This window comes from Manis pentadactyla, chromosome 7 (genome assembly GCF_030020395.1).
Source record: "Manis pentadactyla isolate mManPen7 chromosome 7, mManPen7.hap1, whole genome shotgun sequence".
In the NCBI taxonomy this organism is placed as follows: domain Eukaryota; kingdom Metazoa; phylum Chordata; class Mammalia; order Pholidota; family Manidae; genus Manis; species Manis pentadactyla.
The window spans coordinates 10,519,184-10,587,102 of record NC_080025.1 but is presented as its reverse complement, the minus strand read 5'-3'; the positions used below and the strand labels follow the sequence as shown (position 1 = coordinate 10,587,102).

The window sequence follows — 67,919 nt, the reverse complement described above, 5'->3', positions numbered from 1 at the left end:
CTGGTGCCAGAGAGTGTACACAGCTGCTACACTTTGGCTCCAAATCACTGTATTTTTGTTGCCAACGATTCAGTACAAATGCTATTACCCACAAGAGTGAAAGCAGTCCAAATAATGCTTAGAGTACATATTTTCCTCTTCTGTCATGTTCCCAGCGTTAATATACAAATAATGCGCACTGGGAAGATGCCAATATGCTAGATAAATGGTAGTAATCACTCCTGAGACCCATACAACAGCGGATGTATCTTTAATGGTTAAAAAAAAGAAATTCTAAAGGAAATGAAGGAATTCTAAAGAGATTAATGGCGATTTAAAGTGCGGGGCGGGTGATAGAGAGCAAGTAAAGAATAAAAAGGAAGACAGGGAGGAAGACGTAAATAAATAAAGAAGGATATGGGAAACATTTAAAAGAAAAAACCCAGAACTCTCTCCATGCAGCACTCTTGAAGAATTTCAACAGTTTAAAAGCACTATTGTTTTATAATAAATTGGGTTATATCCTGCTTCCCAGGAAGCATATTTAAGAAAAGTGAGTTAAAAAAAGTAAATATATTTTCAAATACTGTCATTGGTATCATTCAACAAAGAAAAAATACACCATTCATATGAAGTAAACTAAATAATTTAGTGGATATTTATTCTTTCAAAATATTTTCCGTTACTATTCAACAGAAGAAATACTGGTATCCATAGACATACATAGCCTACCCATGTATTCATGTCTTCGTAAAAAATTTCCCTAGAATGGTATGGATTTCAAGTGGACAATGGTGAGAGGTCTAAAAAAATTATAGTTCTAACAAAAGAGCATAGAAATGAAATGTTTTATGTATTTATATAAAAACAAATATATTTCCATTTGTCATTTTTTAAAAGCTTTGATTTTAATACTAATCAGTATTCATGGGACACTTTATTCTTTTACTTGCAAGTCAAAAACAAGGATATAATGAGTGCCTTATGCCAGATGTGACTTTGCCATGCCTAGGTGATGACAGGTGATGATCTTCTTGCTCTTTCTACCCTTTAAAAAATAATAAAGCAGTGTGACTAACTTTGAAGGAGCCATATTGCCCTCTAAAATGGCCACTATTCATTTCACTGGGGCTCCTCAAAGTGTACTTTACAAATCCAAATTATTTCAAATAAAGCATGGTATCATGTTATTACCAACAATCATATCTATACTTTTTGATCACTGCCAGAAACAGCGTGTGAGGGATTTATGTATTTTTTCCAATTCAAACCCATAGAGGACAGCAGTAGTAATAAATCGAGCACTTCCTGTGTGCCAGACACTGTTCTAAGCACTAGGCATGCTTCACTGAATCTTCACAACAACCTGACAATGTTACCTCCATCTACACATGAGGGAACTGAGGCACAGAAAGTAAAATAACGTCCTCAACCTCACACAGCTAAGAAAAACCAGAGCTAAGATTTGGTTATATGACACCTGGTCTGGCTTTTGAGCTTGTGCATTTAATCACTATGCCATGGTGCTTCCTAAAAACTCTTGTCATTCAGTCATCCCCATATTAGAGAAAAAACAAGGTTTAAATCCATGAGCTTAATACCTGCATGCCATGCTTAAAACTGTTTATTTTGTTGTTTTCTGAGTATAGCTGTTATCTTAGCCAGCCTGCTGACAAGTGCTATATGACTATAACTTGAATCAATAAAGGGGGAAGTGGTCTCACTGTTATTGGAGAGCCCTAGACTGTAACTCTAAAGAGATGATTTTTCCAACATGCCAGTATACTCTTCCCAATAATACAATCCTGGAAAAATGTACACTTGTGGCCAGAAAACTTCCTTAAGGCATATGCCATATTGCTAAGTCAGCACTGACATTTCAAACATTGTCTTAACAAGTAGCAGTTGGGCCTCTACCCTATACCAGGTTTCAGGGACACTGAGAGAGATGAGGCCCTAAGTCAGGTGTAAAATTAGAATCCAGGTGTTCTTCCCAGTAGTCAGTGTTAAGTCCTACTAGGTCTAAGGATTGAAGAGCAAATTAAATAGGGATGTCTTATTTTCATATTACTTATGGCCAGCACTTTGTGACAGCCTATAATTGTATGTTCTATAAGCTAGCTTCATTATTCTCTCACAGAAGAAGAGAACGACACCTGCCTTGACTCATTGGGGTATTACAAGACAAAGTAAGATAAATGAAAAAATAAACATTTAAAACATTAGATAATGCAGATAGGTAGACCACACCTCTGTCAAAATATGTAATGAATCTTCCCCTTTACTATTTAGCATATTTGTCTTTAATCCTCCTGGCCCACCTTGGAGATAGCTACAGGATTAGAGAGAAAACCAGTATTTGCCCTTGACCACTTAGGGGGAAACTGTGAATAAAGATGTTAAAAAGAGTCAAAAGGTAAATTAGCTGGCATATAGATAAAGAATCAACAAGGATAGATCCCAAATAAAGGGTAAGTTTAATTTATCTAAGTTTTGACCTGAAATTTAGGGAAATGTGATGTGTCAGTTATGTACTGTTGCATAACTACCACCAAATAACAACCATTTTATTTGCTTAAGATTTTGTGGGTCAGCAATTTGGGCTGGGGTCAACTGGGCAGTTCTGCTCTTCTTACTTGGGGTCAGTAATGAAGCTGTGGTCTCCTTATGCTTTGTCTATGGAGCTTCTTTTGAGATGGCTTTGTTGGCTATGCATCCTGTGTTCTTATCCTCCAAGAGGTTAGCTTGGGCTTCCTCACACAACGACCTGAGGGATGCCACATGCAAGTTCTTTTCAAGCTTTTGCTTATGTTACATTTGCTAATGTCCCATTGGCCAAAGAAATCATATGGCCCAACCAGTAGTTAAACAAGGAGAGGCCTACACATGAGCTTAAATATATGGGGGTGTAATTCATTGGTTCCATTACTTTAACAACCTACCACAATTCACTTCCATGGAATACACTGATCAGTTTCTGGTGGGTCATTGGGCTGCCACCAAGATCAGTAGCATCTAATGATTCGTTCACTGCAAATATATTAAAGTTCTATTTCTTATTCCTGGACTTGATAGTTCTTCATCATCTGTTTCCATTCACCTGTGGGATAGAGAAAAAAGCCTGGGTAAGGATAGGGGCAAGGAAGGCAGTGTACAGTTGTTTGCAGTTGTGAGTTTGGTAATATATTATTTAGCTTTATTTTACTCTAGTATTTTGAGGTTATGAATCATAAAGAAAAAAGAAAAAATTCTACACTCAGATTTTGATATCAAGTTTTATTGGGCAGCAGATTATAAGGAAAAGAAAACAAATCGTGTTTACTTATTATCTAATTTCTTCAAAATGATGTGGGCTGAGAAACGTTTTGAACTAATCTGTATGCTGTTTCATGAAATTTGTCATGAGCCGAGTAAAATATTAAGTAGGAAGTGCTTTAATATACCTCCATAAATTAGGAAAGGATTTGGAATATTTAAAGATTAACACTATGTATCTAATATTATATAAAGCTTTTATACACGACCTAAAAGATGTCAATATCTCTGATTTGTCATTTATTTGCTATAGGAAAGGGCACATATTTTCAGAAAGTAAAAATTAGTATTAGAAAATTAATCAGAGTGAAAAATAGGAGTTGCACAGTGTAGGCCCTTGGTATTTTTTAATGAATAAATTTGATATTTATGATAATGTATAATAATTGGGTATACACAAAAAAAAAACTAAAATAAGAGGAACTTTAACTTTTGTAAATCCTTTTTAAAACATAGGTTCCTCACTACAACTCTATAAAGGAGGTAAGTAGTATAATCCCTTTTTGCAGATGATAACATTGAGGTTCATAGAAATTAAATGACCTGCCCAAAATCACATAGCTAGTTGGCAGTAGGACTAAGTTTTAGGATTTTCCTTCATTATACTATCTTTCAAATATAATAATATTTTATAATAATGTAAAAGTAATGTCAAGGGACAAAACAAACTTTTTACATTATACAGATAATAATCCTTACAAAACCAATGTCATAAAAATGGCATTCATCTGGCTTTTAAATAGTGTAAATTTCTGGAAGGTAGTATGTGACTTCTACTCATTCTTTCATTCAGTCCAAAAATATTAAGTAGGTGATTTGTTAGAAAATAGTATAAAATACTGACTCTGCAATTGAGGAACTCACATGTTAATGAGGAGCAGGGAGGAGACAGGAAAGCATGCAGGATTGTGATACTTACAATAAAGGTATTACATTAATTACACAGTTCCATGGCAACAAAAAGAGAGCTACTAATTCTGCTTTGTGGGAATTAGAGAAAATTCAAATGTTACTTCTCTGTGATTCTAAATTATTTTGCTTTTTCAATTTCCTCTACTTATTATTGCATTTAGATGTTTTGAACTACCCCTTTGATTTAAAAAAATGTGAAACCTAACTACCTTTAACTTCAAGTTAGAGTATATACTTTAACCCAGTAAAGATTTCGTCCTTCAAAACTTGATTCCTGAGTTGAAAATAAGTTTGATATTGGGTGTACATTTGCTCATAACAAAGTTTAGCATAGATGAAAAGCCGCCAGACAGTATGGAAAGGTCTTTTAACAGCTTTCTATAGAAACTATCAAGCCTATATTCTGTTTAAATCGGTTTACCAATAAGTGAGAAGCAATTTTTAAGACAGAAATGTTATTTGTATTTTTTCTGATGAGAGGGTCCAAATTCAGTGAGTCTGGGGAAGGGTCTTTTTTCATCTACAAATTGATGAGCTTCTATGACCAGAACTATGAAGAGGCACAAAGCAAATAAAATCTCTATCCCTGAAGGAGCTTATTTACACTCTAGTTCACACATTCATTGGTTCATTCATTCAATATAGACAGCTGAGGAAGTACTCTTTGCAGGAAAACCAGCGACAAGGCACAAGACTTTATTATTCATAATCCAGAAAAAAGCCAAAATTTGAGATGTAATAGTCTTTTGGGGTTTTTTTTACTTATCATGGTAAAATATACATAAAATTTACTATTTTAACCATTTTTAAGCGAACACGAGTGGCAGTAAGTACCTTCACACTCTTGTATAACCATCACCACTATCCATCTCCAGAACTTTTCCATCATCTCACACTGAAAAACTCTGTAGCTATTAAATAATTATCTATTCAGTTCTCTCACCCCACCCCATCCCTTGGTAATTTCTAATTTCTGTTCCTAAGACTTGTTTATTTCAGGTACCTCATCTAAGTGGAATCATATACGTCTTTCCAGGCCTAGCTTTCATTTAGCATAATGTCTTCAAGATTCATTCATGTTGTAGCACATAATTTCATTCCTTTTTATGGCTGAATAGTATTCCACTATTTGTAGGTACCACATTTTGTTTATCCATTCATCTGTTGATAGACATCTGGGTTGTTTCCATCTTTAGGCTACTGTGAATAATGCTACTATGAACATGGGTGTACAAGTGTCTGAGTCCCTGCTTTCAGTTCTTTTGGGTATGTACTCATAAGTGAAAGTGCTGGATAATACAGGAATTCTATGCTCAATTTTTTGAAAAACTGTCATAATTTTCACAGCAGTCATACCACTTTACATTCCCATGAGCAATGCACAAAAATTCCACTCTCCAATCTCTCAACTTTGCCAATCCTTGTAATTTTGTCTTAATCATATTTTTATAATAGCCTAATATATGTGAAGTGGTAGCCAATTGTGTTAATTTGCACCTCCCTAAATGATTAGTGATGCTGAGTATCTTCTGTGTTTACTGGTCATTTGTATTCCTTTTCTGGAGAAATGTCTATTCGACAACTTTGTATAATAAACTTTTGACCACAGAGTAGACAACTACCCTTGGGAAATGGTACAAGCATACTTTCATCAGGCAGAATTAAGAAATACTTCCTTCTAGCCTTCAAAAAGAACAGAGAAGCAATTCTTTTTGGTAGTTACAACCAACAAACACAAAGTGCATTGTGAAGAACGGAAACAGAGCCAATTCCTTAATGAAACTCCCTAGAATATGGCTAACCTGTAGTTTCCAACTTTCTTTGCACTTTCATAAAAAACATTTATAATAAATTCCTAACCGATATAAAAAACTATAAACTTTGTGGTTTAAAACAACACATATTTATTCTCTTACCATTCTGGAGGTCACAAGTCTAAAATCAAAGTATTGGCAGGGTTGTGTTCCTCCTGAAGCCTTCAGGGTAGAATTTTTTTCCTTTGTCAGCTTCCAAGAGGTACCTGCGTTCCTTGGATCACCACTAGTTACATTACTTCGACCTCTTGCTGTTTATTTTTAATTAAACATTAAAATCTTTTTCCAGTTTTATTGATATGACATATAACTGCATAAATTTGAGTGTACATGATGCATATATGATGAAATTATCACAATAAGCCTACTTAACATCCATCACCTCATATAGTTACAATTTTTTCCTTGTGAAGAACTCTTTAAGATCTACTCTTCTAAAAATATACAATACATTATTACTAACTATAGTCACCATGCTGTGCATTACCACTTGCTACTACGGCCACTCTATCACTGACTTTGAACTTCTTGCCTGCCATTGTATAAGGATCCTTGTGATTACATTGAGCCCACAAGGATAATCCAGGTTGATTTTCCCATCCCAAAATTCTTAATCATATAGCAAAATCTTGTAAAGTAGCATATTCACTGGTTGTGGGGCATAGGAAGTGGCTTTGAGGTGCCCCTCATTATTCTACGACACCTACTAGGCATTCAAAATATTCTAGAGATAATTTTCCTCTTCGATTGTTTCAACCACCCACCTGTACTACGGGTAGTCAACAGAGGACTTTCTAATGTTAGCAGCCCCTGGACCATGGAACCAACTAGTTGTCTGAACTGAACTTGCCGATATAAACAATCACAAAGCCCGAAACGCCCTCATTTTTATTGTTGTTGCTCTGATGTTAGTACAAGATAATTACAGCGGCTTTCCGGAACAAAGTAGCCGCCATAACTAGGCCCACCCGCGTTGCCAACAGCGGGGCCACAGCAATAACACTCTGAGGGCGTCCTGGGAAACTGGACTCAGAAGGTCGCTTTCCTCACGTGCCCTTTCCCATTCCCTCCGCGCTCCGTGACGCCCGCGGCGGGGAAGGGCGCAGCGCAGCGCGTTAGGCCACCACCAAGGTCCCGCCGTACTCTCGCTTCTGCTCCTGCGCGCCCCCTTCCCCTTCCGCTCCCTTCGCTTCCGGAAGCCTGCGCGGCGCCTCTGGGAGCCGCCGGGAGGGGCCGCGAGCGCGCGTCTGCGCCTGCGCTCCAGCCGGGAACGCCGCGGGCTGCGCGGGAGGAGGCGGAAGGGGCCCCAGTCCTCAGGTGAGCACCCCGCGGCGGCCCGGGTGTTCTCCGCCACCCTTCTTCCGTTCGGAAGCCGTTTCCCCTCTCCGGAGCGCATGCAGGGGCGAACACTCAGGGTCGGTATAAGGAAGCCTGCGCGGTAGGTTAGGACGGCGGGCCGGCCGCGCGGCCAGCCCCTCAGGCGTGGGTGTAACCATAACAGAGGCGTCGGCGCCGGCCGCAGGTGGTGCCAGTGCCCCGGCCAGTCCCGGAGGGAGCTTGCGGCCTGCCCTCAGGACGCATTCGGAGTGGCTGCGGGGCCCGAGTCGGCCCCGAGCCAAGAAGCGGCCGCGACCGGGCCCCGGGCTCAGGGCGCCGCCACCCACCTCCGCAGACCGGGACCCGAACCGTGAGGCCCGAGGGGCTGTAGGTTATCTTCCGCCCCTTCGGGGGTCCGCAGAGGGTGGTGCACCGAGCCTCGAGTTCCTGGAAACCCCGTGTCAGGCCTAGATTTTCGAATATATACCAAACTACGGAAACGTAAGGTGACACTAAAAATGACAGTTTAAAAAATGCCAGATTGTTACCTGTGTGTTTTCCTGAGATATCGGCAAAGCATTCGTATTTCTGTTGCTGTCTGCAGGAGTTACTCAAGTGGTGAGTGTCCAGGTGACTTCCTGACAGCTGTGACCACTGTCTTTATTGAGCACCTCAGGGTTATATGTTATGACGAACTATCATTAATTTTTACCCCTAACCAATATGTCGTTTAAGAGAATCGTTACGATCTTATGAACCCCATTTTTTAAAATTATCAATTCTCTAGTGTAAATTGAATCTCACTAACTTTGAAGTAGATGTTACCAAAAGAATTGCTTAGTGGATGGGATCGTTGGATAATTTTCCTGTAAATTTAAGTTAAATCACCGGAGTGTTTAAATCTTTATAAAAACCCTGTTGGGTATTATGAACCTAAATTTAAACCTGAAAAGTCTCCCAGGCACCGAGTCTTATGACCTGTGACCACTTAGGGAAGCAGATGCTTCCAGTTATTGGGGATCACATGAACCAGCAAATGCGGATACGGGGATGATTGATTCTGGCGGAGTAGGGGAGACAATTACGGGAAACCGTCAAGGAAACTTGCTCAGAGAAAAGACATGAGTTTTCTGCTTACAGAGCTAGCAAAGAGCAGAACTAGGGCCCAATATTAAGTTTCCAAACATCTTCATAGATTAAATATTCTTTGAATGTCTTAATTTGTCAGGTCCTACTTTAGGCATCGGGGATATAAGGTGAGTGAAGTACCCTGAGTTCCCAGTCTGGTGAAGAGACAAGCAGGGCAGGAAACTGTTAGCTATGAAAAACAAGGATTTCTAAGGATCTGTAGTCACTGAGGTTATGGATAGACTTTGGAATTTAGACCTAGTTCATAAAATGTTATGGTTGGGAACGATCACATCCTCCCCATGCATGAGTTTCCCCTGAAGCATCCCAGCAAGTAGACATTGTCATTCCTTTAACATTATCTAGTAACTTACGGCTCATAATCTTAGAAAGTAGCCCCTTCCATTTTTTAGCGGTTCTTATGTTAATCTCAGAACACCTTTCGTATGCACTCCATCTCCTGATGCTAGTTCTACTTCTGGAACTACAAATTAAAAAATAAGTTTACTAATGTTTTCATATCACAGTCCTTCAATTATCTGAATACATCCTTTCCCTTATTCATTACTTCTACTAGCTTTAAGCCCCTTGTTCTGGAAACGATGTCATGCCTTAGATTCTAGACTCCATTATAGCACCCAGAACTTAATGTTTTATTCAAGAAGTAGTTTGACCAAGCAGAATATAATGCAAGCAGTCGTGGACTGTGTTGCTATTGCGATATGATGTAAGACCATGCTAGTCTTTTGGTTTCCAAGTCATGCTTTTGCCCCTTGGTGAGCTCCGTTTTTTTTTTTTTAATGAATCTTCTTTTAATTTGGGATCTTCATTATGCCTTCCCTCCTCACCCCACCCTGCCTCCTTCTGTATCTGCGCTGTTAGTGTGTTGTTTGGCTGTCTCAGAATATCCCTTCTTACTAAGTCTTCGGCTTATTAATATTCCTCTGCTTTTTTTCAGTAAAGCATAATCATTAAGAGTGGTGACTCTGGCCAGACTCCATGGATTCAGATCCTGACTCTACTGCTTTCTGGCTGTGTGATCTTGAGCATGTCAGTTAACCATTGTGTGCCTCAGTTTTCTCACCTCTAACCTCAAACTCATTTTACCAGGATGAAATGAGTTGATTGATGAAAAAGTGCTTAGAACAGTGCTTGGCACATAATAAAATCTTTATGAATGTTAGCTGCTTTTCCATTTATGCAGAACCTTTTGAAACTTTATTTTTAAACTATCCGTCTCATTTTCTTTTATTTACAAGTTTTATAAAGCTTGAAGCCATTAAGAGGCATACTTGTAAAAACTGATGCTTTAAATTGGTCAAGTCATTAGTATTTGCTAGGCCTTAGTTTCTCATTTCCTAATGTAAGAGGGTAAGATCTTTTCCTTTCAGGGCTGTTGGGAAACCCTGAGGGTAGGGGTAGGGTATTAGCCCTCACATTGATTCTGTGCCATGCCCATCATCAGGAACTCTCCTTGAAGGTCTTCAGGGATCACCAGCAGAGATGCCACATACCAAAAGAGGAGGCATGCTGGAAACTTCAAGTTCAGTGACTTCCAGAATTATTACCCTCCTTAGCAGAAATACCTTTGGAAATAACTACTCCATTTGGAAAGGGGGTGTAAAAGTCACCAGTTCAGAGTGGGATAGAGTCACAGGTTAATTCAGAGTTTTAAATTCTAGTTACCTAGGTTAGCACTTCTTAATTTACCTAAGGCTACTGGTTTAATTTGTGGTACCAGGGAGATCTATTCTGAATTTGTTAGAGGAAAACTGCTATATGGCAAATCCAGCAAAATGTGTGGCAAATACTGGTATGTGTATCCAATTTTACCTGTACAGGTGCTCCTTCCTTTGCAAAAAACTATTCCTTAGCCATATTGCTAAACAGATTCCATTTTCCTGCAAAAATCCCAATAAAATAAAAGGATCTTATTATCTTGCCCATGGTTTACCATCAAATAAATCATAGATGTCACAACAGTGTGTTTAAAAGGTTAAAAAAAAAAAGGTCTCAGTTCCTAGACTTAATGGAAGGACTGTATTTTGAAGCAAAATAGAACAGTGATTAATAATATGGGCATGCCTGCTTTAGAATCCTGACTGTACCATTTAATTAGCTGTGGGACTTTGAGAATTTCTTGCTCTGCTTCATTGTCTTCGTTGTAAAATGGGAATGATAGAACATCTTAAACTTGTAAAGATTACATGAGTTAATACTTATGCACTTAGAACAAGGCTGACACACATGTACATTTTTATGCATACTTTTTAAAACTTTTATCTACTCAGTATATTTTTACATGTTAGTAGAATAGAATAGCAACAACACTAATACAAGTTGAGATTTAGTTATGTTAGTAATTTTATTTCCTTAAAAATGTAAACAGATTTTTCTGAGGGGTGGAACTTGACTGATGGGATCATTATTTTTTAAATATTTGTTTTTTAAACTGGCTGGGATAGTTTTTTCCATGTGTTATGTTATGAAACCATGTGCTTCTAGAATTTGAAGACACTTACTAAAAAAATTTTTTTAACCACTATGGTATTCTTAACCCTAACAAAGTGAGAAAGAGGAAAAATAACCACAACTCTTTTTATTTCAGCCCTTGACATTTTGGATTAAAGGGTATATTACGAAGAGGAGTAACTAAAGGGGAATTTAATGACAGTGTTTATAAGAACTACCTATTATTCACTGGCTGGTTTTGATTTGTTGTCTTTCTTTTTGAACCCAGTTGAGCAGAATTGGGATAATGATCAGTCATACTCTTTAAGTTTGTGATGACTCATCATAGGCTCTGCCAGAGTCTGTATTTTCCCCCTTCATCCACTTACACAGCCTCATTTCCTCCTCCTCCACAGGTTCATACTCTTAGATATTAATGTATTCCTTTCCAGTCCATGCTGTATAACTTTATATGTTTGTGCCCAGGAAGAATTTAGTATTGTGTATGTTTTAAGTTTCATATAATTGTTCATTTATTTCTGCTCTTTTATTAACATTATTTTTGTCAATCTAGTTCATCCTTTTTGACATTTTGCTTACCCAGTTTCTTCTTACTAGAGATTGAGTTTTTTCTAACTCATTGCCATTACAGTGTTATGATGAACATCCCTGTGCATGCTCCCAGGAACACCCAACTGGGAAGTGGCAGAGCCAAGTTTGAGCTGGTGTATGTGACTCAGTTCATTCTTTTTCACTGTGCAGACTCCCAGTCATCAATTACTTCCTTAATTTATTGCAGGACATCATTATGAGAACACTAATACAAAAATGCATAGGATTGTTAGTTTTTCTTCTAACAGGTGAACTCCTAATTTTTGTCTTTTCCCCCTGTTTTTATTTAAATGTGTAGATTGTATTAATCCAGTATGGATAACAATTTTGTGTTCTGCATTTTTCATGCTGATGTAGCACCTAAATAGGGTCCACAAGCTTTTTCAGTAAAGGGTCAGTTGGTAAATATCTTAGGCTTTGTGGGCTATACCATTTCTGTCACAACTACTCAACTCTGCAGTTGTATTGTGACAGCTGTCAGACACCATACCTAACCCTGGGAGCAAGGCTGTGTTCCAATAAAACTATTTACAAAAACAAATGCAGGCCAGACGTGACCTGTACACAGTATTTGCTGACCACTGATTTAAAATATTATTTTAATGGAATAATAATATTCCTCAATTCAGGTTCTTTCAGTATTACAAATAATGCTGTAATGGATACCATTCCATCTTTTTAGTATTACATTATTAGAGCAAGATTCCAGAAATGAACGTACTAATTTAGAAGGTTTGTGGCTTTTTTGTGACTGAAAACAATAGCCAAATGCCTTTAAAAGAGACAAGTTTTAGTTTTTTTTTATAAATAAATTGAGAGAATAGGCTAATTTCAATATGAATAAATATATCTAAAACCTTGTTAGATATCTTTCTTTTGAGGATTTTGGGAAGAGGTTTCCTTCTGTTAATTTTAAAATGTGAAAAGGGCATTAATTTGTGCTGTGGGAAATAAGATGTAGTTAGTATTAGATCTAAGTTTTATAATCTTATTTTTCTTAAACCTTATACATCTTATTTCAGTTTAAATCTAATGTGTTAGAATTTAAAAACTTAATTTACTTTGCTTAAATTTTCACTTAGCTTAAGCCTCCCTGAACATTGGAAGCCATTTGCAAATTCACTTACTTAACAGCACAGTTTCAATTTTAGTATATTTAATTTTCCCAAGTACCTCAAACACCTGACAAGGCACAACCTAGAGAGCTAATAAAGGAAATCTTACTATGCACTTAGACATTTTTTAATAAACCTTTCAGGTCTAAACTTACTGATTTAATTAGATTCCCTGAAGCATTTAAAAGTTGATTACAAAGAGTTAAATTTTTATAAGTTTAGTAGCCAGAATCAAATTCTTCAAAACCTTAAAAGCAGAAAGATAAAATGTATCACACATACCTTAATCTAACATTAACCTATTGTATTAGTATTTACAAGTTTGGCTGATTTTTAAACCTTATCTGTACTTGTCTTTATAGGTTGCAGTCACTTAAATGAAGGCTGCTGAATATCATGGCTGATTCAGAAAGATATTTTATATAATCTTTTATTGTTTGATTTGGTGTAAGGGAATTAATCATAATTTGAATATAGTGAGCCCATAATTAGATTGTTCGCTATACATACATACATACTTTTCTTTAACATGGCTTATATTATTTGTCCTTTTTGAATATCATTTGGACAAACAGCTTTCACAGAATTAGTTTTTCATTTTTAAGTCTATTTTGTGTTTTTTGTTTTTCAGAGCTACATTCTCCAGCTTGAGCAGTTGAGCCCCTTTAAACTGGATCCTTTGTTTTATTACCACTACCCAGGCATATTTGAATATTGTGCTTCTGACAATAGTAAAATACTCTAGGCTTTTGTTTTTCTTTACCCCTAGAAATAGTATCTAGAATCAGCTGCCTTCCAAGGAGTCCTGGGTTTTTGTTTATTTGTTTGTTTAGTAGAGAATAATATTAGAGGTCAAACTCTAAATTCAAACTTGCAATAGACATATTACAATAGTATGACACTGCTGCACGGACTACTGTGATAAAAGTATTTTTTAAAGGGTATTACTACATACCAAGGTTTCTAATTTGATTTCAACTGTGTGAAGTATTAAAATATTTTTAAATCATTTTTAATTTTTATCATAGTTGTACATATATAAATTTACAGGTTAACTTATAATTTAAACTCTATAACCAAAATTAGTCCCTATACCATGCTATAGGCAACTACTTTTAACATTTTTATCCATTTCTTCTAATACTTAACTGCATGTGTCTAAATAATATGTTGTAATTTTTCCATTTTAGACAGCCTGTGAAATAAGACTTTTACCTAGACTTCCTTTTAACACAGACATATATACTTCTCCCCTGTCATTTTCTATATGTGGTTATGTCACAGTATGTGATTAAATATTCAGAAGTTTGACCTCGAGCTTACATACGTGTGTGTGTGTGTGTGTGTGTGTGTGTGTGTGTGTGTGTGTGTATAGAATGAGAGAGAGACTGTAAATGTGCCTTAGAGTTTTTGTTCTTTAAGAATGGATGGGGGAAGTTTACTTTTAATAGGATTCATCTCCTGCTTCTTGCTGAGTAACTATGGTGAAAAAGCAGAGGACAAAGACAAGTACTGAAATAGGGAAGTTTGTCAATCTACACTGAACTACTTGCACTAAAATAATATGTGTTTAGGCTGACTTAGCTGATGATCTGAGATTTTAACACCATCCTTTCTTATTCTGAACTCTACTTAATTTATAGAAGGCAGATTTTCCTTAGGGTTCACCTAGGTATCCATGTTTGAGATATGCCTGCCTTCATCATCTATTACTGTTTTCTTGTGAACTGAAGTGTTAGATTTATTTTTCAAATCACTGGTACAATTTGTTACTATCCCTGTAGCCTCATTATCACTTAAATAAATTTTTGTTTTTGGTGTGTTTTTTTGTCATGCTTCTCTTTATATATTATGCAAACTTCTCAGTTTGAGATGTGCAATTACTATATAAAAATGTATTTGGAAATTACTATTTGTCTGATGGCTGCACTTTCATCTTTTCCAGGTATATTTTTGCCATCATGGATCCGTTCGCAGATATATCAGAAGGTGAAGTGGACCATTCTTTCTTTGATAGTGACTTTGAAGAAGCAAAGAAATGTGAAAGTAACTCCATTTTTGACAAGCAAAATAGTGGCACTGAGGAGAGAATAGATGAAGATATGGAAAATGTAAATTTGAAATTTGGAATGCAAAGAAAGGAAAGTGAACTTACAGAGAAAAGAGATGAAATAAAAGAGAAAACCTCTCCAGAAGAGCATGCTGTAGAAAATCTTAATACACAAACCAGAAATTCTTTATCATCAACCACTTCTTCAAGATCAGAAAAATTATGTGATGTTACAACAGGACATAAAATACACTTGCCCATTCCAAACAGAATTCCCAAAATTATAAAAGAGGGTGAAGATGATTACTATACAGATGGAGAGGAAAGCAGTGATGATGGGAAAAAGCATCATGTTCGGTCCAAGTCAAGTAAACCATCTAATAACTTTAGAAAAAACATAAGTAAAAAGTATTCCAAAAGGAGTTCCTCTTCCACCTCTTTCTCTTTGTCCTCCTCATCTTCAGTTTCAGGTACAGATTGTTCAGATGCTGAGTCTGACAACTGTATATCTGATTCATCTCCATCATTCAAGAAACGCCTCTCTGTTGTAACCCACCTGTCACCAAAACAGAAATATAAACCAGGCATAAAATCAACAGAAACACAGCCTTCAAGTGGTAAACCAATAGTCGGTGACTACACAGAGGAATCTGAAGATACTGTGACAGATGTCACTCCTTTATCGACTCCAGACATCAGCCCTATTCAGTCTTTTGAACTGGGTACCTCAATTAATCAAAAAGTAAAAGTTAAAAGACAAGAAAATGTGAGTCAAGAAGTATATGGAACTGTTGAGGATTTAAAAAATGAGTCAAAATCTTTGAAATCAGCCAAAAAAGGGAAAGAAAAACACATGCCCAATCTCATCTCGAAACCTTCAGTGTTAGATTCCACTTCAGACCACAAGTACAACCAAAAAGTCTTACACGACACAATGGATTTGAATCACCTTTTGAAAGGTAATTTTCTGTTTTAAAATTGTGTGTTAAACTTAATGGTATATTGAGATTAATTACTAAGTACTGTGAATTTGCATTGATTTTTGTAGTACATATGATAACGTTGTTTAGGATAATATAGTAACCTCACAAATTTTCCATTTTACCATAAAATATACCTAGAATATCATTCTATATAATATTGCAAAGCTAATCAACTAGGACTAGAAACTATAGCAGACCTTAAACAGTGAAGGGCTTGGGCTTGACACCTCCCCCAGTGCAGTCAAAAATCCACATTCAACTTTTGATTCCCTCAAATTTAATTAATAGCCTATTATTGACTGGAAGACTTGTCAATAACATAAAACAGTTGATTAACACATTTTGTTTGTCTATTAGGTACTATCTTCTCTCTTCTATAAATAAAGCTAGAGAAAATGTTTTTCAAATTGTCACAGATATCCAAAAAAAAACCCCAATATATTTATTGAAAAAAATTCACATGTAAGTGGACTTGAGCAGTTCAGACCTGTGTGTTCAAGTGTCATCTATACTTCACAATGATAACATTTTAGTACCTTACAAACTCAAAATGCCAGGGGGACCAGAGAGTTACGATAAATGAGAGAAATGGAGCCAGATGTTTCCCACATCGGATAAAGACAGGGGCTTAAGGTATATGTCACTTTCTTCTTTAAGAAAGGCAAGAGTACCAAGGTTAAAGTAATCTGACCTGTTATTTTCATATCAGGAAAAATGGCATGAATGCTGACAAATGAAAAGAACTCACAATAAACTGAAGGGAGCTAATTCAGATTTGAAGTTAAAGGCTAAATAAAGACCATTACTTGAAAATAATCACCAAGCTGATGAAATAGCATAATTGAAGTTTTAGTTGCTATAAGATACAAATATTTTTTAATTAGAATGATTTCTATTGCTGTATTTCTGTATCAGTTTATTATCATCCATTATTTATTTTGAAAGCAACATTATACTCCAGGTGAAATAAAACCACTTCAGACTTTGATCTTTGCACTAACTAATATAATAACTATAAAGATATTAGGCTTGCAGGTTAAGTTTTAGGTCAATTAAAGGTAACATTTTAAAGTTATAAATAAGATTCTCTGTCTTTGAAATGTTAGTTGAAAGATACTTTAGCTGATAATTCACATATGGTGGCAGTGTAAGGGAATAAGTACATCCCTTATTTAATCAAATAATTCTCATTCAGATTGATGAAGTGTATTTTAGAGCATTTTATCCTATGAATGTTCCCTCTTTAGTAGGTTTTCTTTTCCCTTTGCTCTGGTTGTACCTATTGATTGTTCAGTGTTTGAAAAAATCATACTCTTGGCATTAGTTATCACCATCTAGTGGTTAAGCCTCCACTTGTTGTATCTTTCCTGATAAATGCTCATTCAGTCTCTTAAAACTTTCAGGGTTGAGTAGTTTTCTATTCTTGCCTTTCTGCTTCTTCCTCTAACAACCAGATTTTTTTTTTTTTTTTTTAGATAATTATTTTTTATTGAAGGGTAGTTGACACACAGTATTACATTACATTAGTTTCAGGTGTACAACACAGTGATTCAACATTTATATACATGATAATTCTAAGTACCAGCTATCACCATACCAAGTTGTTACAATATTTTGACTATATTCCTTATGCTATACATTACATCCCGGTTGCTTATTTATTTTACAATTGGAAGTGTGTACTTTTTCTTGGTTGTTGTTGTTAGGGCATCTCTCATATTTATTGATCAAATGGTTGTTAACAACAATAAAATTCTGTATAGGGGAGTCAATGCTCAATGCACAATCATTAATCCACCCCAAGCCTAATTCTCAACAGTCTCCAATCTTCTGAAGCATAACGAACAAGTTCTTACATGGAGAACAAATTCTTACATAGTGAATAAGTTACATGGTGAACAGTACAAGGGCAGTCATCACAGAAACTTTTGGTTTTGCTCATGCATTATGAACTATAAACAGTCAGTTCAAATATGAATACACATTTGATTTTTATACTTGATTTATATGTGGATACCACATTTCTCTCTTTATTATTTTTAATAAGATGCTGAAGTGGTAGGTAGATACAACATAAAGGTAGAAAACATAGTTTAGTGTTGTAAGAGAGCAAATGTAGATGATCAGGTGTGTGCCTGTAGACTATGTGTTAATCCAAGCTAGACAAGGGCAATAAAACATCCACATATGCAGAAGATTTCTCTCAGAACAGGGGGGGTGAGGTTCTAAGCCTCACCTCTGTTGATCCCCAATTTCTCACCTGATGACCCCCCTGCGACTGTGCCTGTCTTAGGTAACAACCAGATTTTTTTTACAAGTAAATTAGTCCTACTAGCTTCCTTCTTAACTCTTCAGTGGGCTTACTCATATTAAAAATAAAATCCAAATTCCTTTTCATAACTTAACAAACCAAATAATGGTTCTCATTCTAGGTAGTGCATTAGTGTCACCTGGAAAAAAAAAAACTATTAACTATTGAAACAAATATTCATCCCTAGGCTCTGCCATAGGGATTTTGGTGCACTTGGTCTGTTATGCTGTTAAAGTTAATGAGAATGTCCTTTTTTTAAAAATCTCTTACTACCTTGCTCCAGTAACATTGCTTCCTTACTGTTCTCAGAATATTTTGCATTTATGGGGCTTTTCTACTTGCTATCAACCTTTTTCTTGGCATAGTCTGCTTCTGTTCCTTAGGTTTCAGCTTTTATCTATCACCTCCTCAGAGATACTTTTTATGAACATGCTATTTATACTAGTTTCACATTCCTACCCTTGCTTTTCTGTCACAAAAGCCTATTGCCTTCCATCAGAATACTTACCAGACCTAGTTTGGTCACCTGTCCCTCTGGAGTGTAAGCAATAGAAGGACATGATCTTATTCTGTGCTAGAATCCCCAAATCTTGCAGGTGTTGGCACATAATAGACAGCATTTGTCAACTGAAGGATCTGTGAGGAAGATTCTTGTTTTTTGCATAGCTCTAATGATTAGGTAATATATTTCATATGTTTCACTGAAATTTGATTTTGTAACAGTTACCCATTCTTAGATTTGCCATCTGAAATACATAGAATAAGTCTGTGCCTCCTTCTGCATTATAATCATCAAAATATTTAATGTTTTCTGGGGAAAATTAAAATTCTTTGTCAAGCCATTCACTTTCTCACTCTTTAAAAATTCTTACGGCCAGTTTCCAGTCCATAAGATGGATTGTGTGGTCCATCAGGCTGATGGTTCGTCAGCTGATGGTTCATCAAGTTGAGGACTGCGTCTGTCTTCATCTTTTCCTGATTTCCATCACTACCCCTAGTGCTCTAGCACTACAGTTTGTGAATTTTTTGGCATAGGACCAAAAACATTTACACTGTTTAAGAATTACTGAGAACCCCACAAAGCTTTCATTTTTGTGAGCTATATCTATAAATCTTTACCATATTAGAAATGAAATCAGAAATTTAAAAAATACTTATTGGTACATAAATAATAGTGATAATAAGCCCATTATGTATTAACGTAAGTAACATGTTTTATGAAACATAACTATTTCAAAGAAATTAGTAATTTTGCTAATCTCTTAATACCAGCAATAGAAGGTAGTTAGACTCTCATATCAGCTTCTGCATACAACTATTACGAATAAAAAAAATCAGCAATATGTTGAGAAGGAAGGAGGATAGTAAGAATGCATGCTAATTGTACAACCAACTTTATCCACTAGGTTGGAGCTTCTTAAATTTTAACACACATATTGATCACTTGGGGAGCCTGTTAAAATGCAGATTCTCGTTCTGTAAATCTGGAGGAGAATCCATGGAGCTACATTTTTAGCCAGCCTGGTGGTGATACCAATGCTGCTGATTCAGGAACCATAGTTTGAATATCAAGACACTAAAATTCTATTTGGTTCCACTGCAAATAAGTACAAGTATCCCTTACTATTCTTATCTAATCCAATTCTGGGACTTTGTTGGGTATAAAAAGCCTGTATGTTTTTAAGTTTTAAATGGGGAAAATAATATACCCACCCAAAATCCCTGAACAGTTTTCCCAAATGTAATTGAAGCACTGAAATACTGTTTCAACAAGGAAGCTAAGCTAAAAATGTAGAAGGAAAGCATTGTTCATACTGCTGCATAGTAGGAAGCCCTGATCTCTGTGACCTGCTAGTAAGTGGTGCACAGGTCTTTTTGATGCACAGGAACAAAGGTGGCATTTTTGCCAGTTAGTACATCTGTTACCAGACTCACTAATAAAACACTCCACCAAAGATTATTTATAATAATAAAGTATTTTAAACACTAAGGTATTTCTTTAGCATTTCAAAATTATTATGCATGCTCAGTTTAACCAGTGAAGCTTTTCAGATCCAAGAGTATTTTCAAAAGTTTTCTGTATTTCTCCCAATATAACTAAACCGTGGACATGGTGAGATGGTGATGTGCTTGGCCAGGCTATGACTTTTCAGCACTCATTTCTCAATATGCTTTATCATTTTCAACTTTACTTCTGTTAGATGTACTTTTCTAGGACTTTTTGGGTCATCTAATTTCTTCACAGTCTTTTCTACTTCTCTGGAAGATAACTCACTTATATGAGGAGGACAATAGTGACAGTGCACAACACATCTTAAAAATTACAAGCACAAGATATGATTCTATTAAGATGCTGCCTGTCAAAGAACAGCTGAGGTAGGAACACAGCATATTCTACATCATCTCAGTCTAAACATTTTCACTAACTTAGCTACAAAGATACAACAGTTTACTGATTCAAATAGCGAATTTTGAGTAAAAAAATTTGCATGCTATTACAAACAATATTGGGCAAGAGTTCAGATGGTGAGTAATGCCTGTAGAGCTGACAATGTTAATATGATTTTTTGGTTTAAAATAACTTTTGTTAATAAATTTAATTTTGTAATTGGAACCACAGAATATTAAGCCTATGAAACAGGTTAGTAAAGGAATATAAAATCAAGTGTCAAACTTACAGGCCATGAAATAATGAAACAGTGTTGAACTTGGATACTTACCAAGTAAGGTGAAGATATTCTGAAAGTAGAATCAGAAAATTTTAGGCTTGAGGGTGTTATCCACATAAACATAGACAAGTGGTAACTATTCTGTGCCCCACTTTCTTCATTTGTAGGATGAAGTAATTGACACTGGTTTCTAAGGTACCTTCTAAATTCAGAGTTCTGGGGTTCTGTGAGAAATACTAAAGGGAAGAGCAGTGTAGTCCAGCATTTTCAGACATATGACTTTAAAATAGGCTTTAAAAATTTAGTAGAGTTTCTGAATATTCAGCCTCCTTTAGCTTGGTTAGGTGGATAATGAGGGACTTCCCACTCCCACCCCAAGCCTGCCTTTGCTCTGTAAATGTTGAAAGGGTGTGGTTGGAATTAGTTCTTTGGGCTTGAGTTGTAAATTGGTGAATGGATAGAGAGGGCATTAAAAAATGAAGTAAACAAAAGTTTAGGCATTGGCTATGGCATGACCAGATTTGAAGGTATGTTTCATACTATCTATAGGTAAAAGGTCAGGTTAGGAAGAACCTGGAGGGTAAAATACAAATATTTTAGAAATGTTTCTCTAATTTTACCACCTAGATTCTGTGTGAAATAATTAGATACCACATTACAGGATATATACTGAGAAGAAAAACTAATATAAGAGAAAGAAATGGAATTAAGGAAGCATTGATGAGCAGAGAAGCTGGTTAAACTTAGTACTAAACTGATACCAACATAGGAGCAGTGAAGTGAAGGGCCTTATTCAGGGGAAGATAAAGACCCTGTTGCAGAAGGGATGCCTGTTAGTACTAGCCCATTATCCCTGGAAGCTCGTTTTACCCCTTTACTGGCAGTCTGCAACAAAGAGGATACAGATAGGCAAGCAGGAAATCTCAGATTCCCTCAACATGCTACCAAGTATTACCAAACATTTGAGAAAAGCTAAAATCAACAGAGGCACCAGACTCACAGATGAAGACTGTAATACTTGAAACACTTAAAAGAGCAAGCTCAGTGATTTTAGGTGGGATCTGCAAGGTTAAAACTATTTTCACTGATAAAACTAAGGCATGATTTGCTTTTTATACTCCCCTCTTATGTGTTTATAGTGGAGTTTTCCAGGGGATACATGAGAGTGACAGCATAAGAGAAAGAATGCAGAATCAGATATGAGACTCCCGCTGTCATCTATTAAGGCAGGCATTAAAAGATTTGCACAAATGTTAAACTTTGCCACTCTTGTTATTTTGTTTTTAAAAATGTGATATTAACAAATGATTGGTTTATTGTTATTTTCAGAAAAATTGATATCTTTAATTTTTCACTTTTTAATTTCTAGAATGTAAAATACTGATAGCTGTAACCCACATAAACATTCTTTGGGGTCCTCAATAATCCTCAAGTATTTAAGTATATAAAAAGCATCTTGAGATCAGAAAGTTTAAGAACTTCTATTCTGGAAGAAATAAATTAAAATATATGATTTGTAGTCTATGAGACAGAAAAAAGTATAGCATAATCAATCTCCCAAAAACTAAAAAAATAGGAAAAAGGAAGAAATAATAAAAAAGCAATAGAAAAAAATTATAGGAAAAGAGATCAAATAATGGATGATTTTAATTTAACAGAAGATACTATCAGATGGAATTAAAATTTTTAAACAAAACCTAAAGAGCTATTTAAAATAATATAGGAAGAATGGAGATAAAGGCTTGAAAAAGATAGGCTAGGCAGATATTAGCAAGGAGAAACAGATGTATCTATCCTATCAGTATACAAAATAAAATTCAAGATATGAAAAGTATTAAAAGGGATGAAGAAGAGTGTTTCACATTAATAAACTGACCAAATATACCAAAAATGTAATTGATTTGAAATGTGTGATAAAAGCTAAACAGAACTAGACAATGAAATTGACAAAGCCATAATCACTGTAGAAGATTGATAGATGATTAGACACCCCCCACCCCCACCAAAAAAGCATTAACACTGCCTACTTGTGGGCTGTACTTGGTCCACAGGTATTTTGTCTCTCAAACAGTACCTTTTTTAAAAATCAGATGTACATCACAGACTTTTTTTAAAGTGATAAAAGTATCAAATGACTATTGCTACATAACATTACCCCAACACTTAGGGTATGGAGAGACTCAAAGTCAGGGGTGACCTGCCAGCTGGGTCCTGGTGTCATCTGAGTGCTGGTTTACTTACATGATAGGTGTCTGGGCTTGGGATGACTTGAAGACCAGGACTGCTGAACAGAGGGCCCATATGTGACTTCTCCATGTGTCCTGGCTTCTTCACATGCAGCAGCCTCAGTGTGGTTGGACTTTTTATACCATGGCTCAGGGCTCCGAACACAGTGTTCTAGGAAAGAAGGCAGAAACCTCATTGTCTTATGACTTAGTTCAGAAGTCACATAGCATCATTTCTTCCATATCCTATTGGTTTTAGTGGTTATAAACCTCCCCAGATTTAAGAGGAGAGACATAGACCCTCCCTCTTAATGGGAAGAACATCAGATGACTTACATGTTTTAAAGCCTCTTTGAGTACAGCCTCCTCTGACTGCACATTGATTTGCATTCCCTCTTTCCAAAGACCCTCCCAACCTGTGATCCATGGTCTGAGTCAGGTCTCCATGTAGCAGAGGCCTGTCGGTCATAATTCCTCAGTTATAACTCTTTGAGTGCTTTGAGAATCTTCTGCCAGGAGAGACTAGGAGGGAGAAATAGTTATATTTTTGAACTCTGTGAGTCCTGACACTTTTATATTCTCTCTAAATTTTGCTTGAAAACTGACCAGTTCCTCTTTTAGCTCATTTCTCTCTTCTCATCCTAATTTATTATTGTAGATAAAATAAACCATTGATACTTTGAACATTCTGCGTGGAGCTCTGCTTAGCCAAATCCACCAGTGAGTCAGTATCTTACCATTTTCCTTGTCATCTCAGCCCGCAGTGTTGCTGAAATTCTGCCACTTAATTCCCTTCATCAGCAATCTCCTGGTCTCTTACCACCTGATCTCAAGGCTAATGCCATGTATTTTAGTTTTTTGTTACAAGTGGTACCCTAATACCTGGTATCAATTTTTTTATTACTATTAGCCTGATAAATCACAAAACTTAGTTGTGTAAAGCAGCAAGCTAGGATGACTCAAAGACTAGGATCATAGTGCCTACCCGTGGCCCCTGTTTGTATTTTGATTTTGTCACAGTGGGCAGCCTCAGTGTAGTCAGACACAGTGGGTGGCTCTGGGTAGGTCAAGCACAAGTATTCTGGTGAATGGGGTAGGGGGTTGGGGACCTCAATCTCCTTTTATGCCTCGCCTGGAAAGACACTTGGGCTGTATCATGTATCATAATGGTCCACACAGTCAGAAGCCTCTCCAGTTTCAACGGAAGGAGACAGCAAGAATGTCACAGTATTTCTCTTCTGACAAATTGTTCACAAAGAAGACAAATTTTGTAACTTTAGTTATTTCTTAAATTGTGGTCTCTCAGTTACAAGTGTTGGGGTGTTTTTTTTTTTTAAGTTTAAAAAGCAAATACCATTTTTTTAAATAGAGATCATGAATATGCCTACAGGCTGGATTTTTTTTTAAGAACTAATAAATATGAATAAGGACTTAATGTGGCTTGGTTATCTGCTACTTGACTGTACGAAAGACATTGGGATAAAATTTCCAGTGACAGCATTACACATAAATTTTTTAAATGCTGTCTAAGCTTAGGTGAAACTGATTCAGTAAATGGTGTTAAGATGACTCTAGAAGTAGCTGTAGTAATTGATGATGGATATGATACTGAACAAGGAGTTTGAACAAAATTGTTAAAGAAAATTAAAGAAAAGCATTATTTCATTAATGTGTGAGTTTACATATTTAAATATATTTGTATCCTAGAAAGTTTAGTCAAGTTAAATTTTTTCTTCTATCTTAATTAGAAAAACAATGGCTCATACATTTGAGGTTTCCTAATACTGAAACAGAAAAGGTGGTTTAGAAAAATGTAATAGTGACACAGAGTCTGCATATGAGCTTTCCATGTATATGTTTTCCAGCAGGGATAGTTAAGAATGCTATTTTTAAAAATGAAGTTTGAACTTACTCTATTTTATTATTTTTGCTACTGCCTTATTTTACTAAAAAATTTTTTTTCAGTGTCATTAGGAAAATAGCTCACTTTTTATTCCCTTTGAAATTTACTTTTAAAGCCTTTTGTATATGGCAAAATCAATCTAGAAACCTTATTAAATTCTACTAAATAGGTATTTCTTGAAAGCAAGATAATTGAATTATGTGTAGCACATCTGTATCTTTCTAAATGTGTTCTCATTGAGGTTTTGTCATTAAGTAGGTATGGTTTCCAGCAAATTACCAACCATTAATTTCCTCTTCCCTTTCAGGAAGCCACTGTTAGTCTTTGTTTTTTAAGTTTCTGTCATCTTTCATAGTCTAAGGTTTGAACATAGGGAGGTAGTCTTTTTAACAGTTTTTGTTACATTACTCAAATTATTTAACTTTTTTGCACCAGTCACATTTTTAAATGGGGATTAAAAATGCCTCTTTCCCTTACAGCACTGTTCTTTTAACAGTATAAAATGCTAGGTAAGTAAAAGAACATAAAGTTACTCAATTAAAAACAAAACATGGTTATTTTAAAAATACTGTAAAAAAAACAAATTAAATGTGCCAGTCAGTTGATCTGATATAATCTACTCATATTTAGTATAGACTTAAGCTGAAACAGTGACCAGGCTTAATATTTTTAAGAAGCTCCCGACAAATGTTTAGTAATTACTGTGACTTACTGAAAATTGTTACCATATAGAAATGTAAGAATTAAGAATGTTGACAAAAATTTCATTTGATAATCATAGTATGCAAAATATCTTTATTGGTTAAAAACTTTGTTTTCATTTTTGACTTACGTTTAGGCAAGAATACAGTGTTTGACTTTTATAGTAGAAGTATTTGCTTAAATGCCAATATTAAGACCAAAAATCTTTTGTGTTAAAATATTTGTAGTTTAAGTTGAAGGTCAGAATATTCTGGGTTTGTTTTGCAATTTTTTAGCCATTGTTTCCATCAGTCATTGCTGAGTACATTTTATTTTTTGAAGTATGCCAACTAAAAAAATTGTCTAAATTAAATGTTGTATTGGTACACTCAGTGAGAGGTTTAACATTATTTCATACATACCTTTTCATGAATTGATATAGTGTCTATTTTTAAACGTTAAAGCATCATTATGGACCATCATATTGTGCTACTTTGTTTAGCCATTTTTCCTTTTTTTGTTCATCTCTGTAGCTTTTCTGCAATTAGATAAAAAGGGACCACAAAAACATCACTTTGATCAGCCTTCAGTAGTGCCAAGGAAAAATTACTCTTTTACAAGAGAGGAGGTGAGGCAGATTGATCAGGAAAATCAGAGGCTTTTGAAAGAATTGTCAAAACAGGCTGAAAAATCAGGAAGCAAAAGTTCGGTTCCCAGAAGATCAATGGGTCATCCCCCTAAGTTATATCATACAGCTCTCAACAGACAGAGGGAACAACAAAGGATTGAAAGAGAAAATTTGGTAAGTAACAAGTTTTTTAGTCGTCAAAGAAAATGCATTCATACTGATTTGTAAGTCCAACTTACAGGAAACCCAAATACAGCCAAATTTTCAAACATAATTATATAAAAGTAGATAAAGATATGTGTGGCATGATGAGCTGTGAGCCTGGAAGGTACAATATGTATTTATACATCAAGCTATATATATATATATATTTTTTTTTTTTTCAGAGAAGCAAACTTATTCATCTCTTTTTTTTTTTGAGAGGGCATCTCTCATATTTATTGATCAAATGGTTGTTAACAACAATAAAATTCTGTATAGGGGACTCAGTGCTCAGTGCACAATCATTAATCCACCCCAAGCCTAATTCTCGTCAGTCTCCAATCTTCTGAAGCATAACAAACAAGTTCTTACATGGTGAACAAATTCTTACATAGTGAGTAAGTTCTTACATGGTGAACAGTACAAGGGCAGTCATCACAGAAACTTTCGGTTTTGATCAAGCATTATGATCTATAAACAATCAGGTCAAATATGAATATTCGTTTGATTTTTATACTTGATTTAAATGTGAATCCCACATTTCTCCCTTATTATTATTATTATTATTATTATTTTTAATAAAATGCTGAAGTGGTAGGTAGATGCAAGATAAAGGTAGAAGGCATAATTTAGTGTTGTAAGAGAGCAAATGTAGATGATCAGGTGTGTGCCTGTAGACTAAGTGTTAGTCCAAGCTAGACAAGGGCAATAAAACATCCACAGATGCAGAAGATTTCTCTCAAAACGGGGGGTGAGGTTGGAAGTTCTTCTTCATATCGTATCTTAGTTCATTTTCTGGGTAGCCAAATTAGGCTTTGATCCTCTGTATAAACACAAACAGACCCTTTGCCCACACTTTGATATGCCCTTTATACCATTGTGTAGAACTCATTGGAGGTCACCACACAGGAACTGCTTTTTTTTTTCTTTTTAAAGAGAAAGGAATATTATCAGAAAGATGTACCTCCATAGCTGATCATCTGACACCCTTTAAATGATCAAAATTAAGGATATTTAAAGCATGCATTAATCGTTGATTTACAGTTAGTTTTATCCTATCAGGGAGTAATCCCCCTTTTCTTTCTTTCTTTTTTTTATTTTGTTTTGTTTTTTTTTGTTATCATTAATCTACACTTACCTGAAGAATATTATGTCTACTAGCCTCTCCCCTATACCAGGTCCCTCCTATAAACCCCTTTACAGTCACTGTCCATCATCATAGCAAAATGTTGTAGAATCACTACTTGTCTTCTCTGTGTTGTACAGCCCTCCCCTTTCTCCCACCCCCCCATTATGCATGCTAATCTTAATACCCCCCCTTCTTCTCCCCCCCTTATCCCTCCCTACCCACCCATCCTCCCCAGTCCCTTTCCCTTTGGTAACTGTTAGTCCATTCTTGGGTTCTGTGATTCCGCTGCTGTTTTGTTCCTTCAGTTTTTCCTTTGTTCTTATAGTCCACAGATGAGTGAAATCATTTGGTATTTCTCTTTCTCCTCTTGGCTTATTTCACTGAGCATAATACCCTCCAGCTCCATCCATGTTGCTGCAAATGATTGGATTTGCCCTTTTCTTATGGCTGAGTAGTATTCCATTATGTATATGTACCACATCTTCTTTATCCATTCATCTATCGATGGACATTTAGGTTGCTTCCAATTCTTGGCTATTGTAAATAGTTCTGCGATAAACATAGGGGTGCACTGATCTTTCTCATACTTGATTGCTGCATTCTTAGGGTAAATTCCTAGGAGTGCAATTCCTGGGTCAAATGGTAGGTCTGTTTTGAGCATTTTGATGTACCTCCATACTGCTTTCCACAATGGTTGAACTAACTTACATTCCCACCAGCAGTGTAGGAGGGTTCCCCTTCCTCCACAGCCTCGCCAACATTTGTTGTTGTTTGTCTTTTGGATGGCAGCCATCCTTACTGGTGTGAGGTGATACCTCATTGTAGTTTTAATTTGCATTTCTCTGATAATTAGTGATGTGGAGCATCTTTTCATGTGTCTGTTGGCCATCTGTATTTCTTTTTTGGAGAACTGTTCAGTTCCTCTGCCCATTTTTTACTTGGGTTATTTGTTTTTTGTTTGTTGAGGCGTGTGAGCTCTTTATATATTTTGGACTTCAAGCCTTTATCGGATCTGTCATTTACAAATATATTCTCCCATACTGTAGCGTTCCTTTTTGTTCTATTGATGGTGTCTTTTGCTGTACAGAAGCTTTTCAGCTTAATATAGTCCCACTTGTTCATTTTTGCTGTTGTTTTCCTTGCCCGGGGAGATATGTTCAAGAAGAGGTCACTCATGTTTATGTCTAAGAGGCTTTTGCCTATGTTTTCTTCCAAGAGTTTAATGGTTTCATGACTTACATTCAGGTCTTTGATCCATTTTGAGTTTACTTTTGTATATGGGGTTAGACAATGGTCCAGTTTCATTCTCCTACATGTAGCTGTCCAGTTTTGCCAGCACCATCTGTTGAAGAGACTGTCATTTCGCCATTGTATGTCCATGGCTCCTTTATCAAATATTAATTGACCATATATGTTTGGGTTAATGTCTGGAGTCTCTAGTCTGTTCCATTGGTCTGTGGCTCTGCTCTTGTGCCAGTACCAAATTGTTTTGATTACTATGGCTTTGTAGTAGAGCTTGAAGTTGGGGAGTGAGATCCCCCCTACTTTATTCTTCTTTCTCAGGATTGCTTTGGCTATTTGGGGTCTTTGGTGTTTCCATATGAATTTTTGAATTATTTGTTCCAGTTCTTTGAAGAATGTTGCTGGTAATTTGATAGGGATTGCATCAAATCTGTATATTGCTTTGGGCAGGATGGCCATTTTGACTATATTAATTCTTCCTAGCCACGAGCATGGGATGAGTTTCCATTTGTTAGTGTCCCCTTTAATTTCTCTTAAGAGTGATTTGTAGTTTTCAGAGTATAGGTCTTTCACTTCTTTGGTTAGGTTTATTCCTAGGTATTTTACTCTTTTTGATGCAATTGTGAATGGAATTGTTTTCCTGATTTCTCTTTCTATTGGTTCATTGTTAGTATATAGGAAAGCTACAGATTTCTGTGTGTTAATTTTGTATCCTGCAACTTTGCTGTATTCCGATATCAGTTCTAGTAGTTTTGGGGTGGAGTCTTTAGGGTTTTTTATGTACAGTATCATGTCATCTGCAAATAGTGACAGTTTAACTTCTTTACCAATCTGGATTCCTTGTATTTCTTTGTTTTGTCTGATTGCCGTGGCTAGGACCTCCAGTACTATGTTAAATAACATTGGGAGAATGGGCATCCCTGTCTAGTTCCCGATCTCAGAGGAGAAGCTTTCAGCTTCTCGCTGTTCAATATAATGTTGGCTGTGGGTTTATCATAGATAGCCTTTATTATGTTGAGGTACTTGCCCTCTATTCCCATTTTGCTGAGAGTTTTTATCATGAATGGATGTTGAATTTTGTCAAATGCTTTTTCAGCATGGAGATGATCATGTGGTTTTTGTCTTTCTTTTTGTTGATGTGGTGGGTGATGTTGATGGATTTTCGAATGTTGTACCATCCTTGCATCCCTGGGATGAATCCCACTTGGTCATGGTGTACGATCCTTTTGATGTATTTTTGAATTCGGTTTGCTAATATTTTGTTGAGTATTTTTGCATGTATGTTCATCAAGGATATTGGTCTGTAGTTTTCTTTTTTGGTGGGGTCTTTGCCTGGTTTTGGTATTAGGGTGATGTTAGCTTCATAGTATGAGTTTGAGAGTATTCCCTCCTCTTCTAGTTTTTGGAAAACTTTAAGGAGAATGGGTATTATGTCTTCCCTGTATGTCTGATAAAATTCCGAGGTAAATCCATCTGGCCCGGGGGTTTTGTTCCTTGGTAGTTTTTTGATTACCACTTCAATTTCGTTGCTGGTAATTGGTCTGTTTAGATTTTCTGTTTCTTTCTGGGTCAGTCTTGGAAAGTTGTATTTTTCTAGGAAGTTGTCCATTTCTCCTAGGTTTCCCAGCTAGTTAGCATATAGGTTTTCATAGTACTCTTTAATAATTCTTTGTATTTCTGTGGGGTCCGTCGTGATTTTTCCTTTCTCGTTTCTGATTCTGTTGATTTGTGTTGACTCTCTTTTCCTCTTAGTAAGTCTGGCTAGAGGCTTATCTGTTTTGTTTATTTTCTCGAAGAACCAGCTCTTGGTTTCATTGATTTTTGCTATTGTTTTATTCTTCTCAATTTTATTTATTTCTTCTCTGATCTTTATTATGTTATGTCCCTCCTTCTGCTGACCTTAGGCCTCATTTGTTCTTCTTTTTCCAATTTCGATAATTGTGACATTAGACCATTCATTTGGGATTGTTCTTCCTTCTTTAAATATGCCTGGATTGCTATATACTTTCCTCTTAAGACTGCTTTTGCTGTATCCCACATTAGTTGGGGCTTTGTATTGTTGTTGTCGTTTGTTTCCATATATTGCTGGATCTCCATTTTGATTTGGTCATTGATCCATTGGCTATTTAGGAGCGTGTTGTTAAGCCTCCATGTGTTTGTGAGCCTTTTTGCTTTCTTTGTACAGTTTTATTTCTAGTTTTATGCCTTTGTGGTCTGAAAAGTTGGTTGGTAGGATTTCAATCTTGTGGAATTTACTGAGGCTCTTTTTGTGGCCTGGTATGTGGTCTATTCTGGAGAATATTCCATGTGCACTTGAGAAGAATGTGTATCCTGTTGCTTTGGGATGTAGAGTTCTGTAGATGTCTATTAGGTCCATCTGTTCTAGTGTGTTGTTCAGTGCCTCTGTGTCCTTACTTATTTTCTGTCTGGTGGATCTGTTGTTTGGAGTGAGTGGTGTGTTGAAGTCTCCCAGAATGAATGCATTGCATTCTATTTCCTCCTTTAGTTCTGTTAGTATTTGTTTCAGATATGTTGGTGCTCCTGTATTGTGTGCATATATATTTATAATGGTTATATCCTCTTGTTGGACTGAGCCCTTTATCATTATGTAATGTCCTTCTTTATCTTTTGTTACTTTCTTTATTTTGAAGTCTGTTTTGTCTGATACTAGTATTGCAACACCTGCTTTTTTCTCTCTGTTGTTTGCATGAAATATCTTTTTCCATCCCTTGACTTTAAGTCTGTGAATGTCTTTGGGTTTGAGGTGAGTCTTGTAAGCAGCATATGGATGGATCTTGCTTTTTTATCCATTCTATTACTCTTTGTCTTTTGATTGGTGCATTCAGTCCATTAACATTTAGGGTGACTATTGAAAGATATGTACTTATTGCCATTGCAGGTTTTAAATTTGTGGTTACCAAAGGTTCAAGGTTAGCCTCTTTAGTATCTTACTGCCTAACTTAGCTCACTTATTGAGCTGTTATATACACTGTCTGAAGATTCTTTTATTCTCTCCCTTCTTATTCCTCCTCCTCGATTCTTCATATGTTGGGTGTTTTGTGCTTTGCTCTTTCTAGGAGTGCTCCCATCTAGAGCAGTCCCTGTAAGATGTTCTGTAGAGGTGGTTTGTGGGAGGCAAATTCCCTCAACTTTTGCTTGTCTGGGAATTGTTTAATCCCTCCTTCATATTTAAATGATAATCGTGCTGGATACAGTAGTCTTGGTTCGAGGCCCTTCTGTTTCATTGCATTAAGTATATCATGCCTTTCTCTTCTGGCCTGTAGGGTTTCTGTTGAGAAGTCTGATGATAGCCTGATGGGTTTTCCTTTGTAGGTGACCTTTTTTTTTCTCTCTGGCTGCCTTTAATACTTTGTCCTTGTCTTTGATCTTTGCCATTTTAATTATTATGTGTCTTGGTGTTGCCCTCCTTGGATACCTTGTCATGGGAGTTCTGTGTACCTCTGTGGTCTGAGAGGCCATTTCCTCCCCTAGTTTGGGGAAGTTTTCAGCAATTATTTCTTCAAAGACACTTTCTATCCCTTTTTCTCTCTCTTCTTCTTCTGGTACCCCTATAATGTGGATATTGTTCCGTGTCAATTGGTCACTCAGCTCTCTTAGAATTCTTTCATTCCTGGAGATCCTTTTATCTCTCTCTGCATCAGCCTCTCTGCGTTCCTGTTCTCTGTTTTCTAGTCCATTAATGGTCTCTTGCATCTCATCCATTCTGTTTTGAAGTCCTTCCAGAGCTTGTTTTATTTCTGTATTCTCCATCCTTAGTTCTTGCATATTTCTCTGCAAGTCCATCAGCATGGTTATGACTTTTGTTTTGAATTCTTTTTCAGGAAGACTGGTTAGATCTATCTCCCCAGGTTCCTTCTCAGGGGAAGATGTAGCAGATGCCGAAGCTGTCTGGGTTAGTCTTGTCTGGATCAAATTTTTTTGCCTTTTCATGTTGATAGGTGCGTGTAGACTGGGTCTTTGTGTCTTGCCCGGCCGGTATGGAGGAAGCTCCCTTGCTGAGGGCGTGTCCAGCCTCAGGCTGTTTCTCTGCTATGTCCGTGCCCTGGAGGGGTAATGGATGGGGGGCTGTTTGGCTGTTTGCCTCCGTGAGGGGTCTCAGAGCTGTTGCCCAGAGAGTTAGTGCGCCCGGGTTTCCCTGGAATTTCCATCTGCCGGACTGTGACCTGGGTTGTTTCCGTCCAGCTGTTGTGTCCCTGTCCCTTTAAGACTTTCAAAAAGCACTCGCTTTTCTTTGTCACAGGGGCATCAGCTTCAGGACCTGCTCAGAGGTCTAGCTGCCCTGTTTCCCTAGTTTCCAGCCCTCCACGCATGCACTGTGTCTGCGCTCTGGTGCGGATGGCTATGGCTGGGTGTTTAGCAGTCCTGGGCTCCCTCTCTCTCCCTGCTCCGACTCCTCTCCTCCTGCCGGGAGCTGGGGTGAGGGGCGCTTGGTTCCTGCCGGGCCGGGGCTTGTATCTTACCCCTTTCACCAGGCGCTGGGTTCTTGCAGGTGTGGATGTAGTCTGGCTATTGTCCTGTGTCTTCTGGTCTCTCTTTTAGGATTAGTTGTATTTGTTGTATTTTCAAAAATATTTATGTTTTTGGGAGGAGATTCCCACTGTCCTACTCATGGTGCCATCTTGGCTCCGCCCTCAAGCTATATTTTAAGGGAACATTAAGTGAAAATACTGAAAGCTCCATTATTTATTTAACCTGATATGTTAAATCACTACAGTAGCACAGGAAATGGTGTCCAAGGGGCAGATAATATATATATCTTCTATTAAACATTTAGTCATTAGCTAAATCTGTTTCACTTTATCCTTGTAAGTTAAAATTATGTATATATCATTTATTGTAAAGGCTAAATATTTTCTCAAAGAGATCAGATTTGGTTAACCGCTACTTGACTGTATGAAAAACATTATTAAAAATCATGTAGTTACATTCTGATGTTCTGAGGAATATATATATATATGGGAACTGTTAAAAATCTGCATTATTTTCTTCATAAAATTCAGTTCATATTAACTGGGAGCTGAGGTACTACATTTACAAAAAAACAGTAGTCTTAAACCCTTCAGGAGCGTTACCATGCATGTGGCAAGGAGTAGCTAACAACACACATTGAAATTATGTTGGTTGGTAGTGAGTTACATGATAACTTTCTGCACATCATTATAGCAATTACAGGATTCACTGATGATTTGTGAAAATTTCAAATTACTGTATGTCATAAACATTTGGGCTTACCTTTGTTTTTACTCCCCCACATGGCTCTGGAGCCTGTTTTATTTATTTAACAAGCAATTACATAGTGGATAGTATTTTACAAATTTTAGGTCATTTAATTCTCATAGCAACCTTATGTGACATAGTATTGTCGTATCGTAGAGGACAAAATGAGACTGAAAGGGACACAAAGACTTGTTACTCCTAATGTCCTTCAGAGTTCTTGTTATAAGTCTGCTGTGAGCTATATAAGACCCTGGAAGAAATATAAGAAAAAATACAAAATCCTGTCCTGTCATGTAATATATAACTTAGCTTAAAAAGATAATACCATTGCATGTCAAAACAACTGGAAAATAATGCAAAACAATATTAATGATATCATTAACATTTAATGACTCCTATATTCCAGGCACTGTTCTGAGTGCTTTATATGCAATATTTCACTTAGTACTCAAAGCTAATTCTTTGAGCTTATTTCATTGTTAATACCCCTATCAAGTCATTTGGCCAAGCTCACATAATCAGTGGCAGTCAGGATTTAAAGCCAGGTCTTTCTGACTAGATAGCTTACATTTTTTAATCACTCTATTACATGTGTTAAACTGTTTTGAACTATCATTTTTAAATTTTACCCAGGAGTTCTAAATTAATGACTAGATTTCTAAAAGCAAGAGCTATTTCTATCTGAAATCATTTCTTTAGCTTTTGTTTAGCTTGTTATATTCATGATACACAGACTGATAACTGCTGTTGGTTCCATGTGCTTTGATAACTGAGCCAAATCATTTCCCTCTCATTTTCCCATGTTTCTGCCATGTAAATGTGATAAGTGCATTTCAGGACTACAGAATGGGTTTGTTTTTTGCCTTATTGTCAAATTATTTCAAAATTGATTTTGATGTTACTTTATATGCTTTACATCTGATGAACATTGCAATTTTCTTAAAATTTAAAAAAGAAAAACACACACCCAATCAGATAAATAATTTACGATACTAGAAGTTTATCTAAAAAATAGGGACTTCTACCAGCTAAAAAGTAAAATTAGTAGTTAACTGTTAACACCAAGTTTTCTGTCCTGTCCTTTCTACCATATACAGCTCAGTGAATAGTTAATGGGATAATCAGTTAAAACAGCATAACAGCAAATGTTGCTCTGCCTAGTAAAAATACATTGATGATATGACTCATAGGAAATTTCTTACTCGGTTACAAATATCTTATACATGCAAATAATATTATCTTCCCAGCTAAGTAATAAATTACATGGCAGGGCAGTATTTTACATTTTTTCTTATAGTACTTCTAGTGTCTTACATAGCTCATAGCAGTTATAAACTGTAGGTAAAGAACATAGAATCCTAGGGATTTTGCCACCTAAATGTTACACAGCTTTTACATCTACAGAAAGAATCAGACTGTAGATTGTGATGGAAAGACTATGTTTAAATCATAATTCTCAGCTTAGCAGAGAGAGCTACTCTATTTGGGTAAGGCTTCACTGAAGGAGTTGAGTCTTCTCTGGCCTTTGAAGGCTAAAAACTGAGGAAAGGCATTTCATTGCAAAAAGAATAGCTGGCACGCCATTCTTTTAGTTGGTCTATCTACTTCTTCGTGTGTTCTGCACCTCTGCCATTTATCTCCAACCTCAGTTTATTTTTTGTAATACCTCCCTTCTCTCCCTTTTCTAAATAGCTTCTCCTCTGAATATTGTGACTTGTTTTCCATCATCTATCCTTTTCTGGAATTGCTCAGGAACACTGATAATGGAACCTCAGAAGGGCAGAGGTGAAACTTAAGAGCAAAGCACTAAGTGGAGAAAAGGGTGGAGATGGTTGGTGGCAGTGGTTCAGGCTGTGAATGTCCTAAACACTGACCTGTATGCTTAAAAATAGTTATAATGGTAAATTTTTATTTTACCACAATAAAAAGAAAACTAAGTTGGTGAAGAAGGAAAAAAGATTATACAGAGAAATTTGTCCTTATGGCTGAACTTATGAGGCTTATTTTTTAAAGTAAATCTTAGTGCACAACAACATTTGCTCTTCAAATAAAGATGAGCTTGCTATAGAGGAAGTTTAGATCAATACAGAAAATAATTGAACAACCATGGATCAATCCCCCAATCCATTTGGTCTACTTAAATAGTCCTTTCTCAATGATGCCTGTGAAAATGAAATAAGAAACTTTCACCTGATTTGTGAAGAAAGAAAATAAAATTAGGAACATTATACGTTAGAATCTATTACTGAATCACATTTTTAAAAAATAACATGTTATTGGATACTATGTTCCCTTGGCTAGTTGGTTAATGTATCCTTTTAAAAGCTTTATATTCAGTAATAATTAATTTTTACACTTCTTTACTCCAAAACCTTTTTTTCCCCTGAACTGTATTTTATGCAGAATCTTCTGTATATGAAACAGACAATACAGCAAGCATAGCTGGGTTGGTAGAAATTAGTAACAAAAGACCTGAGAGCCCTGCCCGCTTGACCTTTCCTCAGTGTCCTGGTAGCCCTTAAGGCACTAGTAGAGAGGAAGCAGATTGCAAGCCACTGCTCTATCATATAGAGTTTATAGTAGCTTAGATCTGTTTGTGGTCATTTCTATTATAGGATAAGTGAAAACCCTTTGATTTTCTGAAAGTGTGTTATTTGAAATATATTTTCACATAGCATGTCAAGAGGGATTTTAAATATTTTCTACATGAATTTCAGGTTCTAGAAAGTTTTTGCTTTTTTAAACCTATTGATATTTATCTAACATTAACTTTCAAATTGTTTTTAAATAAAGGCTTTATTGAAAAGGCTTGAAGCTGTGAAACCAACAGTTGGTATGAAGCGCTCTGAACAACTGATGGACTATCATCGCAATATGGGTTATCTCAACTCATCACCATCCTCAAGACGTGTGCGGTCAACTTTTGGCCAGTATAGCCCATTAAGTAAGCATATTAAAAATCATTTTGAACTTGTTTTTACCTTTTATTCTCTTAAAAAAATATAACTTACGACAGTTTAAATGCATTCTGTTACTTTTCACTGGGATGCTTTGTTTTATTTGTGTTAGTTCACTTAACTTCAGGTATTATTTACAGTATGGAATGGCAGCATAGGAAGGCAACCAAGATGAAACAATTGAAAATATCAGTAGTTTCCTAGATAATGGAAGAGGGACTTCAATTTCAATACATTTGTTAATGGAAGAAATGAATAGATAATCGTGTTTAAAAATTGCCAAAACTTTCTCCTTAGCAAGTTAAGAGTTACTGATAATAGCTTCCCACCCTTGTATGTGCTTGGTCTTCCTCAGTGGATACCTAAAAGAGAAATCAGCAGTCTTTACAGTCATCAGATGTAAATCCCTCTTCATGTTTGATATATGATCAGTCATACACCTCGCTGGTGGTATATCCCAGAGCACGTAGGCATGGGTGTCACTTAGTGCTAGGGTAGGCAACACACAGGAAGGCCAGACACTTCACTTTACAGAAGTCTGTGCTGTCACTTCAAGTATGCATTCCAGACTGTAAAAATAGAAGCCAATACTAAAAGTTGGAACCACTTACAATGCCCCAACTTTCCGGTGCTCATGGGAGTCTTAAACACTCAAATGACTAGAAATTCCACTCATTCGTTCTCCAAGCTTCACTTCCTTGATGTAGTTAAAGACTAAGAGCCTTGTTCCGATAATTCATACTTCTTATTATGTGTTCAATGTGGTAGATAATTTGTTGAATAAATGTGCAAATTGTTACACAAAGTTACCACCACCACCACCACCCCTGGAGTCATTTGAGAAGCTTCTTAAAACATTAATTTCACCCCCAAATCTATTGAGTCAAAATCTCCTAATGTAGAGTCTGGCATATTTTATCGTATTCTTAATTTCCACAGGTAATTATGAAGTGCATTCCTGGTTAAGAATCATATTAGACCATTAACACATGAGTTAGGGAAGAAAAATTTATTCTTGAAGTAAAATTAGGAGAGTAAGTTTATCAGATGACAATTTATGTATTTAGTTTAAATAATGCAAATTATTTCTTGTTCTTCATATATTTTTAGGAGGAGTTTCCAGGACATCCAGTGCTACCAGTGGTCTCAGTTTTAAGAGTGAGCGAGCAGTTGACACATCCAGTGGTCTGTTGCTAAGACCTAAGCCCCTTAATGTCCATACGGCTTGGTCATAAAAACTCTTTTTACTTTAAATACTTGTTCATCCAATTCTTAACTGAAGTGCTTTTGTATATTACTCTAATTCTCTGTATGAACATCTATAATACTGTCTTAAACAATTTCAGGTGTATGAGTTTTAACTTACTGTAATTCAGTGCAAATTGTTTTCAAAATGACAATAATGTAAAATCAGTGTTTCTAATGAGGATGTATTTCTGTGAGATGCATACGTGTGATAGAGAAATGGTAGTATACATGTGTATTTTCTCAACATAGAAATTTTCTCAACATAAAATCTCAACATTGCTCCCAAGATGTTAACTATATAGTTCTCATTTTCTGTTTTGTTTTGTTTTTTAGCTTTTAAACCATGAGTATAGCTCCTAAGTTTGACCAACTTTGTTTTCTGTTTGCAATCAGAATTTAGGTGTGTGACTCCTAACTGGATTATAAGACAGTTACACTTTCTTATACTGAAACAAATCTTGAATTTTTTCTAATTGGTGGAAGTGATTTAGATATAATGAACAGATTGTACTGGGGCAATCTTTGTGATTCATGAGAGGTATCTGCTACCTCTGTGTAAGCTCACGGAGTTAGATCTTAAAATTTGATCAGCCATTCCAAATCATTTTGAACTCCTGAGTATTAGGAACTTCAACTCAGAAGCTCCTTTTCTGTGTATTTTGACATTCGGAAAAAATACTATTAATGAGTCAGAGAGATAAGGTAAGCTTTAGAGCTGTAGTCTGCTGCATTGTGAATAGTTTGTCCAAGGGCCACATCATCATAAGCAAAACCAAGTATTTGCTAAATCAGCAAAATAACACCACTGGTTTGAAGAGCCAAAAAGCAGATCTTGAGTTGTGTCAGAACAGTGTTTTGAGAGATACTGTTAACAACTTGTATTACATTTAGTATTTATTGTATTAAGAGAGAAGATAAGTAAAGAGATGCTTGGTCTCAAAGCTTTAGAAATTCTAGCTAGTGTTTTTAAGGGCTGAAAAAGAAAACTAAAATATGAACAATAAAGGTGAAAAGTCACATGTTTGTTAAGGCTACTTTAAGTGTCAGATAATTTTCTTGGGTTTGGTTTGGTTTGGGCTTTTGGGTTGAATCCTGAAAGTATCATTTTTGCCAGTCCCACTTTTAAAGGCCTGGTAATATTAATGGAAATAGTTATGCACATAGGGTGCAATACAAATGCAAATTAGGCAAATAGGTTATGATGTAGTTGAATTTTGAAATTAGAATTTTTTCTGTCCAGCTCTAGGCTCTTAATTTATAATACAAAGTCATGGTTGCTTCTGCTGTCCTAACATGGTTTTTCATTACTGACCTTTTCAGTATGCCATTAGAACATATTGGAAGGTTTCCATGTTAAATGCCAAATCTTCCTTTTTTAATAGGAATTTTTCATGTGTAGCCACAGTAAGATTTGTTTTTTATTTTTCCAAGTTAACTCAAGCTTTGTGAATGTATACTGAACTTGGTTTTCTTTTAACACCTTTGGCAGCAATCCAAACTGCATTCTGCTAAACCTCAATTCAGAATTTCTTGGTCTTAGTTTGTATTGGTAGGTTTTGTTGAGGTTAGGGCATGTGAGGTGTGGAAACAGTGGGGTAAAAAAATTCATGTGAACACAGCCTGTGAGATTTTTCTCCCTTCTTTGAGCTATAATTATAATGTTCATTCATTGTTGTTTGATGCTTTGTTCTGGTGAACAAGTTTATAGATCATTTAGTGCTCTGCTTTATATATAAACTTCAGCTATACTAAACCAAGGTTTTGTTTTGTGTTTTAACTTACTGTATTTTTAATATTTGTATAACAATTTACCTTTAGGAGGAGAATCTACAACTCAGCATTTGGACATCTGCCCAATAGTAAATTAGCCAGTTTTTTTTAAGTCAGTTTTTAAGTTTGGGGGAAAAAAATGTAAGAAACCTTTTATGGTTTCTTTTTAATGGCAATTAGTCTCTGAATACCCTTTCTGTTCTTTGCTGCCCTTTGTATGTGTCAAGGTACAACATATAATTTCATAGATAAAGCTGTACTTTGATTTTAGATACTAATTTAATACCTTTAGTTTTCAGTACCAGGGATCCAACTTGAAATAAAAGTCAGGAAGAGCAACAATACTGAACAAAGCAGAATTTACAATTCTGTTGTCATGATTACTCATATATGATAAGTATAAATAGAAAGATAGGAGTTTTAAAATGTGATATTCTCTGATGTAAGTCAAGGTACTTTAACTTTTATAGTTTGAGGGGCATTTTTATGAAGGAGTCATAAGTATATACTGTTTTCATTTTCAAGAACATAAAGTGAAGGGTAATTTGTACCAATTTGGTTCACTTGTACATAATACATATTTACATCTGCAACTAGAAATTAAAACTAATCCAAGGTCTAAAATTATCAGGCAGGATTCTTAGAGTTATTTTCATATCTGTCAAATGTTAAACTAATGTTGCCTCCTTTTTAAAGATTCTATGAAAGGTTTTGAACTATTAAAATTCCCTAAGGGATAGCTATTAATACTTCTCCAACTTCCTTTCTTCAGTCTCCATAAAAAGCTGCTTTCTTAGCTACTACTACAAATAAAAATTTTCTGGTTTGCTTATAAGTGTAGTGTAATGCAGTTGTTTTCAACCCATTAACCCAAATGTCCAAAATGGGTATCTAGACAACTTTAAAAGAGGTCATTGTGATGGATATGATTGTGTGCTTCTCATTTTTGGATTCAAATACTCCACACTAAGAAAAGTACTATAACTAATATACTCTTGAGACACAAGTTTATTATATTTTTAATAAATGTTTAATAACTTAAATACCAAAGTCTTAACCTACAAATGATTGTATTCAATCCTAGAAAATGTGCTTAATGCTAATGGCTATTTTATTTCCACAAATAAAAATTAGTAAGAAACTTAAAAATCAACATCCTTACAGTATCCTACTACGCTGATGGACAGTGACTGTAATGGGGTTTGTTGGGAGGACTTGGTGAAGGGGGGAGCCTAGTAAACATAATGTTCCTCATGTAATTGTAGATTAATGATATCAAAATTTTTTAAAAATCAACTTCCTTTTTTAATTTCCCAGCTCATTGTAATATGTTTCAGGCATACAGAACTAGCCTAGAATAGTGAATACAGAAATATAAGAATTAAAGATAACTGAATAAAGAAATACAAGAATTAAAGTTTTGATCCTATATCTATTCTCAAATGAATTGTTTTCCAAAAATTAATATAACTTATATGTGCCTTATAAGACTAAGAATTAGAATCAAGTTGGGAGGAGGATTTTAGTTATTTATATCTTTGGAAGTATGATGTTTATGTAGGGAAGAGTTTGCTTAAAATCACATTATTGATCATCATCTCTTTAAACCACGTCATCTAATTTGTTCTGTAAAATTTTATGCTACAATGGACACTCTTAGAGCCCAAAGGAGTATTTTTTGAAAAATGTCTATCGACATAAACATTTCATATGTATGATGAGTGATAAATACTGTTTTTAAAACTTGCTACAGCATCAGTTTAGGAATTTTTTTTTATGAGAATTTAATAATAATGCCATTGGAATGAATCACCAGTACCTGTAGTACTGTATTTGGCTCTCAACTCTGAATTCAAAGGATTCTGTTAGAGCAGATTTTATTTAATTTTAGAATTCTGGTGACTTTTTAATCCACTTAAACATATTTCTGGAACCACCATAATACAGTCTTAAATGTTCTATGCTTCTATTTCAAAATCCACTTTGTAAGTTCAGGTAAGTTGTACTACTTGTTCTAGATGATGTTTTTGAGGTTTTACTGCTCTACAAAGTAAAACTTAGGAGGTAACGTCATTATTTTACTATAATAAGACAGGGCTTTTCCCAGTGAACCTAATTTCACACCCACTATTTTACGACAGTAAGAGAATTTGGACAGTCACCAACAAATGATTAAAAACTATTGTTCTAAATTCTTACAGTATGTGTGTTACAATGATAGTCTTCACCAAAAATCTTATATGACATTTATTTCATATATTGGGATTGTAGCTGATTTCTAAGCTGGAAGTGTAGTTTATTTTCCTTTATTTTATTCTGACAGTCTTCATACTTCATGAAGAAGATACTAATTAAGCAAATGTATCTCTTCCCATGTAATTATGTAAACTAACTAGAAAAACCTAATTCTACCATTAGTTTGAGAAGATTTCATTTTAAATTACATTTTGGGGAATATGAGAGGAACATGTTCTTTTAGGTGAATATCCACAAGAAAATGACATTTCATAGATGTTGTTGATAACTGTTTAAACATTACAGAAATACAGAAAGGGGAACAAGACCTAAGTGTATGACTACTATGTTACCTGTCACAAAGCAAACACCACACACTGGGTCACCACTAACGGGATCAAGAGTTAGAATACAGCCAGAACTACTCAAGATGCCTTGGGGCTCGATGCCAGTCATTGCTCTCTTTGCCTGCCAAAAGGTAACTACTATCTTCACTTCTAACACCATCGAGTTGTTTTGCCTGTTTTTGAGTATTGTGTGAATGGAATTATATAGTTGACCTTTGAATAACACAGTTTGAACTGAGTGGATCCACTTACAGATTTTTTTTCAAGAAATATATTGGAACATTTTTTGGAGATTTTTTTTTTTGCAGCAATTTGATAAAACATTATCTCTAGCTTACTTTATTGTAAATATAATATTATAATACACATACAAAATAAGTATTAACTGCATTATCAGTAAGACTTCCAGTCAGCAGTAGGCTATTAGTGAAACTTGAGGGGAGTCAAAAATTACCGGTTTTAGACTACAAGTGGTCAACCCCTTTGTTGTTCAAGGGTCAACTGTATTATTTTGGTCTGGGTGCTTTTGCTGAACATGTTTATATTTGTGAGATTCTTTCATGTTGTACAATAATTATATATTAATTATATATATAGTTATATATTTCATTTCTGTATAGTATTGTAGTGTATGATTGTACCATGATTTATCCATTCTGTGTTTGATGGACATTTGAGGTGGTTTCCCTCTTGACTATTATAAATAATGCTAATATGAAGATTTTTGTACATGTCTTGATTACCTATGCATTTTGGTTGGGCATATACTTAGGAGTGGAGTTTCTGGTAGTCATATTTAGTAGATTATGCGAGAGTTTTCCAGAGTGAGTGTACCAACTTAGTCTCCCACTGAAGAGTCTTAGTTCCTATTGCTCTATATCCTAATATTGGTGTCAGTCATTCTTTAACAATTTGGGTATGTAATGGTACTTTGTGATTTTAATTGCATTACTCTTAATCAGAATGAACACTTTTTCATGTTTATTGGCTATTAGAATACCTTTTGTGAAGTCCCTTTGAGCTTTTTGCCTATTTTTCTATTGGTTAAATGTCTTATTCTTGATGACTTGTAGGAGCAGTTATATGTTCTGGATACAATACAATCCTGGTGTGAGTTAAGTTACAAATATTTTCTCCCAGTCTGGCTTGCCTTTTTACTATACATGGTGCCTCTGAACAGAAATTCTTAATTTTACTTTAATTCAGTTTATCAGTCTTTTATGGTTAGCACCTTTTTAAATGTTGGATTTCGTGAAATTTTCTTTTACCTGAAGATATCAAGATTATCTGCTATATTCTAGAAGTTTTGGCTTTCATACTTAGATGTGCAGTTCACTTGTCATTGTTGCCTTGATTTCAGTAAATCTGTTATGTTAATTATTCCAGGTTTATTCTTTGGGCTGAGTTTGCTGTTATTTCTGTCTTGTTGAAATGGGTGTATAATTTACTGGTTTTCAGTCTTTCTTCTTTTCAAGTAAGTGCACTAAAAGCTATAACTTTCTTCTGAGCATAGCTTTAGCTATTTCCCACAAATTTTGATAATATTGTATTTTTATTTCTATTAAGTTCAAGGTTCCATTGTGACTTTCATTTTTTAACCCATAGGCTTCTTACAACGTATTTTTAGCAGGATGATGTAAAGTTATTTTTGGGTTTTGGGTTTACATGAAAAACTGTAGGAAAAAACTTAAAGCTCTAGATGGGAGGTCAACAAGATAACAATCTATGGGCCAAATTCAGCAGCCCAGTACCAATTTATGTGGCCTTTACCTTTTCAAAAGGTTCCCTAAAATCAAACAAGTATTTTGTGACATATGAATATTGTATGAAATTCACGTTTCAGTGTTGGTACTTAAAGTTTTATGGAAAGCAGCCATGCTCATTCATTTATCTTGTCCATGGCTGCCTTTACAATGTGACAGAGCTATGTTATGTCATAGACCATCTGGCCAACAATGCCTAAATACATACTATTTATCCTTCACAGAAAAGTTTCTTGACCCCTGTTGTGGATGATACTTTCTCCAGACAAGATTTACTTATGCTTCTGGCAGGTGGCAGGGGTACTCAAAACCTGAAATTGCCGTAATCCAGTTTAAGGATTGAGATGGTCTGAAAGCTGGCATCAGTAATCGCAAGGTCCGAACTATTTCCAGTTCACTTGTAGTGCTACAGTGTTACCTTTTGGGGTCCCACTCTACAACACGGGAGGCTTTCCAGGGCTCCCTCCCCTTCTGTGGCAGGCCATGGAGTCCAGATTTTGTCCCTTTCTCGAGAGGCTTTCAAACTCTCTTTCCATTTCAGCCTTAGCCTTTTGGCTGAGTTTTCCATGATTTTCAGACATCCCATGGGGAAAATTGACCCCAAATACCAGACTCATTTCTCTCAGTTGTTTTTGCCCAAATCTTGGTCCCATTATTTTCCATGCTTTGTTACTCCCCTGTGCAGGCTTTTATTTTAAGTAGTCTGAACCCCTTTCTAGTTGTTTTCAAAGGAAGTGCTGAATTACCTGGTCTGCCAATATGGAAATCCTCTATAAAATATAAATACACTTCGTTTTTAAAGACAATTCTTAGATCTTACAGTTGAAACTGCCAAATGAGCTGTATTAATCTTGAACCTGAAGGTGTTAGAACAGCCAGTAAATGAAGCAGTCCCATTTTCTCTTTCCCCAGTATATCCCCACCAGGGTTGTAGGTGCCTGTTCATGTCTCCCACTGGTGACAGAAGCCTAAGAATAACCCTAGCCTCTTCCCTCCTGATCATTCTCTACCCTTTTCAACCCATCCCAGGTCCTGTAGGTCATCCGCATGCCACCCTGCTGCTTTTGCTTTGTTCCCAGCCGTAATCGTTTCTCACCTCCACTGTTGTCTCCTTTTCCCCCAGTCCATTCTCCATACTGCTGCCAAAGAGCTGAAGTGGAAATTGGATATCACTTCCTTGCTTAAAAAATTTAGGGGTTCTCTGTAGATTTTTGTATAGAATCAAAGTTCTTCAGAAGCTCCCTCCCCACAGCCCCCTTTCAGAGTTACTTTCATAATGTTGAATGCATTTTAGAGTTTGATATCCTCCGTGCCTTCTGTAATGCTGAGTCAGATGGCCATCGATGCCTTCCACCCGTTAGCTAATTAATGCCTATTCACTCTTCAAAATGAGCCCCCATATCAGTTCCCCAGGTTACCTTCCTTAATCTCAGCCTCCCTCAGGACTAAATTCCTTAAGGGCAGACATCATGTTTTATTTTGACTGTATATTCTCTGGGTCTATCAAAGGGTAGGTATTCAAATAATGGAATGAAATGATAGATAACCTAAAACAGTCCTGTCCACACTCACCATCCCCTTTACTCCTATCATTCTCTATACTTTTATTCATTAGACTTTAAATATGAGTCCATCTTTCCAAACTTGGGGGGTTGAGAGGAGTTCCCCTTATCTAACTGAACTTCTAGCTACTATCTGGTTTTTATTCATTTTTCTACTAAATTGAGAATGCTCTTTCATAGCTCTCTCTGTACACATTGGTTCTTTTGCCTAGGCTGCCAGCTATGTACTGTGGTATGTTTGATTTCCAGAAGCCCAGGGGTGAACACTGAATCTTTCTCTGGCATCTCCTTGCACCACCTGTCACATAGACCCAATAATCGATCACTTGGTTTTTCTCTCTCACCATCCCTCTGTTACGGGATGCATGGTATTCTCTTAAGTTACTGCACTCGCTTATTTATACCCTTTCTTCTATTAAGACTCCTCCACCTCAGTGCCCAGGCTTGGGTTGGTCTTTGTAGCTCCAGTGCCCCATGTGCTGCTTTGGCACGTAGTGGTGCTCAGTGTTGTGAGGGATGAACATGCATGTCTCCTGTCCGGCTCCTTCCGTAGCCACTGAAAACCTTGGCTTGCCTCATCACTACTGCACGGAATCAGTTCAAGGCACTAAGAGCTCCGTTTGCCAAATCTCGAGAACTTTTTTCTCTCCCTACTTTATTCTTTAATCTTTCTGCTGTATTTGGTATTATTGCCCCTCTGAAATCCTCTTCAGCTTTGCTTTGATGTCATGGATTACCTCAGTTCTTTCTCTGGCTTTAGCTTCTGATGACTTTGGCATTTGTCTTTTCAACCCCTAATGGTGACTCTTCTCCAGAGCTATCTTGGTTGTCATCGTTGTTTGTTTACTTACTCATTTTATTCTTTAGGGCTGTTTACTAAAATGCTGCATTGAAATGGTTTCCAAATTTCTATCTCCAGCTTTCTTTCCTGCACATAGTCTTTTAATTTTAGGACCCTTCTTAGATGTTTTCACTATTACTTCAAATCATTATATCCAAAATTGAAGTTACTTACTCCTACTTGCTGCCTCCTGACTGCTCTTGCCATCGGGTAATGTCATTTTCTCCTCAAACATTAAGACATGAACCCTCAGCATTCCTTATTGACTAGTATTTTTCTTCAGTGTCTGAATTATGTCCTGTCCATTCTTCAAAATATAACACATTCCTCATTTTCACTGCCATCATTCTAATCCACACCTTTATTACATCATATCTGGGTTACTAAAATAGGCTTTTAGCTAGAGAAAATTTAGGAAGAACTGATTTAAGATTATATAGCATATGGTTTGGTACTTAAATCATATGGTCTTTATGTATTAACTTTAGTCTGTGTTTTACTTTCCAAATAAAGCAAAAGAAATTCCTGGAGAACAGGAACTACATCTTTTGTATCTGCTACTATTTAGGCACATGTGAAACCACAGTGTGTCACTCAAGAATATTTGGTTCATCAGTTATTGCAAGAAATGGGGAAACTGAACTACAATAGATTGTTTAAAGATGCTCTAGTAAAGGGTAACAGAAATTATAAATGAATATGAATCACCTAAAAATCATACAAAATGTTTTATGTGAAACACAGGTAATCTTGATGTACATTTGAAATTATAATAGTCAATTCTTATTATTTATGGTAGTTAAATCCTATAATGTTACAGGGAGCATTGAATTGGCAAATACTAAAGCACTGCTCCTAAGGGAAGCACAGATTCGTATTTTCACATTTTCATCAGCTGATCAATACATAACCTTGTTTTACATGTGCTTATACTTAAAGCTGCAGATTTCATATACATTGTTGATTGATTAACATTGCATTCCTGACCAACAGCACTGCATCTCATGCCTGAAGGCAGCTCATCTAGCACATGTATTTTCTCCATTAGACACATCACCACCTCTTGCACTTAGGAACCCTAGACATTACTTTATCACTATGCTTCAGGGCCACTGTAAACAGTGGAATCACCAACAAAAAACACAAAAATGTGAAAATGTGGCACTCAGGTCATCTGCCCAGACCTTCAAGCATGACAGCTTTGCACAGTAGTGATACGGTTATAAGATTATAAAGATAGGAGAGTAAAGGGAAGTACTGGCTGTCCCCTGGCAGGTCACAGCATTCCACCAGAGGCTTAGGGTTCTAGGGGTTCTGGTGAATTCAATAGCTGTAGTGAGGACCTGACTCAGCAGGGCTCTATAGTAATAATCTCCAGGCCTTGAGTGCAGTAGGGGTAACGTTAGTGAGGAGGAGGAGGCTGACAATGGGTCACATGTGGGAAATGGATAATGTGCACTACTTAATAAATGTTGATTCCACTTACCCACATCCTGTTCCACACCAGGAAGGACCGTGGTAGACTAGGAAACAATTTTGGTCCTTGGCTGGGCTGGGAAGATCCACTGTTCATTCATTGTTCTCAGTTTCCAACTCTTTTCTTGGCCGCCCCCTTACCTAACTCTTAGGTTTGAAAATACCGAAAGATCTGGCTTTGCTTTTAGATATGCTGCTTACAAAAGCATCGGTCCTACTAACCTGCCCTGCTCTGCTTTTCTCTCAATCAGCAACAGAATTCAGACCATGTCATCCTTAGGATGTAAAGTAACACGAGGACAATGTATCCAGAATGCCCCTACAACTATACATTTGTGACCTGGCCTTGAGATGGGATTGAGACTTTTCTTTTTAGCTCTTTAGCTTTTCCACCTGCAGAGATACCTACAGCTTAGGATAGGTGTAACCTTGGAGATGTGAAACATAGACCTTATTATGGTAAAACAAGGCAAACAATTTTTTATTGAAGAGGCAGGAGTGGATGAAAGAGCTTAGGAAGGAGGGTAAAGAACAGAGGTACAGGGGCCCTGCATGCTTCAAACCACCTGTCAGAAGAAACATGGAAGACAGGTACCTGACCTTCAAGCTTTGCCTAGTATCCTGGGGGGACTTGTTTCCTCTGTACCACTCTCAACAAGCTTAGGATCTAGAACTGTTTAGTCTTTTGCACCAAAAATGCTTAGTTTCCAACTTGTAATTCTTTTTCTCTTGCTCATAAATTGATCAAATCCAAAACTGACATTTCCTCTAGGTTTAGATAAATTGTTACAGAAAAGATGTGCTGGCAGACACTTTCCATAGCCGTATATCTAACACAGTGGCAGCTTTGTATAGCCATTTATTTATATCTAATTATTTTCTTTCAAGGTTCACCTACCACTCTCCCCATTTCATCTCCCCACCTCTAGCCCTATTCAACTAAGATTCACAGTGGCCATTTCACTCCTCTCTCGTAAGCCCAGTTCCCTTCAGAACCCCAGAACCCTAGTTCCTGTCTTTTTGTATCTTCCACAGAGCCTAACAGGCATTAAATACTAGCTTGCTAACTGACTTTCAGCCAATATTGTCCACTTGTCATAAAATTCTAAGTATCACAGTTTTCCACAGGCAGTAAAATAGAATACTTCCTAATCACACAAAACTCTTTTAAAAACTGTGATTTAATGCTTTTAGCAGAACCTCACCATTCCTGAAGACTGCATAGAAGTGCGTAAGATGAGGTGAGATTATGAAGCCAGGATCTGCATTACCACATTCAAGCCTACTGCAACATGGTATAAGATGAGATAAAGAGTGCATAACCTTCCAAAGTTTGAAAAAAAGCATTGTAGGTACACAGCTGATATGTAGTATGTCTTGACATTTAGAAGCTCAGCCACTGAGTTATGCATAAATGGGCCGTTTATGGTCTTTTTAATCCATTTAGCAGTTAATAAGAATTCAGTGAAACAATGTGCATTAAATGGTCTTTATTGATATTTCACATTCAGTTATTTTTTCATTATCAGTTCTTCAGTTAATTGTACAAGTATAAGTTACTTCATACTTGATAAGGAAATTTAAATGTAAAATAAATACAAAATACATCTGTGGTTTAATGAACACTCAGTGAAGCTTTTTTTTTTCTGAGGTATTCCTTTCAGTCTGGTTTTATCCCAGATCTTTTTTACTTTCGCTAGGAAAAGTCTATTAAACCACACAATGGATCTGGAACCAATGACCTCAAGTTTTAATTATATTAGACGAATTTTTTAATCTCATCATACAATACCAATACAAAAGCACCTCCCATGCCTCTCAATACATTGGACCAGGCACCTTTGAAGAAAGCCTTGGATCCTTCATCTTTGGCAATCTTCCTCCAGCAGTCCACTGTCCCAGTGTACATAATATCCGCTGTGGAAACAAATGTTATTAAGGGCTGCATAATTCCGGAGGAAAGAGACTTTCCTTGGGAAGACATCTGAACACAGTTATTATTAACAGTGTTATAAATTCACTTGAGCTTAAAGCTGCTGTTCTATGCACCATTTGGCTGGCCTCCCCGCTTTCCCACATAAATGCTAGGCAGGGCCTCCTGTTTCCACGTCTCCAGCTCTAAAGCAAGTGGAGCGCTGGCCAGCTAGCCCACAGACCAGCGGACTAACACAGGCACGGGGCAGGATGGAGCCTATGTATTTAGCTGGGTGGTCCCCCTTTTTAATGGGTGAAAAAACAGGCTTGGTCTCAATACACACTTAAAAAGGTACAACTATTAGGTTGAACCATATGAAAAAACATTTGACTTTTTGACTTTAAAAATGGCAATTTTGTATGTTTTAACATAGGAAGCCATGGCTTTTTCTATCGCAACAGATGGCTTAGGACATCTGTCACCCAACTACGTCACCCTCTCCCACTAACACTTGTAATAACTGCATAAGAGAAACAAGAAGTATTTTTAAATCAACTGATTACTTCAATTATTTTCCCTTATTTCTGTACCCAGGTCAGGGCAAGGTATTAAGGGCTCTGTAATGCTAGATACCTAGTTAAGTCACCTCTAAACATCTCTTTTTATGTTCTTATCTCTCTGATAAAAAAAAAAATTCTTTTCTCTAAAGGAACAATTGAGAATGTTGTCAGTTGGGGGGCAGGGGGCTAAATCATATCTTTCCTAAGTTCTTATTTTAACCAGTAACTTAACTAGTGAAGACTGAAAAGGGCACTGAACAGTGTTCCCCTTGGACAGAGAAGGCAGACAGAGGTCAGCAGGTGTCAGGCTTACCCCCTTTCCGGCCAGACTGCATCATCATCCTACGGCGGACAGTGTCGAAGGGGTAGGACACCAGCCCTGCAACCGCCGTCACGCTCTGGGCAATCATCCAGCTCACGATAATGTGCACATTCTTGGGGTCAGGCAGCATCCCTGTGAGCAGAGCCAAGAAGCCACATGGCTGTTGAAAGGATTCCTCTCAGCAGCGGCCAGAAGAGGCTACCGTACCTCCAACTCCATGCTCTACCCTGCTGGAGGAACCTGCCCCTTGTGGGGTGACTCACAAATAACCAGGCAGCCAACAAAAGTTGGTGCCTGCCCTCTCTGGATCCAGGGAAGCCAGAGTTCTGCCCAGTGTACAGGGCATGTTGAAGTAGCTCCAAGTGGAAACTGACTGAGCTGTGGTAAGAGGAAGTAGACTCCCCTTCTTGCTCTCTGAGTATCACAAGGCCAGAGTTTATTTCAGTAGAGGACAAAAAGAATCCTTCAGCTGTTTATCCACACCACACCACCACCTCATTCAGAAGCCTCAGGTGAGCCCAGGAACTAGGAGGATTAATGAATAAGCGCCCTTTGTGAGTTGCAGGCCCCTCAGGACCCTCTCTGCATTCCCCCTCCCCACCCCACACCCAAGTTCCTTCCCTCACCCTTGGCAGTATCGTAGACTCCGAAGTAGGCAGCTCTGTAGATAATGATGCCCTGGACAGAGACGCTGAATCCCTGGTAGAGACCCTTCAGGCCATCAGACTTGAAGATCTTGGTGAGACAGTCACCCAGACCCTTGAACTCACGCTGGGCGGCACCCTTGCCCACATCGGCAGCCAACCTGGTCCTAGCAAAGTCCAGCGGGTAGACAAAGCAGAGGGAGGTGGCCCCAGCTGCTCCACCGGAAGCCAGGTTACCAGCAAAATAGCGCCAGAACTGCTTATGCCGGTCCACGCCCCCCAGAAAGATCTGCTTGTACTTGTCCTTGAAGGCGAAGTTGAGAGCTTGGGTGGGGAAGTAACGGATCACGTTGGCCAGGTTACCCCTCCAGAAGGAGAGGAAGCCCTGCTCCTTGGGGATTCTCACCACACAATCAATGATCCCTTTGTACTGCTTCTCAGCACTGATCTGTTTGCTGGCATGCTGGACCTGTTGGGGGCGGGGGCAGGGGTTAGGGGAGGACAGGCAGAGCAGAGGGAGAAGGAAAGGGGACAGGACAAAACAAACATGCACTTCATTTCCTTTTCTAAAAACATAGATGGGGAAATAACAGATACTGAGTAAATAAATCTAAACAGCTACATGGATAACAAGCCCCCAAGTCCAATTCTCGATTATCGAGGCATTTGAGAGTAAAGATTCTGCCTCACAAAAAACTGAGAAGATTTAATTGTAAAGAGTTATTAATTTATTGTATTTTCCCTAGATGCCAAAATTATACTAGGAGCGTACTGAAGATACAAATAATTAAAGATCCCCGCCCCAAAGGGCATGTGCTCCAGTTTAACAGAGGATGGGCAGGAGATGAGGATTCTTCCTCTCACTCAAGTCTCCCTGGAGATCAGTCTCTGAGTAGTAAAAGGAGAATAAAACCACTAGGCATCAGAGCCTGAGACTTTTCAAGCAGGCTATCCAAGTCATCAATTATTGAGGGGTTTGTGCTATTGCCAGCAAATTGTCGGGGGTTTTCGGTTATTAATAATTTTGACTCTCAAACTGAGGTGGCCCGGTTTCTCATGGAGGGGCCCTAGCCTTTCAAGTGGAGAAAAACGAACAGATGAGATGGTAATGAAGATAAAACTATTTAGAGACCAGGTTGGGAAGGGAAAAAATTGGGAGGACAGGATGAGTAGGCTGGGTTTATTCCGAAAATTGTTCCATCTCTCAAAACCATTTTCTTTATCTGTAAAATAGCTCTTACAGAGGTTATATAAATATGAATGAAATACATGTCAGCCTATAGCACAGTGTATGAGATGCACTAAGCGAGCTCTTGAGTAATAATTTTGAGATTCTTATTGTGAAAGGTGGTTGCAGTTTGTAAAAAGGTGGGTGCAAGGGGAATTAAGAATCAAAAGGCGAGGCCGACCTAAGTCGAGTGCCGGTGCTGCCCCAGGAGCAGGATCTGGCTGGCTGGAACCTACTCCGGTGGGTTTCCATATATAGACGCCCGAACGTGGGGCGCCACCCGACACCAGGAATCTGCTACTGACGCTGGACCTGTTTCTGCGCAGAGGGCACCTTCCCCCGGCGCAGGCCGGGCCCTGGGCCTGTGGCCTAGCGTAGATTCCCGCCGGCCCGCTCGCCCCGCGCCCGCACCCGCGCCGCGCCCGCCCCACCTGCAGCAGCAGTTTGACCCTCTCGATGGGGGCGACCGCGGTCTTGGAGACAGCAGCGGCGACGCCGCCGGCCAGGAAGTCCTTCAGGAAGCTCAAGGCGTGATCACTCATGGTGACAGCCGGGCGCACACAGCCTCCGGGAGCCGCGCTCTCGCTCTCGCCTATGCGCGGCCAGGCACCCCCACCGAGTCTCCAACCCTGCGCGACGCGAAGGGGCCGGTAGCCTCCCTCCGCAGCCCTCCTTATATCCCCCGCCCAGTCTCTCGCGAGAGGAGGAGGGACCCCGGGGCCGTGCGCACATTGCGCATTGGCTGGGCAGGTGCTCGGACACCCCCTCGCCGTCCCCCTGTTCTGCAGAGGGCAACTGGGGCGAAGGCGCTTCTGGGCTGCAGGGGTGGGCCGGGGGCTGTGCCTTCAGCTTGGGACGTTTAAAGGGCAAATTCATGTTATCTGTCCCAGCGAGCACAGGGAACACCATGTCTCTGCAGCATGTGGGCCGCTGTATTTATAGCACACGAAGGCTTAGGCTGCGGCCGACCTGGGGACAGACACGGGACCGATGCCTCAAGCAGGGCTTTCTTTAACCTCAGACCTGCACGGGACCCGTTCCTGGTCAAAGGATTTCAGCTAGTTTTTACTTCTTCCTTGTAACTCACTGCCTGGATGTGGGCCTCTCGAAGTTGTGTGCGCTCGCAAATAGATAAGATCCTGAAAAATAAATACTACGTCACTTGATGCTGTGATTGCCTCATATAATATGGCAACCTGCTGCATCCCTTCTTTCCATTCACTCATTCAATCATTCATTCGGCTCCCAGTTTTTTTTTATGTGCCTGGCAGCGCCACCAGGAAAGACCAAGTGCAGGGAGCCGCTAGGTGAATACTTGTTTTAGCAAGGTAGGGATGTGTGTGTGTGTGTTTTGCTTTTGTTAGGTCCCCTTATCACTCCTGATATACAACCTAATCACTCTAAGGACAGGACACTTCTTTTGTAAATCCCTTAAGGGTTTAGCTGAGCAGAATGTTCCCTAGCAGCTGGCAGCTTCTTGATTGTCACTGCTGTTAGCCTTCGCATTGGACTTGCTGGGTGACCAGGATGTTAAGCAAAGGTTGAATCCTTGGCTATGTTTGCTTCTTTTCAATAGGCAGCTGGGGTTGGGGCGACATATGCTATCTATTCTAAGGAAATTGAGGGCAATTAGTTTCTTGGGGGTGGCGGGGGGTTGGATACGTTTATTACTATGAGTTTTGATATTTTTAACTTTTTTTTCAATAGTTCATATAATACAGATTTTTCAAATACAGCTGTTCCTTCCCCTAGAATAATCACAATTAGTTTTTAACTCTAAACTCTTCTTGTGACTCAGCCTTCTTCCCACGTTTGTTTATGGTCTTTTGTACATTTGACAAAGTGTGTTCACTTTTTTCACAAGCTTGCCCACGAATGCTGGCATCATGTTAGGCGTTACTTAGCTACCGCTGTGTGTCGCCCTGGGTCTGGAGACTTCAGGAGAGCAGGAGGTCCATGCCAGGCCCACAAAGCGTATGCGTTTGTCTGAGCTTGGAGCAGTCTAGAGTTCAGAAATCCAGGTGAGTAGCGTGGAAGCTAGCAAAGGGCATATTTACTAAGGTCAGAGCAGGCAGAAGGGCAATAATGCAGGACAAACAGAAAAGCCATTTATGCACTCTTTCAACAAAAACTTGAGCATTTATTCTGTACCAGGAATGAATTTGACCATGTGGATTCCATGTAAGATAATGGCTCAGTCCCCAAGCAATTTACAGTTTAGCAGTGGACATGTTTATCACTTGCTCAGCTTTATTACAGCTTCCCATACAGATTTCCATAAATCAACATAATCCACTACTGGTCATTTTTAATTATAATAGTGTACACCAATCCATCCTGTTAATACAGAGCAGTTGTCTAAACCATTTTCCTTTTTGTTGTGCTGTAGAGATGGTTCTTATTTTTATTATGAAAAATAATGCTGTGATATAAATACTTTGCATAAATTTCATTTTCCTCTAAGTATTTTTCCTTCTTATATATTCCCAAAATGGAACAAGTAGATTGACGTTTTAAAAGATTTTTAGCTCTTGCTACATATTGAGAAATCACTCTTCAGAAATAGGAGCCCACCAACAATGCAGGTGGGCTCTTGTTTCCTAGGGATCCTCCAACTTTCTTTTAAGAAAAGCATCTTTTAGTTTTTTGTGCCATTTTTTTTAGTTTGAGTTCCAATTTGCACCTCTTTAATTGCTATGAAAATGCACATTTTCTGTGTGTTTCAATTTAATTTGTCAGTTTTCCTTTTGTAAAAGTTTTTAGTCTTCCATGATCATTTATGGCATGAAAGCGGAATATCTATATCAACAAAAATTCATTGTATATTTGGGGCAATAATCATGTTGAGTATTTTTCATTTTGTTGGGTGTCTTTGATATTTATTTTATTACAGTTTTAACAGTTACATATTTAAATGAGAACATATCAATAATCTGATATACTTCATGTTCCAATATATATGTATCCCTTTTGTAGATATATTAGTCTATTTGCCCTAATAGGTAGTTTATTTTTCCTACTTCTTATAATAGTTATTTTTAAAAATCTTACACTACATTACATATTGGAGGTATGATTCGGTTTTATTTTTCTCCATACCATTCTCGGTTATCCCAAAACTAATTCTTAAGTGGGTAGTTTCTTCTGATCTATTATTTGTCTTATATTACTAATTCTAGTTTGTCCTATGTTCTTATAATAGTTTTAATTTATGAAATCACCATACTGTGACTTATTTGATCATCGATCTTTAAAAAAATTATTTATATGTGATTCTACAACCACTTAGAAAATAGTTTGTTTGCTTATATGCCAAGATTTATTTTTATTGTCAAGTTGTTCAATTATTTAAATGTCATCAGAAGATTATTAATACATTTAAGTTAAATTATTAACATCCTAATTCAGGAAGTAATATCTTTTTTGCACTCAGAATTGTTTATTTTTTCTCAGTAGGAGCTATATTTCTCCTTGGCGTCTGTCCAGTTATCCTGTCACGTTTTGGAGCTGTAGCTGGAATCCTTGACAACAGGTTTTCCATGGAAATCTATAGACTGTCCTCTCCCTCCATGGACTTTCTCAGAAAAGAGAGGCCTCAGATGTCCTAAGGGGCATGAGTTGCCTCTGATCACAAGATCTGGGTATCGCTTACACAGGCAGGGGAGAGAGTGGCACTGAGCAGAACATGTGTCTTCCTACCAGTCCTAGTACTCAGTGGCTTTCTGCCAGTATGACAGTGGACAAGGTATCTAGGAGACAAGAGAGAATCTTGCCTTCATATGTGGCATGGTAACCAGGAAGTTGGAAGGGACAGGGCTGTGTAGAAATGAGAGTAGGGTATTAAGCTAGTGTTCTCATTTTTAGTGGAAGCTTTTAAAGAACCTTAAATCTTTTACCAACTTGGGAATAGAGAACAGGAGCTGCTAAAAGTAAAAGGCACAAGAAATAAAGGAAATCACTTAAGGATTTGCTGGTGGTGGTGATGATGTAATGCATATGTGTAGGTGAATACTAAAGCTGTTGGCAGTTAAAACACACTATTACTGTGTGTTCACATGGTACATTTTAGCATTAAGCAAAGAGCAGTGAATTCTGAAAATTTATTTTTTGATCATATAAGACCATATATGAATTGCTGAATTTCAATCGAAGGTATTTAATAGACTCATTCATGGGGATACATTGCTTCAAAAAGGCAAAATGAAATAAATGATGTGATATTTCTCCACAATTTCTGCTGAAGGTAGCTTAGTTAATTAGAACAATACCTCAATTGACAAATTCTTTATAATCAAGAGCTTTTATAGGAAAGTCCTTCTCAAAGTACACACATATACTCCACACATACCTTCTGAAATCATGAGTATTCCTGCAAAAAGCTACACTACTAGCACCTAGTTAGCTAATGCAAGCAAAATTATGAAACTGCAAAACATGTCTTTGTTTTCAACCCATTTGTTCATTCTTGAACCTTCTTAACCTTTAGTGATCACCTCTCCAGTCTCCACTTTCCTCCTACTCTTCCATATCAAAATAGAAATTATCTGAGCCATTCACACCCAATTCATTCATTCATTCTTTCAATTACTTATTCATTTTTTTTTTCATCTTTCAAAAAGCACTATTGAATGCTTGGTCTGGACACTGAACCCTCTGCAGGGTACTTGTAATATGAAACTGCAGGTGGGATGGCTGCCTTGGGTAAGCTCATGTGGCAGGAACAGACTTACTCCTGCTGCCTAAGGGTCTTCCAGTGCGCTGGTACAAGAGTCCAAGCAGGGCTCTGGACCACCAGGTTAACAGCCTGCAGTCTTTACCTAAGTCGAAACTTGTACTTTTAACATTTTATGAATGCTCGTGAAACAAGAAAGTTTTGTTAGAATACCTGAGGGAAAGCAAAGCTCCCTACCCACCCCACTGTTCCAAAGATGACACCAAATTTTCCCAAACCTGGGCAGAAAGGAAGGGTGTTAGAGAGAAGGCAAGGGGTGAGATGTTAGTGTGAGTCCTTGAGAAATAAGGGCCCTGTACTCTCCCTCCCACCCCACCCAGGGAGGCAGCATGGAGCCAGGGGAGAAATGGCTGTGTGGTATTTTAGTACAGGGGCTAGAGATGGCCTTACCAACTTCATGCAAGCATAGTAAGGGAGCAGGGAACAAATGTCAGGCGATTGTAGGTATGCCTGCTGTGTGAAGGGCTCTGGAGAGACCCATTTAGGCTCTCCTGCCCCACCCCCTACTCCATGGTGTAGGAAAAACAGAATAACATTTTGTATGCAAGAAGAGCGAGGTGGAAAAGCCAGCCAGACTTTCCTCATGGTTGGAAACGAGGCAAATGTCAGGAGTGACCTTGATGGAATGTGACTGAAGACCAGAAAGGAATAAGGACCTGAATGAAGATCCAGACCACATGCCCTCCCTCCCCATCCTTAGAACTACAAAAATCCAGAATTTAGATGTAATCCATTGGAAAGCAAGGGGAAAAAAGGGGACCTAGATTGTGTCCACCACTTATTAGAATAGAATCTCTTACTAGTAACTAATTTGCTGTGCTCAACTGAGTTTGTGCATCACTAGTCTTACTTGTGTTAGTATTTTCTTAGTTTTAAAAGACAATATACAAAAGACATCATAATTTTGGAAACTCTTTACTGTTATTTGTTCCATAAAGTGCATTTCTTTAAGAAAGAAACACAGAAATAAAAGGGGGAGAGAGGCAGAGAAAAGGAGAGAGAGGGGAAGAGAGGAACTGGGGACTTGAGGACAATTTCCCCCATAAATCTCTATGAAACCCCAGCTTATGCAGTTTTATTAAATGGCCCAACTAAATACAACAACTGAGCTTTTTAACACATAAGTGCCATGATCCTTTAGACATGAAAGTTGTTCAATAAATGTTTGCTGAGTGAATAGTTAAACAATGTGCTTTAATTTCTATTGCAATAGTTACCAGATTTTTCCAATAATGGAGAACCTGTAACCCACCATAATTTTTGTGGTGCACTATGAAATGGCAGTATATGGAGTTTCCCATAAAAGTGGAAGTAATTTTACTAATAGAAATATGATTGTCTATAATATGTCTGTCATATAAAACTGTAGCCACTTAAATGGTTGGTTTATTAATTTCCCCTTGTAGTTCTATCAAATCTTCCTTTACATGTTTTAGGACTTTGTTTCTAAAGGCACACAAGATCTGAATTGTTATGCTTTCCTGGTGAACTTTACTTTTTGTTATTAATTTGTGGTCCTCCTTGTCTCTAGAAATGCCTTTCCCTTAAAGTCTTTTCCCCCTAAATGAACAGAGCAATACCTGCTTTCCTTTGGTTTGTATTTGCCTAGTTGATTTTTTTCTATTCCTTTACTTTCAACCATTCTGTCTGAGTGGTGTTCCCTATAAATGCCTATATTTTCTTTCTCCTTTAAAAAAAATTCTAAGTTGACACTCTTATCTTTTGGTTGGAGAGTGGATCCATCTCCCTAAATTTATTGTGACCACTGGTACTTTAGAATTTTTATTTTGAAATAATTATAGATGTAAAGAAAGTTGCAAAGGAATTACTACACATATTTACAGTTTTTATTTCTGCCATTTTATTTTATGCTTTCTAGTTGTCCTCCTTATGCAAGTTTGAAAGCCGTCGTTTACATTACTTATTTACCATGACTATTCTATATCAATCATTTTATATATAATTCTGAATTACTCATAAAGTTGCTAATAACACCATAATTAATTCTTATTATTTTAGATTATTATTTTGCCAGGTCCAGAGAATGCCAACTTTCCACCTTTGGCCTTTTTAGACAGAGTATCTCTTGGAACCACAATGCCAGTTTATTCACTGCTTCAGAAAATAATAAAGTCAAATTAATAAGGAATTGACACAGTTGCCAGTACGCACAGCTTGCACGGATAAGTTGAGCTCTGGAAGAATTGTTGGAGTTTCGTAACATTATTCAGTGTGGCCACTAGAGGGAGACCACACACAGCTATCCTCACCATGGCATTCTAAGCCTCTAATTTTTTATGAAAGCCTGTCAGTAGCACATAAAACTGCTCTGTGCGACCCCTCCCGACTTTTCAAAAGACACACAAGTGCAGCCTCAAAACAGACAAAAAGAATTAAATCAAAGCAGAGATTGTCATGGAAAAAGACATATGAGACCCAAGTATATGCTGCCACAGGAAATGTGCTTTAAACATAAAGACATAAATAAGTTAAAAATAAAAAGACAGGAAAAGATATAAGAGAAATAATATTATCAGAAATAAAGGTCATTTTATAAAAAGATAAAGGGGTTGATTAATCAAGAAGACATAGCAGTCCTAAATGTTTATGCATCTAAAAATAGCTGTAAAATACCCCAAACAGAAAGTGATGTAATTGCAAGAAGAGACAAATCCACAGTTAAAATCAGAGATTTCATTAATCCGTAGTCCTAGGGATGCTGTTACAAATTCCCACTAGCTGGATGGTAACAAATAGAAATTTATTTTCTCACAGTCTGGAAGGTAGAAGTCCAGTATCAAGGTTTAGCAGGGTACAAGATCAACGTACAAAATCAACTGGATTTCTAAACACTAGCAATGAATACTTGGAAACTGAATTAAGAAATAGCATTTACAAATAGCATCAAACATGTGAAATACCTAGGAATAAATCCTAGAAAATCTTGGCCGGGGCTCCTCAGCGCCCCCGCTCCGCCGCCCCTTCCTCCTCCCGGGCCTCCGGAGACGGGCGGCAGGGGGCGCTCCGCCGGTTGCCGGGGCAACCTCCCCGCGGCGGCGTCCGGCCGCAGAGCCCAGGCTGCGGGGCTGCGGAGCGCGACGAGGCGCATGAACAGCGGCGGCCGCGGTGGAGCGCGGCCGGAGGAAGCTGGCCCGGGGCGGCCCGGAGCGACGGCGCCGGGAGGGCCCCTCCCGGGGACCCCGAGGAGCCGCGGGCAGGGCGCGGGGCTGCCCTGCTCTGTGCGACGCCGAGCAGCGGACGCTGGAACGCGCCCGTCCCCAGGTGCCTTCCTTGGGTTGGCGAGTCCCCACCCCGCAGGGCACCGGTCTCCCCGACACTTACGCCAGCGACTGCTGCGTGCCGCGCACCGCACTAGCCCTGGACGTCCACTGTCACCTGGCATTCTTAAAGAAAACTGAGGCGGGAGGCATCTCCCCTGTTTGGGGAGTGACTTGGCCAAGGCCAGGCAGAGGCCACACCCGGGCGGGCCGCGAGCACCCTCGCTGGGGGCCTGGGCGCAGCCTCCGCGGGAGGGCAGCTTTTAAAGGCCCCGCTATTCATAGTGTGAATTTGGGTCAGCTCAGCCAGTGCCCTTCCTTCCTCCCGTCCCTCCTCTCGCTCCCATCCCACCCTCCTTCCCTTCCTCCCCCTCCCCCGCACTCTCACCTTTCTTTTTTAATCACCAAATATTGTGCTGGATATCAAAGAGGCAAAAATGACTAAAACCCTGACCTGCCTTCAAGGAACTTAGCAGTTTAGGTTTCCTTTGAGGCATATCTGCCTCCCGTATTGTCCAGAAGTGAAAGGCTCCTTAATCTCCCACCTACCCTTAAATTAGGGAGTTGCCACAGGATGTCTCCCTACTTTCCCAATGCCCTGGTCCCTCGGCTTGGCATTCAAAGCTGTTGGCCGCTCACTTGCCTCCAGGCTTTTCCCCCTTTAGTTTACTCAGGAACTGCCACTAGTCTAGTCCTGGTTTCTTGCTTCAAACAGTCAAGTCTATTTGAATTCTCCTCGTTCCTCGCCACCCAATGTGGCTTAATTCCTCCTTCTCAAAGAAGCTTCCTAAACTGCCTTTTCAGAACTGATCTTTCCCAACTCTGTTTCACTATAGCCTTTTTACTCTGCTCTGCCACCCACAACAGTGTTGTAAGTCACCCATCTAAGCCCCCTCACCCTCCTCAGGCTTGAGGCCCTGGACTTCAGCAACTGCATCCTAGTCACAGCGCTGGTCACAAGCAGATCATCTGAGAATGCTGCTTGGTGAAGTGACATTGCTTGAATGCACTAAATACACAAACAGGCAAAATCCACAGAAACCAGGTGCTATTCAACAGTCTCCGCACAGCTAGAATCAAGAAATGAGCATCTAGGAATTACCCGAGCAATTTGATCCATGTATGGAGCCTATTGGAATGATTTAAGCACACAGAATAAACTTCCAGGGCCTTAGCTATGAGATAGTCTGTCTACAAAGTAACCACAGGAGCACAGGCATGTTGCCCCTCGGTGTTGTGTTGAGATCAAACAGAGCCTGTCTGTGTAAATGGCTCTCTCCTCACCCTGCAAGAGTGTAAACGGGGAAGACTATTTCAGCTCCTTTCAACCCAAAGTGGGCAAATCACAGTAAAACTAACACCTGCTTTGGAAGGGGATCTTTTGCTTCTGGCTTCTGGTTTTGTTTATGAGTGGAAGATAGGAGTTCTTTTCTGTCTAATGTGTGAGGTTGCAATACATTCTGGCAGTCTTTCCAACATAAACACTACATGTTACATGTTAAGATTTGGGGGAAAAGAGACTGCCAAATGTTTTACTGTGATTTGCCCATCGAGTTCTCTAAAACACTGTGAAACTAGCTTCAGGAATACTTATGAAATGATAGACTGCTTAGCACTTTGTATGTAACTTTATAAGTTTATATTGCTGATATGAAACTTAGTGGATAAATGTATATATAAATGATCACACAATCCTCTGAAATATAGGAAAAATTATTTCATTATGATAACTGTGTTCTGTAGGGTTCCAAGAGACCAAATAATATTTTTTGGACAAAAAAATACCTGAAACTCTAATGCATAATAACAATACTAACGAGAACTATGTTTATATATGTAAATTAATTTAAGGAAATGTACAGTGTAACATTGTCCTGTAGGCAGTACTGTGAATCTAGATCTTTAAAAAAGAAGCCATTGACAGGGCACAGTGCTGGGGGGTCATTGTCACCTTCAGCCGCCCCTCAACAGATGTAGTTGCAGAATCACCCAAAATATTCTCTTCCATTGGGTGGAAATTTTCTTTGTTACTTCCTGAAACATAGATGCTCCGAGGTCCTGTGTTTCTCCAATGTTGTAGTGGCCGGATTGGTTTCATCCTCCTTGAGGTACACACATGTCCCTATTTTCTGAACTGCACTCTCCCCAGAATCTTCTCACTCACACCACGTAGAGTGGGAAACCCATCCAGGCCCACCAGGGAGAAACCAACCAGCTGAGTTAAAGTGGTGAGCAATGTAACTGGAAGAGAAGGACAGAGGGTCTTTGAGAAAATGTCTCTGAAAGACAAATCAGTTATCAAGTGCTTCTGATTGAGGACCGTAAAGGAGTGAGAGCCTTTACCAGCCTACTTCCTATCTCTCAGTTTTAAACTGGAAGCCAACCTGCATCAACAGAATTTACTTTTGCAATTACACCATGCTGTGTTCGCTCATGTGCTGGAGTCCTGGGTAGGCAACGTGATGCTTTGATTGAAGTGGCAGCTTTTTAGCTTCGAGGAATTTTAAATAAAGCACTAGTACTTATATCTCACAGAATAAATAATTCTGTTCTCTTTTTTTGAATAGACCCAGGATCAGAAAATATTCTGGCAGGTATTTGATCCAGGCAGCCGACCTTCTCATCTGACACAAAGGGAAACCAAGGCACAGAGAGGCGAACTCGCTTGACCCCGAACCTCACAATTTCTTACTGCCAGAACCTGCCCCCAAAGTCAAGTTACATGATTCTCAGTCCATTTCCCTTCTGCTTTAAGTCTATGTTTTTTTCAAACATGGTTTTTTATTTCATCATGTAAACATTTTTTAAGTCCTACGTCTCAAAAAACACTGTTCTGCAATGTAGATTCTTGGGTGGCATCCTTCTGCCCTCTGCTCTCCCGGCAGACTCCAGTTGGGGAGCACCCCTCTTCCTGTTCTCTTTCTCTTAGGAGTCAGGCAACACCTTGGCTCACCTACACCTGGAAGGTACACTCGCTGAGGCCTCCAGCACCCTCCACGTCGCCAACAAAGTGCACCTTCTCCAGTACTTGCTTTTACGCAACTTCTTCACCAACCACCCACTCCTTCCTAAACCTGCATTTCTTCACGGCTGTATTCTATGGCCTCATATCCTTCTTTCTTCTCCCTCCCTGGCTGCTCCTGTATGCATTCCTTGGTGGGGCCTAGTTTCTCTCTCCTTATAGCAATGCCAACTTACTTATGTACTAAATTCCATGTGTACTGCAGACTGTCTCTGGGCTTGCTAAGGTGTCTAGTCACATGCCGCATGAACGTTGTAATTATTGTAACCGTATGTTTTACTCTCAGGCAGGGTTAGCCATCTTCACTACCCTCCTTCAAAACTTAGTTATTTTTGCAGGTGTATTTTTGTAATTTCACCTCATTTAGAGCTGAGCTGTGCCTTATAATCTTGTTTACATTCATATTTACACATGTACATGTTTATCTAGAATTATGTGCTTGACATGTTGACAAAGCTCCTCTTATGAGCTACCTCAGGGCATCACAAATTCAAATGTCAACATACCAGGGAAGTAATGTAAATGAAGCAGACTGTAGTTGGAAGATTAAATTATAGGAAAATTCTTATTTACCACAAAGAAATGGTCTTTCATCCCTTTCTTTTCTTTTAATCTCCTTTGTTAGAGAAATGGTAATGAGGAAATATTTCTCTGCTACTAAGTGAATTGCACATGGCATCTGATAGTTGGCCTTATTTCAGGAAAACAATAAAGAGTAGTGGGGATTGTGGCAAACATGCTCCTTCTAAAGAGGGCAGTGGGCATTCAGCCCTACCTAGCCCCTTGTTACTGAGGATTACAGATAATTACACATCTCCTTCTACAGAGGAACTAGAAGCCTAGATTTTATATGCAATTTTCTTATTTAAAGCGTTAATATCAAACACATCTGCAGGCCAGATGCCACCCATAGGCTTATAGTTTGTGGGCTCTGATTTAGCCTGATATATTACCATTAAAAAGTAATTTTATTTTTATGAAACTTTAAACGATTATTTTCAGTTGACTAAACCAAATAGTAAGCAAAATAGATTATTAAGAAACAACACAATTCAGAAGAAGCTATAGTGAAACTCCTGTTAGATAATGTGAATATGAACCAAGAGCAACTAAATTGAAATCTAACAATTTTTTCAGCTAGTCTGGGCATAATCTTGTTTATTCATTTAATTCAACTGATTTATTGATTGAGTACCTACTAAAGTCAGGGTGTGGTGACAGACTTAGTAAGAATGAAGAGAAAAAACGACATGATAACCTTCCTTAGATAGGCTTACTGTGTCACTGCCAATATTCATATAAAGTGGCTACTGTCAACATTTGTCCTGCTTTGGATTCAAGTTGTTATACACACACACACGACACTCCCCATATATATACACATACATTAATATATAATTTCATTGACATAGATTTAAATAAATTGGGTATTATCTTTTAAGAATCACCCATAATGCAAGCCAAAAACAAACAGTAAAAACCCTCCAACTTCTAGAAGAGAGTTCTTGTTTTCATTAAGAAATTCCGATCATGAGAAAGTTAATCAAGTAAAGCAAGGAACCAAAAAACATTTTTATTTTACTTATTTATTTTTTTATTAAAGTATCATTGATATATAGTCTTATGTTGGTTTCAAATATACAATACAATGGTTCAACAGTTATGCATATTATTGAATCTTCATCCCTCTAGTGTGGTGACTATCAATCAACATAGTAAGATGTTACAGAACCATTAACGACATTCTCCGTGGTATACTACCATCCCTGTGACCAATTAATATAGTTATTGGGAATTATTGTGCCCCTTTTCCCCTTCCCCCTTCTGCCCTACCTCCCAATCCCTACCCTTTGATAACTGCTATTTCCTTCTCCGTGTCTATGACTCCACTGCTATTTTGAAAAAACAGTTTTAAATTAGTGGAATGGAGGAAAAAGCTCATGCTGGACTCCTGACTCCATATCCTCCTTTCATCCTGAGACATGAAATAATAACTTTTATGTTGCATTTTTAATAGATTTCGTATTGAAAGCATTATCAGCCCCACCTCCACTTTAACTGGAATTGAAGTCAAATTGGCAAACTGTTGCAATCTGATTTCCTTCTACTCTTGACAACTTTCAAGTAAGTATTTAAGCGAGGTGGATGTTCCACGTTTGTTTTTATCTGTGTTTCTATACTGGTTATCTTCTCTTAAAGGCATTAAGAAACCAGCCTGTATTTACAATATCTATTAAGTTGGAGATGTTTTTGGGCAGAGACATGATAGATATATGTTTCAATGGGCACTTCTGTTAAAGTGAGAGTTCTAAAATCTCTGTAGTTTGGTTTTGATATTATCAATAACTCTGAAGATTACAAAGCTGTATCTTGGAAATAAATTTTCTTCTGCCTCTTCCAAGTTATCTAGTGAATGCAATACAAGAATGCACATATAAGTTCCAATCACATATCCTAGAAATGGGACCATTTAAAAAATTCTATTACCTTATATTTTGTAGGGTTATTGAATGATTTTCAGAAAGTTAGAAATATAGCTACTGGACTATGACAAGGTCTATAGTTCTTTGTTTTTTTGACAGAAAGATTGACAGATTAAAAGAAAACCTCATTAGTCAACAGGTTTTGGAACAGCCATTGAAAGCAGGTAATAATTTACATATACATTTTCTCCATAAAGTACTATAGATAATGGGAATCTGGTGATTTCTACTTTTCCACAGTGTGCATAAATGAATCAATACAATTTTTTTCTGTTTCTTCACAATAAAATGACAGATAAAAGTTGCTTTTATTTAGTTTCACTGAAAAAGACTGTATGAACTATCATTTTAAGAATTTCTGAAATTAGATCTTAAACGTGAGAGATTTTAAATATTTGCTACTCAATAAAAAATACCAATGATAATTTCCTGGATTTGCAATGATAATATCAGAATTAACCATTTTATTTTCTTTACTGTATCCATACACCTTGTAATCAAATAATTTACCTCCCTGATATGAATCAGCTCGTCACCATGCCTGGTGAAAGAAGACGTTTTTATGCTTGCCTGGTGACAATAAAAATTTCTAAGCCACCAGGTGGCAGACTATCCTTGGTTTAGATTGAATATTGCCATTTTCCACAGATTGCCAAATGTAGTTTAAGTACGAGTGATCTCCGTACCTTTTACCCATGCACCCCTAAAATAATTTTGAAAACATATGCACCTTCCACAAATGTAAACACCCTAGCAATTAACTTTGCTGTAGTTTAATTTCTACTTAAAGCTTGATTTATAACCAAGACTAACCTAAGAGAAAAATACAATATGTTTACTGCTTAAGTTTGATGAATAGCCAAAACCAATCTAATAGAAAGAACAAAGTGTTCATTCCTGGAATCTGGTGTGAGTTACGAACAGTGTGGAACAGGAGCTGCGGAGCCTGGGATCCTTCTGCGGCAAACCCAGACCAGGAACATGCTGTGAAACTCACTAACCGGATGACTTGGCTTAACACAATGGGAATATAAAAAACATCTAATTTGCGGTTGGTTGATTCGTTGAGAAAGTCCATTCAATAATTATCAACCAATGATTGATTGTTTCACTGCTTACTGTAACCTAATAAAGACGCAGGGGCACTCTGATTTGTTTAGTCTCCAAGGAAGTCTAAGCCCTCTGCATTAAACACCATTCTGACTCGGTTTCTCATTCGCGGTCCCCAAATGCAACACACACACCTTTAAGATTACATATACAATTTTTCAACAAAAGTTGACACAACTGAAGAGATGTTAACTTCCGGCATACTATAAATACTGAAATTTAAAACTTGAATTGTTATATCACTTTTTAAAATGAATCTAATTGAATACAAATTAGCATAGGGATTTGACAGCCACTATCACCTGTTTGAAAAAAATCCCCAAACAAGCTTATCTTCTAGAGTTAGATACTTCATGTCACTCTTTTTTCTCCTTGACATCTTATTTTCCTCTGTATTTCCCTACAGAATTTTATACTAATATAAAATTTTTTAAGCTAAAACGTTTTGGTTACCCTATCATTCTTCTCTGCAACAAGAGTCTGGGTATAAATTAAATGAACCGTTCTGTATTTCCTGTGACCC

The 67,919-nt window shown here is 37.7% G+C and overlaps 2 protein-coding genes and 1 long non-coding RNA gene across 4 annotated transcripts; 2 read left to right on the top strand and 1 right to left on the bottom strand.

Annotated features, from left to right (window-relative positions):
- The first annotated feature begins 7,210 nt into the window (after positions 1-7,210).
- Positions 7,211-41,160, top strand: CFAP97 (cilia and flagella associated protein 97). Of its 2 annotated transcripts, none has more exons than XM_036894224.2 (5): positions 7,211-7,337; positions 14,589-15,652; positions 25,999-26,267; positions 36,697-36,847; positions 37,971-41,160. In XM_036894224.2, exons 2-5 carry the CDS (start codon positions 14,605-14,607, stop codon positions 38,093-38,095), a joined length of 1,593 nt encoding a protein of 530 aa, XP_036750119.2. In that variant the 5' UTR covers positions 7,211-7,337; positions 14,589-14,604; the 3' UTR covers positions 38,096-41,160. The 2 variants fall into 2 exon arrangements, with proteins under 2 accessions (XP_036750119.2, XP_036750120.2); XM_036894225.2 differs by having other exon boundaries at positions 7,308-7,435.
- Positions 41,161-49,577: 8,417 nt separating this feature from the next.
- On the bottom strand, positions 49,578-53,443 carry SLC25A4 (solute carrier family 25 member 4). The gene is made up of 4 exons (XM_036894330.2): positions 53,203-53,443; positions 51,526-52,012; positions 50,891-51,031; positions 49,578-50,019 (listed from the first exon to the last, which is right to left on the bottom strand). Exons 1-4 carry the CDS (start codon positions 53,311-53,313, stop codon positions 49,862-49,864), a joined length of 897 nt encoding a protein of 298 aa, XP_036750225.1. The 5' UTR covers positions 53,314-53,443; the 3' UTR covers positions 49,578-49,861.
- Positions 53,444-53,598: 155 nt separating this feature from the next.
- Positions 53,599-57,287, top strand: LOC130684418 (uncharacterized). Its single transcript, XR_008998694.1, has 3 exons — positions 53,599-54,099; positions 54,636-54,792; positions 56,225-57,287. It is a non-coding gene; the product is annotated as an uncharacterized LOC130684418 (long non-coding RNA).
- The last annotated feature ends 10,632 nt before the right edge of the window (positions 57,288-67,919 follow it).

Coding starts and splice junctions, on each gene's coding strand:
- CFAP97 (XM_036894224.2), top strand. CDS start 14,605: ATGGATCCGTTCGCAGATATATCAGAAGGTGAAGTGGACCATTCTTTC. Junction 15,653..25,998: donor TTTGAATCACCTTTTGAAAG/GTAATTTTCTGT, acceptor TCATCTCTGTAG/CTTTTCTGCAATTAGATAAA. Junction 26,268..36,696: donor GGATTGAAAGAGAAAATTTG/GTAAGTAACAAG, acceptor TTTTAAATAAAG/GCTTTATTGAAAAGGCTTGA.
- SLC25A4 (XM_036894330.2), bottom strand. CDS start 53,313: ATGAGTGATCACGCCTTGAGCTTCCTGAAGGACTTCCTGGCCGGCGGC. Junction 52,013..53,202: donor GGGTCAAACTGCTGCTGCAG/GTGGGGCGGGCG, acceptor CGCCCCCAACAG/GTCCAGCATGCCAGCAAACA. Junction 50,020..50,890: donor GCAGTCTGGCCGGAAAGGGG/GTAAGCCTGACA, acceptor TTGTTTCCACAG/CGGATATTATGTACACTGGG.